This window comes from Aphelocoma coerulescens, chromosome 20, assembly GCF_041296385.1.
Source record: "Aphelocoma coerulescens isolate FSJ_1873_10779 chromosome 20, UR_Acoe_1.0, whole genome shotgun sequence".
Lineage (NCBI taxonomy): Eukaryota > Metazoa > Chordata > Aves > Passeriformes > Corvidae > Aphelocoma > Aphelocoma coerulescens.
Window position 1 is genome coordinate 15257067 of NC_091033.1, and position 69572 is coordinate 15326638.

The 69572-nt window shown below is 49.7% G+C and overlaps 3 protein-coding genes across 3 annotated transcripts; 2 read left to right on the forward strand and 1 right to left on the reverse strand.

Moving 5' to 3' along the window:
- Positions 1–12889: 12889 nt before the first annotated feature.
- Positions 12890–15234, reverse strand: CEBPB (CCAAT enhancer binding protein beta). The gene has a single exon (XM_069034099.1). It carries the CDS (start codon positions 14963–14965, stop codon positions 13991–13993), a length of 975 nt encoding a protein of 324 aa, XP_068890200.1. The 5' UTR covers positions 14966–15234; the 3' UTR covers positions 12890–13990.
- A 6846-nt stretch (positions 15235–22080) lies between these two features.
- On the forward strand, positions 22081–37151 carry PEDS1 (plasmanylethanolamine desaturase 1). Its single transcript, XM_069033779.1, has 6 exons — positions 22081–22298; positions 25445–25564; positions 32585–32676; positions 34166–34310; positions 34972–35184; positions 35978–37151. The coding sequence occupies exons 1-6, from the start codon at positions 22172–22174 to the stop codon at positions 36097–36099; spliced, it is 819 nt and encodes a 272-aa protein (XP_068889880.1). The 5' UTR covers positions 22081–22171; the 3' UTR covers positions 36100–37151.
- Positions 37152–39759: 2608 nt separating this feature from the next.
- On the forward strand, positions 39760–54309 carry UBE2V1 (ubiquitin conjugating enzyme E2 V1). The gene is made up of 4 exons (XM_069033780.1): positions 39760–39833; positions 49195–49343; positions 51434–51559; positions 51850–54309. The coding sequence occupies exons 1-4, from the start codon at positions 39812–39814 to the stop codon at positions 51994–51996; spliced, it is 444 nt and encodes a 147-aa protein (XP_068889881.1). The 5' UTR covers positions 39760–39811; the 3' UTR covers positions 51997–54309.
- The last annotated feature ends 15263 nt before the right edge of the window (positions 54310–69572 follow it).

Here is a 69572-nt window from a genome sequence, read left to right on the forward strand (position 1 = left end):
AAGGAGCTGTGGGGGCCAAGTCACCACAACATCAGCATTTCACAAGGCAGCTGCACCTTGGTCCTTCCAAGGTGCAGGCACATAAATGAGATGCTCAAATTGGAGTCTGGCTTCCTCACTGTGCCACTGGCAAGAGGCAGGTGCCTTCAAAAAGAGATTGGGCTTCCCAAATGGTAAGGAAATGAGGCTTCTAACAGTTCAGTAGGATTAATCCAAGCCTTCCAGCCCTAGAGCCGAGTAAAGTGTGCAGGAGGGTACAAGACTGTGGGAAGGGCTGTGTGGAGACTGCTGCTCACACCTGCAATCACTGATTCAGGGTGGGCACAAAGGAGGGAGCTGCTTTCTGTGCCAGCTGTTTGTGCAGTGGTTCAGTCAGGATATATGAAAAATGGGATGAGTGAGCCAGCTCCAGAGAGTGGCTTCCATCATCATAAACAAAAGAGGTCTGGCTTAACATTTGAACTTTCTGAGTGCTTATTCTAATTCAACCACAGAATCTTCTGAGAGTTCAGCCATCACTAATTAAGACCTGCAACGATTTATCTGTGGTTCATCCATGCACTTGGCAGCTTTTGCCTCAGAGAGACTGAGCACTGAAAAGTGTCAGTGTTGGGAATGCCTCTCAGAGGAGCACAGGGACCAACCAACTCCACACCTTTAACAGTGTTAACTCTCTTGCCCCTTCCAGAGCTGGGAATGCTTCTGTGTGGCCTCAGATTTAGGGTGAAAACAAATAATCCACTTCAAAGATAAACTGCCCTAGGAAGTGTCTTTGAAAATTTTTAATGCCAAATTACAAAAATATAACATGCAAATGTAAATAATTTCCCCTGCAATGAATGCAGGAAATAAAGAAGTGGTATAAACAGCAGGGAATTGGACAGATCTGTTTTATTCCCTTCCTCCTCCATCTCCCCCACAGCGTGATTTAATAAATATTAATGAAAAAGAAAAGGAATAACACTTGTCTATTAATTTATCTCATTCTATTTTCTGATCATGCTTAATTGAAAAGTGTTTTGGGGTTACATTTAGTCATATATATGGTTGTTTGAGCCTTTTATTAGCCACGATTCATTCTGCATATCAGCATAACGTGGAGCTCATGCCTTCAGTCGGTGTCTGTTCCATGATGCTCAGTTATCTGCCTGCCCCGAGCCATCTGTAGGGATGGATTTGCATGGACACTGATCCCCTATGGAAGAGAATGCCAGGAATGACTGGTCTGGTACTACCTGGCCAGGTGAGGTTCCATTCAAATAATGCACATGCCACCAAAACAATTCAGATCAAAGGTCTGCCTTTCAACAGAATTCAAATGTAAGGACTTCTAAAGCAATTTTAGCAGTTGGCTTTACAAATGAACTTATGTCAGCTGCTCTGTATGATGAGTGACTAAATTACTTCTGTATCTAATCTTATCTCACTATCTGTCTGTCTGTTTTTCAGCATTTCAGTGCCCATCACCACATTATCCAGGCGCCACCATAAGATTAAGAAGCTCTGCAGTGACATTCTCAACATGGTCTGTTCAAAGGTCATTAGCAGAGCCTTTCACACTGGAAAAGCCTGGAGGAGAGTGCGGAAGCAAGCCTCAGAAGGAGAGAAAAAGGAAAAGGAGGCAGCAACTGCTGGAGCTTTTGTGGTTGTGCTCATCCCACGTGGATCTGCTCAGCAGTGCTGGAGTCCAGGGACCTTGTGGAAGTGGCCTCTCTGCTGCTGCAGGGACTGTCACACTTGTACACTCCTGGCACCTCGGACATTGGCTCCCATGGCCTCGGCATTGCTGTCCCTGTGCTCTCCTCAGTTGCCATTCCCATGCTGGATCTTTATGATTTCTATATGTTCCAGCCTCAGGGCAGGATATTTCTCTCAAAGATCCCAAGTGCAGAGCAGGCACTGCAATTCGGGAACCACCTTCTCCAAGAGAATATATTAGTTAAGTTTTACTTTCCTCACAGTAGGCAAATCCTCCCAAGTCCGTGTGTTTGAGGAAGCCAGAAAGGGTGGTTTTCAATGTACACAAAGCTACATAGGACCCGTGGAATCAGGAGAGACGACTTTGTCCCAGGAATCCCAGTCCTGCTCCCACTGAAGCCGTGGTGTCTCCAAGGACAGTCTGGGACCTCGCGTTCCAGGGAGGTGGCACTGCCCATCCATCCCCTGCTGCTGCTGCTCCCAGCAGATACTGGTAAGTGAAAATGGGCCAAAGCTGTTTTTTCCAGTGGTGCCATTCAGAAGCCGGGCTCAGTCCCGAGGGGCCAATGGCAGTGTGCTGACGTGTTGCTCAAACAAACCCTGAGTCCTTTGTGCCCCTCTTGGTACAAAAGCAGCCGGGATTTACGCTGGGGGATAAATAGGTGGTTCCAAAGTGAGAAGGAAAGAGCCAAAGTTGGAAGCTAACCACAAAACGTGGGTGTAAACGATTACCAAAGGCTTCCAGTAACTCTGCTATCATCAGAGACTGGCTTTATGGGTATGGCCTCAAGAAGTTTCCCTCCACTTAATTAAAGAGGCAGATAAGTATCTAGGTGGAGTGTGCAGATAGGTTCTGAATGAGTTATCCACTAAGGCTGGATCGCTGCACCTATTGTTAAAGCCAGAATATAATATCAGATTAATGCATTATATTTGCCTATTATAGCACTATGTCATCATTATATGACATGTTATAATTAAAGCCCTGCATTAGAAACAAAACTATTTGGCTTGGGATAAGTTGCCTTTATGACTTCTGTGGTTATGATTTCCTCCTTTTCTTAACCCCTTAAAACTGCATAATATAGCTATTTGTAGCTGTATAAAGAAAGTTTCTAGTTTCAGATTCTAATCTCAAGTAATTCAATGTAAATAAAGTCAAAATCTGGCACATAGTCTTTTCCTGTGTCAGAATATTTGCTAGTAGAGGGAAATCCACGTTGGTTGTGTTAACAGAATCCCAAAGATGGGCAGATTAAAGAAGACGGTGCCTGACTGGCCATTTCTCCCAGTCGTCCCTCAGCTGTCCCCATCAGCTCCTGGGTTTGTACCATTCCCCAGGACTTTTCAGGAAGCCGCTTGGCAAACTCTCACTCTTCCTTTTCCTTCCTGGAACTACACAAGGAAAACTTGGTTCTTAGAGCAGTTTCTGGCCACAGCTGCCGGGAACCCAGCGCTCCCAAATGCAAACCTGGAGCATGGGTGTGGGATCGCTGCCTCACTGAGATACAGCTGCGATTACAGCTTGGGTAACTGACTATGCTAATGTCTTTAATTAGCCATTTGCATATGCACGCTTTTCAATTTCAGTAGTTGGTGATTCATGCGGGTAAGTGCCAACCTCAGCCTTGCTGTCAGATTGAGGCAGAGGGTGCCAGCAGTACCCCGTCCCCCACACCAAACCCACAGAGCAAGCGCCGTCACCAGGCGAGGTGCAATTCCCAAAAAGAGCCAGGCTGGGGCTGCTGCAGAGGCAAATCTGACAGGGCTCTGAATCTTCCTGCTGCTCTTCGGAGCAGCTATTATCCAATATTTTGCAATGCTCTTATATAAATCTAATTGATGTCTTTTATGTTACTGACTGAAGTGTGCACTTGTTTGGCTTGGAGATGACCACCTTAATGAGGGTAATGACGAGGGACCGCTGCCAGTAGCCAGGGGCAACATCCCACTCTCCCAGTCAATCCCTTGGTGAGAGTTTATTCTGTTGCTGCAATGCTGGTAATTCAGTAATTTTCTTCCTGATTCACGATGACCTTTCCCCTGGACTTGCAGAGAGCTAGATTTGGCCTTGGAAATTGGCTTGTGCACCAGGAACTGTTTTGTCATTTCTGTTTCACTGGGAAATGTACCTTCTCTTCCCTGGGCAATTTCTCCCATGGGAGAAGGCCCCAAGTGTAAGTGCCAGATGTGTCAGATCATCAGTCTGGGGCACACACACACCTGATGGAGCTGCTGTAGACACATTTTTAGCATTTCATCTAAAATAATAGAATTCCTACAGCAAGAAGTAGAGAAGTAAAAATAATAATATGCAAAAATGTGATTTTAATTTTTGCCTCGAGAAGTTATTTACCTGGCTTCTGCCACCAGTCCTGTGGCCACTGCTGAAGGGAAATTCCCCTCTCTGCTGTCACTCGCCTGGGTAAGGCCCTGAACTCCCCCCACCAAGGCTGCTCTGCCGGGGGCTGCGCAGGGTGACCCAGGGGGATGTGCTGGGCCCCACTCGGTGTCCTCTCCAGTGCTGCTGCGTTCTCTGCTCTGCAAAATCCTAAACACTACAAAACACTGCTCATTTCTTTGAACATTTCCATCAGCCTCTTCAAGGTGCTTTTCTGAACCCCCATCAGTGCTTTCCCGTACTGACTGACGAGCCAGGTCTGAGCACGGGGAGGGCTTATTGTCCCTGAACACTGAGTGAACTGTGACAGGACCCACCAGCACTGGGAACTGCAAACTGTCAGAGGAAAGGGCCTTGGCAGGACAGTGCTGAGGGCTCAGTGCCACTCCGTGAAGGCAGAGCTCAGTTTCAAGGTAGAAAAGGGAAGATGTTATCCAGTTCTGAGGGTGATCTTAAATACCTTGAGATTACGAGGCAGGATAAAAATATGGCCTCTGCAGAGGGTTGCCTAAGGAGGGACAGGCTGCTCTACTCATTGGGGGAAAAAATTACCTTCTAATAGCATCTGCCTATTTTACATACATAATGAGCCAAACTCTGTGTGGTCAAATTACTGTCTGGGAAGTGTTTGGAGTGAGGGACAGTTGTGCTTCTGGCCTTTACAGTAACCAATATAACCCTGAGAGAGAGAGCAGAGTGGAAAAATAGAACAATGTCTGCCTCAGTCTGCAGAAACCAACAAGTAACAAACCCAAGAGGTCCATTTTGCCTCTTCATTACAGGAATCTGTGGATCAGAAGATTAGGAGGGCACTGACTGAGAGCACAGCTACTACCTTGATTAGCAGTTTCGGAGTCTTGTAAAAGCATCTCATTTTGCTCTCCCAAGCAGGTGGCACTTTGCTGGCAGGTGGAGCCCAGGAAAGGCTGAGCACTGTTTTTCTTTCCCCACACCTACTGCCAGCTGGAATGGTGGAGTCACTGCAAGGACAGGGTGCTGTGGGGGGCTGCAGCCCCCTGCCCAGCCCTGCTCCAGGGGCTCTCTGGAAAACAGGCACTGCTGAAAGGGCACACGAGCACGTGAGGAGGGATTTGTCCCTGAGCTGCTCTGTGCTGCAGAATCCTGGCCAGCCCCTGCCTGTCTGGGCAAGGTCAGGCACCCCACAGAGTCCCTGCTGTCCCCTGCTATCCCTGCTCTGTGTTGAAGCAAGGTTTTTCCTCTTTAAAGAAAAAAAAAAAAAAAAGAAAACATTTTTGCTTTACCTGTCACAGTAAACTGTCTCTCATTCCAGTAAAGCATTCCTAATTGGCAGGATTTAGAGACTGATCATTTCAATTTATGCCCAGAACAGGTAGGGCAGCAATGAAAGCCTCTCCCACCCAACCCCACCCCTTCTCACCAGTGTGCCTCAACCCTGCCCTGGAGGGACCACCTGGAGGGCTGAGCAGGGAGTTCCCTCCTCTGCGCAGTAAAAAGGCCCCATCCTGCAGTAAATACCAGGCTGAGCTCATGGCTCATTAATAGTCAGTGTCCCTCTGGTCACAGAGCTCCTGCAGGGCTTGTGCAGAGGAGCACCTGCTACTGAAGTCCTGCAGGACCAGGAGCCATTTCCCAAGATTCTGCCTTTAAGACTTGGCAGGAAACACCAGAGTGAAATTTTCACTTCATGTTACCCTGAGGTCAGTGGGAAAATAGTCCATTGGCTGTTGGAAATGGTTCCCATCACTGCCACAGCTTGCAACACCCTTCCCAGCACTGTGGGCTGGTGGGTATCGCTTCCTTCTTCCCAGGCCCCTTCACCATAAGCGGATTTGCCTCCCTGTCGTTTTTGCCAATCCCTTTCCAATCTGCCAGCCTTGCTTGAGAACTGTGTCCCCTACAACCAGGCACAGGTCTGTATGACAAGAGGATTGAGCGCCTCATTCCCACCTACTGTGAGTGCCTCGTCCTTCACAAGCCAAACTCCACAGGAGCACTCCCTTCATTCTGGAGGAAGGCACAATCAACCCATATTTGTTATTGACAGAGGAAGAGCTACCAAGGAGTATTAGATTTCCCCATAAAGTGGGAGCATCTATTCCTGTGAATAAAAAGCTTTTCAAAAATAGAAACTAAACCCAAGCACTGTACAAACTGGGAGCCATTAGCAAATCAGGCTTCTGCAATTGCAGAGCTAAAATACAAATAACATTTTCCAGTAGCCATTAGTCTCGCTCAGATTGCCCAATGCAGGCATCACTGCTTTTCTCAGCATCTGCTTTATCAGTTGTCTTCCACCCAGAGAAGTCCATGGCTCTTGGCAGCAGCTCCTGCTGATGTGCAGTGGGTTGTTGCTCAAGAGCCCTTTGATCAGCAGCCAGGCCCTATCGCACCGTGCTCCGAAGCAGTGGCTGCCAGACCTGGCCAGCATGAAAGCTGGATGGGCTCCCTAAGTGCAGGAGGAGGAAATCAGGATTCCTTTGGGCCTGCTGGAGTGCATCTCGTTCACCATCTCCCTGGACAGCCAGATTTCCCGTCGTGTTTCCCGTGCCACGGCTGCGCCCCGGCAGCGTGACCCCGAGGCCAGAGCCGCCGGCTCTGCCGGGTGTGTCTCGGCACAGCGCTCGGCACATCCAAACCGTGGCAGCTCCTGGGCAGCACTGCTTTGCTGTGCTTGGCTGCAACACACACTCAAGTACTTCGTTGAGCTGGAGCCCACAGGAGCTGTTGGAACACAGGCTGTATCCCACTTGTCAGATGTTTTGGTGGTTGAGGTTTTTTCCCTGGGAAATGCAAAAATGCCAAAGCCACTGTCATCTCCTTTCGCACAGCAAGCAACAGCCAAATCAGCTCTCTCAAATTTGAAAACACAAGAAATGAAAGTGCCCAGAATTTGCCAGGGCATGTGCTGTAAAACTGAGCAAGGCACAAAAATTTTCCCAGAGACACCATGATCTCAGATCCATGTATATACAGATCCATGTAAATACATCCCATGTAAATACAGATTTATGCGTTTATCATTACTCATGCCAGTAATAATAGTTCCACTGAAATCACTACAGCTACATGTATAAAATGAAGCACATGTGTAAGATCAGGATCTAAATATGGAACAGGCAAATCCACCTGCAGCTATGGCAACTGCACCTGGAACTGCAGATGCACATACCTGCATGAGCCTCTGTTATGTTTAGGGGCTAACTGATAAAACAAAGATATATGAAAATCTGGTGGGAAAGGCAGGACCAGAAACTGTCTCTTTCATTCCAAAGTTCAGTATTTATCCCTTGCATGTTAATTTCTGTCAGTGTTCTGTACTCATTAACTCTGTAGCTCTGTAATTTGCTTTGGAAGGGGTTGAGGACACTATAGCTGTCTTCAGACATCAAGGCCTTCTGCCATCTCTCCTGCTCCTTCAGATCTGGGGACTCAACCCAGCAATCAGCACTATTCTTAACTTCAAGCACAGAAATGTTTTGTGCCACCCTGAGTGGTCATCAATAACTCAGCAGCAGGAGAGCAGCCCTGTGCAGAGGTTGGGTTTCTTCACAGAGCTGGCACTGAGGCTGGCTTGTGTGCTTAAGTGAAGTGTTCCTGGCTGGGGGCCAGCTTGCATTCCTCTAAGCAACCAAACTCCTTGATAATTACTCCTTTTTTTTTTGTAATTCTCCTCATCTCTCTGTGCCAAGTTATCCCACAGATGTTCTGCTCCTTGTACACTGAAGTATTAGACATGCTAAAGTATCTCAGTAAGTTACATTCTTGGTTTGCTTTCTGGCCTTTTGCATTGCAAAAAGCAATAGGGACAGGAGCTGTATTTTACTGTTCCAGAACACCTGGGCTCAGAATCTCTGTCAGAAACATCCACCCCCGAGTTGTGTGTGGATGGCAGAGGCTGGGGGAATGAGCAAAACTCTGTTTCTGCTGGAGCCACTGCGCCCCTTGTGCTTCGCAAACCGGCTCCAGGCACTTTCTCTCTTCTTGTGATTCCCTTCCTCGGCTGTTGCAGCCAAGTAATTGTTTCATCATGTTGCACTGAAATCGTGTCCCATCGTGTCACCATCACATTCATTTCTCAAACCAAAGCTCCTCTGTTCACTTACAGAAAATCTGTCCCAAAGCATCTGTGGCCCCCAGGCCGGGGTGAGGAGGGAACACGGCAGGTGAGGCTCAGAGGGGTTTTTGGTTGTTTGGAGACTGTGATTCCTGTCACTGTCATTTCTAGGCACCACCAGTGAGCTGCTCACCACAGCATTAATGAGCTGCTGTTGCAATACACTGGCAAAGCCACGGTATTTATAGCAAACAAACAAGTCTGGGTCCGTGTGGGGCTGGGGACCAGAGCCTCCCGGAGCCTCCTGGCAAAAGCTCCGTTCTTTCCAGAGGTGTCTGCACTCGAGCCCATCAAAGCTAGGGCTGCTGGCCGAGCCAGAGCTGTTCTAGCCTCAGTTCATAGAGGATTCATTCTGCAAATTGTATGAAGTTAGGAGACCCAACTGAAACCTCTGATTAAATACCCTGGACTCTGCTTTGATAGCTGTGGAATGTGTGAGACAGGAATCCCAAAGGCAAGAACCAATAGGACAGGGCAAGGTGAAAACCAGATGTGGATCACAGTCTTTCTTAGCATTTAATTAGCTAGAAATTATTATTTGAATTTATTATTATTTATTATTATATTAATAATTTCCATGGCAAATACATTCTGGGGGAAAGTTTATAACAAATGAGGGTTAAATTTGGCACTACTTTGTGAAATCATGGCACCTGTCAGAAGGTTTGGAATTAAATATGTCCCTGTTGTAAATGCAAATCAATTATCTTAAGCAATTATTAACCCACTTATCCTCATTTTGAATTCCAGCCCTGTAGTTTCTCTCATCCAGGCAGATCTATCCTCCAGCATGTCTAGGAGGGAAGAAAAGCCTTTTATTCAGAACAAAACATTTGAACCACTGAGCAGGTGGGGAAACGATCACAAAAAGCAAGTTGGTTTCCAATGGAGTTTCCAGTTCCCAGTAGATCAAATGGAGCACATTTAGGGAATGTGGGCTCTGCCAGCCCTGGGAGCTGCAGCGCCTGAGCACGGACTGTGCCAGCGCCACCTCCGCCCCCAGCACCGTTCCAAGGAGAAGCTCTCCTGGGGTTTCGCGTAGTTTCCCAGCAGGCAAACACGGCACCAAAAATTTCACGTGATCCTGATGGCAATCCAAGGCTGGATCTAATCTTTTTAGGTCTTTACACACTCACCATAGGTTGTGCTGCTCGTCTGCGCAGGCTGGGGCAAAGCAGCTTCAGCTCACATGAAAGAATCAGGAACTTCAGAAAAACCTCAGGATAGTGTCCAAGTGTAGAGTTTCTACCAAAGGTTAGATTTGTTTTGTGAAGATTAAACTTTCAGACTATGTTTTGGGTCCCAGTGAAGTGTTAAATAGGAACTTAGTTCTTTTAATGATTTCACTTGTCTGTTCAGCAAGTGTCTCTCAAAAGTGACCTAATTCCCCACAGATTTAATGTATTGGTTTAGCCACATGGTTTTATTTTTGCTTTATTGATTGATTGAAAAAAAGTGTCCAGAGTTTGAAAGTAACTGTTTCCTTGGCAGTAGCAAGTATATCCCTATTTTTGCTTGTATTTCTTATTTAACATATTAGGACCCTTTCAACATCCATGCATAGGTTTAAATTTTTCTTCACACTTCATGTTAGTATTTGAGGTTTGGCCTAAAATTCTGACTGTTAAGCATGTGTGCAGACATAAAGAGCAAAAGTCAAACACTCACAAGAGTAGTAATAGTTTTGGGTTTTTTTAATTAGCTATCAGGAGCAAAAAGAGTTAGAAACAAATTCTATTCCAAATTCATTCCCCCCTTCTACCCTATAATCATCTCTAACCAGACCAAATTGAATGCAGAGATCTGCTTTGGACTCGCGTTGTGTCATTGGACAAATGCGAGACAAGATGATGGCTACTGAGCATTATCACTACCAATAAAGGAAGAACGTGTGTGATTTGGCCTCATGTACAGCTCTTCTCTTTATGACAGCAGATATGGAGTTACATTGACTTTTATTCTGGTCACAGCTAATGAAACATTGCTTGAAAACTTGTGTGACAGTCACGTCATGTTTTTACACCCATCCACACCAATGACAGTTGTTCACACAATTAAACTGCAAAGGTAAACATTGTGCACAAAGCTTTTTCCAGGCTCTAATTTATGTATTCAAAGGCTACTGCAGGATTTCAATGAGGAAAAACCGAACTGTTACCAAATGTGGTTGAGTCTCCTGTCTAACAGCCCCTGGGTACATGTGGGCAATTTGTGTGATTTTTATTTGACAGAGGAGGAACAATTAGTACAGAAAGATGCATAAATTTTCCTGCATCTTCCAAGAGTCACCAATGGAAGACAGTGGGAAAAGTGGAAAAGCAACACCACAGTGTCAGATCAGAGCTGCACTAGGTTACTCATGCTTTGGGCAGATAACAGAGAGTGATAATTGAAGAACTGCTCACAAAAGTATAATTGTATTTTTAAATATATTTTTAAATTGCTACATATAATTTGTTTTGCAGAACTAAGCACTACTGAATTCAAACCTTATAAACCAGTGCTAGGTGCTTTGGAAAGGGGATGTCAGTGCCAAGGATTTACAGACTGACTTCTACAGAGGAAAAACCTCTGTTATTTTAGCAGCAATAAGAACGACCTGTAGAAATGAGCCAGTGTAATACATCATTTGAAAAAAAAGATAAAAATAAAAAGCCCAAATGAAATGCTGCTTATAAACTTCTGTAAAATTGAGAACAGCTCTCTGGTGCCTAGAGCTCTCCGCATGGTTTGCCTACCATGAGTTGTCCTGAGTAGCTTCAGGAAGAGAAGCTCGGGAAGCCTTGTCTGAGGCCAGTTGAGACATTCCAAGTCCTGTCCTCAGCCAGCAGAATCTTATTTGTCATGGGAAACTAAATCAATATTTGGAGCTGAGATACTGTTTGGACAGGGATTTTCCAATCCTCCCACTGCAATTAGAAAAGGTATTTGGAATCTTTTGTCTACTTTAGTGCTTGGAATTTTCTCAGATACATTTACAGACTACTTTTTCCAGACTATTATTTTCTAGGAAATGTTTTAATTACAGGGGCTTTTTCATATGCTGTTTTAGAAGGCAGAGTATTTCATAACCTGCATGCATTTAATGGCACTACAAAGCTTTTACAATGTAAATTATGAGGGTAATACAAGATTAAGAATGAAGGATTGGGGAATTCTCTTTCCAAGTCTTTCACGGATTCCTTCTGAGGTTGGCATAAAATTGGTGCATTTATGGCCTCAATTTTCCCATCTGTACAAAAAATCATTGCTGCACAAGGTTTCTCCTGAACTAGAATTCTGTCAGATACCTTGGAATACAGCAGTAATTTAAACATCATTCTTTAAATTGCAGCAATGCCTCCCTGGCTCTCCCGCACTGGGGCAGGCAGGGTTTGAGGATGGGGATTAGCTCCTTCATGCCTCGTAGAGCTCTATCTCCAAAACTGGACTATTATTTAAACAGATATAAATACCTCCAGTACATCTTATCTTTCAATCTACCCTGCCTTCCAGCTCCCACAAACTGAACTCTTGTTGGAAGCTTTGTTATTTGGAAAGAAACAAAAAATATATCTGAGGACGTCTCCGGTCCTCCAGCAATTCCACCCTCGGCAGCGCTCGGCGCTGACTGGGAGCACTGCTTGTGAGTTTGGGTGACATTGTGTGGCCTCCAGCACAACAAAAAACTAGGATCTAATGATGTGGATAAGTTTCGTAATGATACAAATAGTAGAATAAACAGCCACAGGAGGCTGGAGTAATCATCGTCACGAGGGACAGCCAAGACAAGATCTAACGTCTATCCTGCCTGCAAGAACTTGAGTCATGCTAGTGCAGGAGCTAGCTCACCCAAGAAATCTATTTTAGGGGCTCGTAAAAACAACTGAACTGCACTGTACATATGAAAAAGCAAAGGGGGAAATCTGTATCAGGGCTAACCCTGCCCTGCTCGCTACTGCACAGCTCTGGGAAGAGCAGGGAATGTGCAGGGAATGTCAGGGAGGGCTCCAGCTGATGGACCCGCAGGAGGCTCGATCGTAACACTCAAAAACAGCAGAACAGCTCTTTCAGTAGAAAACATGTTTTGCTTAAAGAGGCACTAGAAATAAGCAACAAACTTCAGATTTGTCCTGCAGCCCACAGCTGTTTGTGTGGAATGTATAGGAACAAATTCAAGGCCACTCTCTCTATACTGAAACCCCCTTTTGTGCTCAATTATCAGAGCACAGGCAGTAAAGGAGTTTCTTTCCCGGGGCACTGAGAATCTGGATCTAAAAACTTCATGCTTAAATTTGGCCTAGCAGGAAAATGGAAAATGCTGACTAAGACCTGATCTTTTGCCCAACTCCCTCCACGTAACCAGCCTGAGACTGTTCATTCCTTACAGACCTCGGCGCAGCAGGGAGTAACACAGCCGGGAGCTCCAGCAAGGCTGGCCTGTCCCAGCAGTGGGCAGAGCCTTGGATCTCCCCAAAACAAAGTTCTGGCCTGCTACAAACCTCCTCCTCCTCTGCCACCCCCCCTCATCTGTTGCTTGCCCCCAACAAACACCTCTCATCAGAGAATTCTATCTGCAGTTTTTAGAAAAATGTCTCCGGAGCAAAGGGGAGGGGGTGGTTCATGAGCCTCTCACCTGGTTGGGTCTCATGGGAGCTTCCCGAGCAATGCCTGAAATTACCGACATCCAACAGAAATGCAACTTTCTCATGTTTATTCCTGTAAACTACAAACATAAGAAATGCTGAATCCTAGAGAATAGAAACTCTGTAAAGAAAAAAAAAAAAAAAAAAAAAAAACAAACAAAACCTCATTTTAGGCTTCCTCCCTTACTTTTTCTTCTTCCCTCCCACTTCAGACTTGGCATTATTTGCCAAGCATTGGTCATGGTTTGGATAGCACATCTTGCTCTACGCGTTCAAAACAGCATGAAGTGCAGAAAAAACCCCAACACAAACACCTCCTCCCCAAACAACACCCAAGCAGCAGCTAAAGCAGGTGATTAGAGGAAATAAAATGAGGCAACAAGAACTGGCTAAGGCTTCTAGCTCTGCTCTTTGCTGAGTTTCTCTTGGGGGTTTTGGGGTTTGGGTTTGGTTTTGGGTTTTTTTTTCCCTTTCTCTGAGTCAGAGAAAGCTAAAAGACCAACAAAAATCCCTATCCCTGATCACAGCATTGAGCCAGAATCAGCTGGAATTTCAACCCTGTGTTTAATCTAACTTTAAACATGCCTTCAAAATAAAACAAGCTACTTTTTTTTAACCTAGTCATAAAGTTTATTAAAATTGTTCATTAATGCTTCAAATGTAGCAAGAATGCATAGATCCCAAAATATACATATGTATTTTCTTATAGAAATAGATTATTCTTTATAATAAAAAAACTGTAGGAACATCTTTAACAGATTACTCAATCCATGACTGACAGTTACACGAGATTGCATCATGTACACAGCATTCCCAGCCATGCTTAAAGGATTGCATCACTTTGCCCTTGCTCTCCTCTCGCTCTTTTAAATAACCCAGCGCCCAGCAGAGCCCGCCCGGGCCGGGGCCGGGGTCCCTCCGCGCCCCTTCCGCGCCGCCCGCCCCGCTGCAGCCCCCGGCCCCGCTCAGACCCCCGCGCGGCGGCGGAGCCTTCCGCCATCATGTCGATAAAGACAAGGAAAAAAAAAATCCAACAAAAACAACAACAACACAAATTGAAACCAAACCCGCCCGCCCTCTACGGGCTCTTGCCCCCCTCGCCCCGGCCCCAGGAGCGCGGAGCGGGGCCGGGAGCCGGCGGCTCCGCTCGCCCCGCCGCCCGGCCGGGGGTCAGCAGCGCGGCGAGGAGGCGAGCAGGGGCTCGGGCAGCTGTTTGAACAAGTTCCTGAGGGTGCTCAGCTCCCGGGAGAGCTGCTCCACCTTCTTCTGCAGCCGCTCGTTCTCGGCCGTCAGTTCCAAGACTTTATGCTGCGTCTCCAGGTTGCGCATTTTGGCTTTGTCGCGGCTCTTGCGCACCGCGATGTTGTTCCTCTCCCGGCGGAGCTTGTACTCGTCGCTGTGCTTGTCCACGCACTTCTTGGGCTTGTTCTTGCCCGCCGGAGCGGTGGAGTAGCCCCCGCCGGCGGCGGCAGACTTGGAGGACTCAGAGGGGTTGGGGGTGCCGGGGGGGCTGGAGGAGGATGAGGTGGACAGGTTCCCGCTGCTGCCGCTCGGCACCGACTGGTAACCCAGGTAGGAGCGCACGGTGCTGCCGTAGGGCGAGGACATGCCCCCCGGTCCCGGCCCCGCGCCCCCTTCTTCCTTACGGGGCCCTTTGCAAGAGTCCAGGGTCTCGAAGACCGGCTCCACTTTGGTTTCCACGATCTGGGGCGGGAAGCAGCCCGGCAGACCCCCCGGCTTGTGGCTCTGGCTGGCGCAGGGGTGGCTGTGCCGGGCGAGGCTGATGTAGGTGTAGTCGGGCTTCTTGCTGCTGCCGCTGCCTTTATAGTCCTCGGCGAAGAGATCGGAAAGGAAATCTTGGCCGGCGCCGCTGCTGCACGGAGGCTCAAAGTTGCCCCCTGCTGCTGCCGCGGGAGGCGGCGGCTGCGATGCCAAAGGCTCCAGGTACGGGCTGAAGTCGATGGCTCGCTCGTGGTCCCCGACGGTGAGCTCGGTCATGGAGCGGCCCCCGGCCGCCCGCGGGTGCAGCTTGTTGAGAGCAGCCAGACAGTCCGCCTCGTAATAGAAATTAGCCACTTCCATGGATTTAAAGGCGGGCGGCTGGATGGGGAGGCATGCTGCGTCCCAGGCCACCAGGCGTTGCATGAAAGCAAAGGGGGATGCGGGGAGGAGGAAACGACGCAGGGGGGCCCCCCCGGCAGAGGGTCAAGCTGCCGCCGTCGGGGTGGGGGGCTCCAGACCCTGCCGCAGTCTCTGGCCTGGGCACGGCCCCGCGGCGCTGCCCACCCGGGCTGGATCAGTCCCTGCGGCGCGGCGGGGCTTCACCGCTCCGGCAGCTGCGGCGGGGGCTGGCGCGTCTCCTCCGGACCATCTGGTTCTGGGTCCCGTGTCCTAAAGTCTCTGACTTAGGAAAGTTCCTTTCCTCAGTTATTTATAGGGGCGGTGGATCCCATAGCAACAGGCGCGTCACCGCCTGGCCGCCTGCCACTCCGCACGCTCGGCAACTGCTGGTCCCGGCCCCGGAGGAGGCTCCCGGGGCGGGTGCGCCGGTGCGGTGCGGTGCGGTGCCCGCCGGGCCGCCCACAACAAACCCGGGCAGGGACGGAGGGAGCGGCCGGGCTGCGGGCCCGCAGGTGCGGGAGGTCGGGGCTGGCCGCGGCCACGGCCGGCCAGGACGGCAGCGGGCAGCGCTCGGCCCCGGGGCTTCGGGGACACGCGTGTGCTGGGGCGCTGCTGCTGCTGCCCCGTGCCCGCCTGGGCTCTGCTTTGGCACCGGAGAGGGAGGCAGTGCCCGCGGCTGGCAGCGCCGCACGGGGCTGCGCACAGATCGCCCTGGGTCCCGTTTCATCCTTGCGGAAATCAAGGCAGGAGAGATTTTTTCAAAGTTCTTTTGGCAAAGCAGGGGGAAATCTGCGCACCAAAGACGGATTCCCGTTACTCTCCATCCCGTGGTTGCTTTGGTGAATCCCACTGGCAAGCAGAAGTGTCCACAGGGACGTGCCTAGAGCCACTTTCCAGTGGCGAGTCCAGCTCCAAGCAAGGAGGAGTTGGAGCAGGGCACGGCACTGCCCCAGCTTCCCCCTGGCCGCTGCGAGCAGCCAGAGCCCCGCAAAACCAGCGCTCCCTCCCCAGCGCTTCAAGCACCGACGGGGGCCTTAAAGTTTGTCTTGGCATATTTGCTTTGCATGATATGGGGCAACTGTCAGGGCACACACGGGACAGGGAATCGGGGCTGGAGCCGAAGGGGACCGAGCGTACGGAACGGGGTCAGAGGAGAGTGAGATTTGTGCATCGGAACATGGAATCCAAAAGCTTTTTAGATTTGCGGGGTAAGTTTGGGATGGCAGACTGAATCCTGATGTCCGTTTTAATTAAAGACACCCACCTTGGGAATCAAACTTATATTTTCACTCTCTTACTCCCACATTTACCTGTCTACAAGCTGATGATTCATCCCCAGAATAAAGGACATTAATTTAAAACAAAACATATAATTAAAGGAAGTAGGAGTGTCCTCCCTCAGTAAAGAAGACCTAGCACTGCAGGGAAAATGACACTGCCTCTTAGAATAATGTGAAGCAATCCTGCGGTGTGGGAAATATTGTAACGTTAAGCCAGAGGAACAGGTATTGCATTATATGATTCAAACAGTCAACTGTTCTTAATGTTCAAACCTCAGAACTCGGAAAAGAGGAAGAATTCAAGAATCAGTCAGTGGATCGTCAGACTTTTTCTTTTTTTCTTTTTTTCTGTTTTATCTTTCTTTTCACATTTTAATAGGATTTTTTTGTTTGTTTCCATAACAAAAGCTCCCTAACAGGTTTTCAGGCTTCAAATATTTCTAGTTCCATCTTTATCTACCAAGTTAATCTTTGGTGAATGCACTAGAGATTAAATTGGAGCTGGGCCTGGCCAGAGAGGTGGGTCTGGAGATTGTAGTTGGAGCCCATACCTTCATAAATACAAACATCTGTATTGGGTGCAAATACTGGCAAGTTGCAGTGAGCCAGGGCTTGTTCTTCTGGCTGTTTACTCCCTCATTCTGTGCCTTTATCCTGCATTCTGATCTGGCAGAATACATCCAGCGGCTGCCCTAACTGGCCCTTCCAACTGAACTCTTAAAAATCCGTCTGTGTTTCCTACCCTGAACCATCTCAGGGCCCCAGAGGCAGGAGGTCTCCTGCGTGGTGACCTGCTACAGGCACGGCTGGTCTGCCTTGGCATTACCGTGACAGGTCTCCATCTTGCCGTGCTCCTCAGCTAAAGTCAAATGCTAAAGCTGCCTGGTAAAATTCCTGAACAGATTTTCAAGATGTTTTTGGAGATCTAAGTTTGACCTCTTCAAATTTCTGCCCTATTCTCTGCTGCTCTGCAGCAGAAAGTTGTATTCCTGCCTGGGGTTAATCTTCCCTAACAAAATAAAATGTCTGTGCAACTGTCATGTGAAACAGATTCTATCAGGGCTGGCGTGGCCCACACCTGCTCTCCCGGCCAGTGCTGAGTAATCCCGCAGTCACCCCGATCACGTCAGCTGGGGTGGTAATTCAGGTTGGATGCCCAGCTTGTCCCCTCCTTCCCTTCTCCCCCTCACCTCCCTGCTCTACCTGGATCTCTTTCAACTTCCTCCAGCTCACCTCAAATCCCAACATCCACTCTCATAGAGCCAACATCCATTCTCAGCTTCTCATGGGAACCTTGTTGGCGGGACTAACCACTTATCCAAAACCCCAGCATTCAGCAAGCAGGTTTTGAGCTAACTCTGGTCTCTTTTAAGTTATTTCTGCACTTGTCACAACAAATGCATGGCCAGAAGTGGGGGTTTTGAAATGGGAACAGGTGCAGAATGAGGCTCACATCACAGGATTGAGCCGAGGTCTGGGTACACAGAGCTCTGTCCCTGAGAGTGCCTGGCTTGGCCTTGCCAGATGTGAAGAGGCTGCTAGTAATTGTCCTGGAAAAGCTCCTCAGAGATGTTGCAGGCAGGGAGATGCAGACATTCCTGGTAAAGGGATGCAGGCACTGGCAGCAGCCCTTCTTCAGCTTGTCTCCCAACAGAGCAATATTCGTTAGAAAAGCAGCGCTTCTGTGAAAAGCACCTTGCTTCTAGTGAAGCATGATTTCTTTTTTTCAGAACTATGCAGCTGAGGGAGGAGACAGCAAAAGTCCCAAATTACTTAGTAAGAACATAACATTTTGGAAAAAAAAAAATCTGATGCAATAGCATCCAGATTCCTCTACATTCATGTGTAAAACAATAGAGACACGGGGAGGGGAACAGGAGGAGACCAGCGTTGTGGAAAGGTGGAGGGAAGAACCTCATCCTCACTGTTCATCTCTGTCATGAATTAAACTCTGCTCTCTCTTTGCACTTTGGAGCCACAGCTTTGCAGCTCTGGGCTCAGACCTACAGTAAAGCATTGCAGAGGAATTTTCTTCCTGGAAATTGTCTTCTTTTCCAGGATTTCTTACAAGCTTTCCAGTTCATGTGCTCCAGGTCTACAGCAGTTGTCTCTGGAATGACACCAGCTTTGGGGAGATGCTGTTAGTTTAGTGGTGATGGCTCAAACAATGAAGTGTTTATCAGAAGGCCTCTGGACTGAAGGTCATACCCTAGAAAGAGGCTGGCTGACATTTCTGATGATTCTTGCAGCAGTTTTGTCCCATTTATTATTTCCCTGGCAATAACTGTTAGCAGGTCAGTAAGATCAGAGCTGCATCACACTGGAGCTGCTCACCCACCCTCCAGAGCTGAGGGGCAGAGGGGCAGAGCAGGGGCAGCGGGGTAGGAAGGTGATGCCAGCAGCTGGCAGCTGCAGCAGTGCCTGAGGTGCTGTGGGCAGTGTGCTGGAGGTGAGCTAGAGGAGAACGTGAGGGATCCCAGAACAGTGTCCCTGCAAGCAAGCAGGCTGGGAAAGAGCACAGAGCTGGTGTGGGAAGGTCTCTGGGGGGTAGGAGGGGACCTTGCCTAAAAGACTGACTTAAGCAGAGCAATGTTGCAATAAAGGCTATAAAATAGAGAAGTAACATTGAAATTTATTTCTGAGCGTGTTGAGCACTTTTTTTCCCTTCTCCCTAGCCCCAGGTCTGTCTTTATTCAGCCGCACACCATATGTCAACAACAACTCACGAGCTGTACCTGGCAGAGCACAGGTTTGAAACTATTGCTCTCCACTTGCTGTTCTCTGCTGTAAAAACAGCACTTACGAAATGTCAGACGGGCAATGTCTCAACTCACAGAGAGGCTGGCTCTCCTTCTGTCTGCCCCAACTCTTAGGCCAGGCTCGAGACTTTGCTTCATTTTAACACAAAAAGTGATTGCCACATGCTTTCCCCCTCCTGCCCCCGCAGCTGGATGCCGTGCTGGCAGTCCCAGGGGCAGGGAGCTCCCCGGGCGGTCGCACGCTGTGTCTCCTGGCCTCTTTCGCTTCTTTTGTTACAGACCAGAGTCCTCCCCCCCCGAGCGCTCCCTCACCCTGTTCCCGTGTGACATGGTGATGGGCTGTGACATGGTTTTTGTTGGTCTTCTGCTGATTTTCTGCTCACCTCTGACCCAGCAGGCTTGGCCTTTGCAGCCCTGCGTTGCTCAATCCCCCTTTATCTCCACGTTACTCTTTGCCCTACCGGGTGCGCGGAGACGACACCTGGAGATTGACACTGGTGGGACAACATCAGTGAAATACCTTCCCTGGCCAGACGGAAAATTTTCCAGAGCAAATTTGAGGTCGGAGCACGCACTCTGGGGCTCTGAGAAACAAAGGAAGGAGGAAGAGTCAGAGCACACAAAGGCCCATGGAAGGGAGCAGTGACAAAGCATAAGCCACAATCTCCATCCTGCATGGCAGAGAAAGTCCCTGCTGGAGCTGTCTGTCTGGAAGGATGTGGGCTGTCAGTCTGAACAGGGACAGTGAGAAGTGACTTTGTGTTTTACGAGTAGCCCATTTCCTTGTGCTCCAATAAAAATGGCAGAGAAGTTGCTGTCCGCTAACTTTCCAGAAGTTCTCTGTAGTTGCCTGACATTTCCTGGGTAATTGCAGCCTCCTGCTTTGATGAATTTGTTACAGATCATGTATTAGTGATCTCTAGTGTATCCAAGCTTTCAAAAGATCCACCCAAGGAAAAAGATTTCTACTTTTCCAGGGTACCCTGCAAAGTGTCAGAAGTTCCTAGTAACAGCACCTGGTAGATCATTTAGGAAATTTCTAAAAGAGGAGAACTGTTCTGAGGTCCTGAGGCTGTGGGACAGGTAGCTTGAACTCCACGGGGTGTATGGCCGGGGGAACATAAAACAAGGGAAGTCTGAGAGGGGGGTAGCAGGAGAATGGGCTTAGGTGAAGAATTAGAAGATTTTTTCTTTATTAAAAGCATTAAAAGTCTGTGCTCTAGACTATACAAATACTTGTTTTTCATCTGCTCTCATCCTGTGTTCAGCACCACAGGGAAAGCTGGGCTGCCAGGGAATCGGTTTGGACTTGTTGTTTGCGAGTCCTGGCACTCGGAACCACGCTGGGGCTGGTCTGTGTCACCTGGCAGCTGGCTGAATGGACGGGCTGCCAGGTGGGGGCAACCAGGGTGTTTGTTCTGTCCCCCACACGCCGCGCTCCTCGGTCCCTGTCATCTCCCCACCTTTGCATTTACGGCTTTGGACGGGAGCTGGCTGCTCCAGCTCTGCCACCCACTGACATTTTCCCATGCCAGAGAGAGTCCAGCGAGGAACCTCAGCCAGTTCCTGCTCCCCCCATGCCTCGGGGCTCGGGCGGACGGAGCGGCAGCGGGGAGTGGGCAGGCACGGGGCCGAGCGCCCGCGGGGGCTGCGCTCAGCCGGGGGGATGCGACCGGAGCCGGGACAGCGCCAGGTGCACCAGTAGAACCAATGTCAGCTCCCGCCGCTCCGGTGCGGGGTCAGGGGAGGAGTGCAGTGTGGAAGGCGCCAAGAGTCGCTGTTCGGGGAGGGCTCCGGGCAAACGGGATCCTCAGCCGGGGGAGGTTTCCCCGTGTCCCGTCCGGGTCCATCCAGTCCCGGCGGGGCTGAGGTGCAGCAGGGCCGTGTCGAGGGCTCGGGGACCGGGCGAGGCTGCCCCGGCAAGGAGACCCCCGAGCCCCGCCCTGGGCCAGATCCCGATCCCGATCCCGACCCCGATCCCGATCCCGACCCCGATCCCGATCCCCGCCCCGCGCCCCGTCCGGCAGCGGGCTTGGAGCGCCACCTAGCGGGCGGGCTGTGCCTTGCCGTGGGCCGGGCGTTACCGGGGCCGCGCCGGGAGGGCCGCACCGGGAGGGCCGCACCGGGGGGGCCGCACCGGGGGGGCCGCACCGGGAGGGCCGCACCGGGGGGGCCGCACCGGGAGGACCGCACCGGGAGGGCCGCACCGGGAGGGCCGCACCGGGAGGGCCGGGGCCGTGCCGTTGTACGGATAGGTGCGGCTTTGGTCCCGCCGATCCTAAGCCGTTTTCCAAGGAAGCTTGATAGCCCATGCCAAGCCAAACTTTGGTAGCAATTTGCCGGTGTTTCTTCCTCCCGACCGCCCTCTGGCCTTGACAAACCGGGATCACCAGCACACACTTGGGAACCGCTCCCGGGAGCGTGCTTCAACCAGAACCAGTTACATCTTCCTCTAACTTACACGTTCGTAACGGGCACGTGTGGCCGCCTGTCTCAGACCCACCGGGAGTGTCCCGGCACCGCCGGTTAACAACGTCTGTGTGAGCAGCGAACTGTTATAATTTAACCTCTCCCGAGCCGAGCGCACGGCGCGTGCCTTTCCCCGCAGCTGGTCAGGGGCGCGGCGGGGGCACCGAAGGCACCGACGGTGGCTTCCCTGTCGCCGTTGCGGCGGGTGGCGGGCACGCGCGGGCGGTACCGCGGGAACAGCGTCCCGCGCCGGCAGAGGGCGCGCGAGGCACGGGGCGGAGGGGGCGGTGCAAACGGGAACGCCCGGGACCGCCCGGCCCCGCCCCGGCCGCGCTTCCGCCCCCGTCCTGGACCGTACCGGACGGCGCCCGCCGCCCCACCCCGCCCCGCCCCGGCCCCGCCCTGCCCGGTCCCTCCCCGGCCCCGCCCCGGTCCCTCCCCGGCCCCGCCCCGGTCCCGCGCCCGACCCGGCCGCCGCCCGGCCCCGCCCCGCGCTGCGCCGCCGGCCGTGCCGCCTCGCCATTGGCTGCTGCGCGCCGGCCGGCGCTGCCCATTGGCCCGGCGGGCGCGCGGCGGCGCCGGCGATTGGCGGGAGGCGGCGGGGGCGGGGCCCGGCTCGCCCGCCCCCCGCCGCAGCGCGGCCCGTTCCCGTCGCTGCCGGGCGCGCCCGCGGCTTCTGCGCGCCCATCCCCGGCCGGGCGGCGGCCGAGAGCGGCCACGCCATGGCCGAGAGCGGCCCGGGGCCGGCGGCGCCGCGGGACGAGGCCGCGGAGGAGCCCGAGGGCGGCGGGCGGCGCTGGGGCGCTCAGCACGCCGGGGCCCGCGAGCTGGCCGAGCTCTACTCGCCAGGTGAGGCGGCGCGGACGGGCGGGGCCCTCGGGCCGGGTGCTCGGGGTGGCTCCCGCAGGACCCGTTCCCCTCGAGCCCGGTTCTCCCCGGGCCCGGTTCTCCTGTGCCCGGTTCCCGTCGGGCCCGGTTCCCCCGGCCCGGCTCCCCCGCCGCTCCGGGCCCCGGCCGCTCCCGCGCGGCTCCGTTCCCCCGGAAGAGCGGGCAGGGCCCGGGGCTGCCGTGCCTCGGCCCGGCGGGGGCAGCGCGGGGCTCCGAGCGGGCTGCGGCACGGGCCGGGCTGCGGGCGGGAGCGTTTCCAGCCAGAAACTGCCCAGAATGGACGTTCTGCTCTCCAAAGCCGACAGGCATAAAGCGAACCTTTCGCTCTAGACGCAGGTGGGCAGATGTGGTCGCAACACGAGGTAACAACAGAAGCTTTGCCTTCAGAGCATCTGTTCAGTGGGCTGCCCTGAGATCTCCAGGCCTGGCACCTCAGAAAGGGGCAGAGGGATGCTTGAATTCCTGTTTCGCTCTTCCTGAAGCTTGGAACTTGTCAAACAAGCTTCAGTTTTTCATTGGAGTGCTCAGTAAGTGACTGTTTGACTATGCTGTGGAAATAATTGCAAACTCCTTGTAAAAAAAAACATGATTTGTTTTTAGTTCATGGTGTGAGCAGTGCTGGGTATTCCTGCTATTCCTAGTGAATCCATTCTCTGGTGAAGAATTAGGGAAGGGAAGATGTGTTTTCAGCATCTTGTGGTTTCCAGCAGATCAGCTGAGCCCAGCTTGCTCATCCAAGGCAATTCCTGCACAAGTGGGTGTTCTTACTCGCACAGAGCCATGTGATGATAGGAAATCCAAGGCCTTTGTTGGTTTTTGTGACAGGGGCAAGTCTGCCCATTTCAGTTTCTTTTGCTTACCTCCTGCTTGCCTTTGAGAAGGTCCTGTGTGACACCTTTCAGTTGCTGTGGTCCATCCAGGACTGATGCCTGTGCTACACATAAAAGTGGTCACTGACTTTACCACTGCTCTGGCTCATAAGGAAAAGATTTTCCTCCCCAAAGAGCTTGCTGTCCTTCTCGCTGGCTGTACATATGTACAGTGATATGTCAGAGAGCTGAGGGTGTATTAGATTTCCAGGTTTCTTCTGGCATTCCATAAATAATTTACATAAGCAATGCCAGAATATGTATTGTGGTGGTAGCATATCATGTTCAAATTCTGAATTCATAAGAACGGGGATTACATTGAATTGTGCGGAGTGAACATGACTGGAATACTCCCCTGATTTCTTTAAGCACATACTTTGTGGCTTTGGCACTTCATTCCTTCACACAGGACACACTTTGGGATTTGAGTGCCCTTTAAACATAAGTTATCAGTGCTGACTCAGTTCCTTGACTGATTTGCCTTCCCAGTGCAGACCTGAGGCTGCGTATTTGAACCTGGATATCTTGACAGCCATCCTGGATCCCTGTGTTCAGAGTACAGAGGTGTTTGCACACACTGAACTCGGGGGACTTGCCAGCCTCCTTTCCAGCAGTAAGCTAATTGTTCCATGAGGATCTACCCACTTAGCTCCTCTAATCAGGGTGTGCTTTTCTTATGCAGGAAATGAGTGTTAATTAACTCTTATTTTCATTACTCCAGGGATCTCTTTATAGAATCACCCACATTGTGACCTGATGCTGCTGTCAAATATGGCTGTTCTTGTGTCTTAATTTAATTTTATTATTCTCTCCTCTGGTACTGCAGAGGATGTTAATTTATATACCCATGGCCCTTCTAGAACTTCTAAAATTGACCTGTCAAAGTCTTTGTTCATACTTCCAAATATTGCCTTGTAGGCACATTGGAGATAAGACTGATCCTCCATTTATGTTCCTACTTTCCCTGCTAATTGCATGGTACAGTTGAGAAGGAGGACTTGATTTAGCATTTAGGAGGAGAAATTTGATCAGGCATTAGGTCAGCAGAGAGGAGGAGTAGGACAGAAGCTCTTGTCCTACAGGCCTGAGTGTGCCTCTGCTCCTGGGAGAGCACATGCACCTCACTGGAGTCCTCCCTGAGCCCTCCTTGTGCTCTGCTTTGCCAGAGGGAGTGGGGAAGGGGCTGCGGGGTAGCTGCTCCAGGGAGCCCTGGGCAAGAGGAGGCTGTGCTGGCTGACCCCTCACACAGGCAGGGACTGACCTGGCAGCTCCAGAGGGCATTAAGAGCTGCCTGCAGCCCTGGCCCTTCTGGCCACAGTGGCAGCTCAGATCTTCTTGGCTTTGGGTATTAAAGGTCTGTTCTGTGCCCTAATCCATGCAGGTCTCACCCTGAGTGTTCCCTGCACTCTGCCTTGGTGCCTTGTGGGGATCCAGCAGTGAAGAACAGGGAGCAGCTTTCTGCTGCTAATGTGACACTCAAAGTGTTACTGTACTCTGATGTGCCTGTTCCCTTTTTATAGGCAGTAAATGATTTTTTTATAGAGGTACAAAGTGGTACAGCAAGGTGCAGGAGAGAATTTATGCCAGTTCTTTCTCTTTTCTTGTTTTGTCCCTTGTCATCTCAGAGGGGCTGAGAGTTCCCAGCCTTTGCCTGGGAGATGGAAGGCGCAGACAAGACAACAGTTCAGGGAGAAGCTTCAGGGGAATGCTTGTGACGTTAGATAAGCCATTCCAGGGCCACCAAAATACAGAATGGTGAGAATGGTGCTTTTCCTGTTAGTACAACAGCTTTATTTAAAATCTCAGAGCTTGTAAATATTACGGATCACAAGGTGATGTAAATCACGTTCAAGGCCAGAAATTTGTTCCCAGATTCAGCCCTTCCAGTAACACTGAATATTGGATGAATGCAAATTGAGAAAAGATGTGATGTGGAGGAACTTTATGCCAGCAATCTCAGGGAGAGGGAAACTAGGACAGTGTGAGATGATGCCTGATTTGGCCCCATTATTTGGACAAGGGCAGAGGGAAGAGGTTAGTAGTGGCTTGGGGAAGAGGAATGTCATTAAACAAAATGTGTGCGCCTCCCATGGATAAATAAGTTTCTGTTTCAGTTCCCTGTCAGACAAATGGAGCAAGTCATCCAGGCTGTAGAATGGTCTGTCTCTGTTATTTTAGGCTTCAAAATGTCCTCTCAGATAAAAGTAAAACATGCTTTTTTCCTTTTTTTACCAACAGGAAAAAGACTACAAGAATGGATCTCTGTCATCTTATGCTTCTCTCTGATCTGTTTCAATTTTTACAATCTCCTCTTCTACTTGCGACTGGAACACACACCCTCAGTTCTCGTTGGGATATGTAAGTAGGAACTGTTTGCTGCCCTGCTCAAGGGAAGACTGTTGTGGTGTGGGAAGCAAATGTGGGATCCTTAAGGCTTGACTTGCTATTGGAAAGGGAGAGGGACATTTGTGTGTGAGCCTCTGAAACTGAGACCATCTGCAAAATGTGTTATTGCTTCGTCTTTACATTTCAGTGGCTTCTCAGTATCTCAGAGGGGAAGTTTTGATGTAGCTGGGTAAGTTTGGTGTTCTTGGGTAGTCGCTGCAAGTGTAAGGACTATTGAGAAGGAGAAGAGCTGTCAGAATGGTCAGAGTTGGAAACAAAATACATTGATCGACAAAAATATTCACAAGAACTTTTCAGAATGCAAAAGCTCAAGAGAAATGTTATAAAAGGCACTTCAGGCATCAAACTGGCTTCATTTCTGGGGACTGCAGACTGAACACGAGAATTTTGGAGAATTGTGCTTTCATGTCAGGATGTGATGTTTGGCCTTTATCCTGAATGATGACTTTTTCCAGGAATATAAGAAAAGCTGATTCCACCTCTTCTGTGGAGGGGAGGAAGACCCAGTGAAGGATTCTGGTAGAATGTTCAGCTCCTGTGCTTTAGAAAAAAATAGCTTCCCTATAAACTGTGTGAGGTGTCTGTTTTAGAAGAGAATGGTACTTGTTCATAATCAGTGCTGTGCATTGCTAATGAGTTCAAACAAACAAACAAAACCCACCCAAAGCACTGCACCAGGTTCAAGCAGTGGTACATGATAGAAGCTCTGAATTTCTGCCAAATCTGGTATGTGGTAATTCCTGATGTCTGTGTAGAGGTTATTGGCTGTGTTGGGGCTGAGGGGGAGCAGTGTCCTCCACTGTGAGTCACACCAGCTCTCTTGGCCTAATTCAGTCTTGCCTGCTCTCATCTGATTAGGTGGAGGTGTTGGGAGGAATGGAGAAGAACATGGCATGGGAACTGCTCCATAGGAATGAGGGCAGAGCCAGACAAGAGAATCGGCAATGATGGTTAACCTGTGGTGCAATCTGTTTGCAGCTGGCTTTCATCTCAAAGTTAATATTGATAAAAGCTTGAGTTCTCTGATATCCTGGTTACCAGTTTAACTGATAAAGCTGCCAATTCACTGATAGTATTATTTAAGTAGTAGTGAATGATTAAAATAGCAGAATCTGGATTCTGTGTAAATAAAGTGGTGTGGAAATAACTGATAGTGTGTACAAAAATGAGTGCCATAAAGTAGTAAGTGCTTCAGGCTATCTATCTTGTTTTGCTGCCTTCAATACATTATTTCTCCAGGTGAAGCGTGAATGATATCTAATTAACAGTGATTATTAGGTTTTATTGCATATTGTGAAAGTCATATCCATAAAAGTCCTGATCCCTAAATACGTGAGCAGCTCCACGGGCACAGTTGGGAATCCTGAGTCACCTGCAGGGTGAGGTGTGTTCCATTCACAGCTTCCCTCAGGCTTGGCTTGGAATATTGATCTTCGAGCTGAAGTCACAAAATAAACATTCTGCTAATGAAGACGGAGCTCTCGATCAAGTTCCTGCCAGGTCTTTGGGAATCTGAAAGGGGTCACTGATCCAGTGGGCTGGATCTGTTCTGCTGCACAGATCTGTTCAGTGGATCAGGACTCCTGTGTACTCTTACATAAATGCATATTTTCTTTTAGGAAATGAAGTGGTTTGAACATTCTGCATCATGTCACTGAGCCTAAACCCTGTGTCTGCAATTAAAAGCCGTGTCATAGCTTCTTTCTTTGTGCCTTTAAGGGCACATGGAATTGTAACATGAGCAATACTGTAAATACCTTAACCTGGAGATTCTTGGGACAGAAAAGATCTGCTCCTGTGGCTGGCAGTCAGGCAGCACGTCCCTCCCTGTGTGCTGTGGGGGTGTGGGAGGCAGGTGCCGTGGCCGTGCTGAGTCACTCACTGTCTGCAAGGGAGCGCAGCACTGAGGGGACACCTCCGTGGCCTTGGCTCAGTGGCTCTTGCACTGGGCTGTGTCCTGCTGACTGAGGATGAGCTTGCTGGACAGGAAGAGCCACGGGACTCTCTCGTCTTCCAGGCCGGTTTAGCAGAGATGAGACAATTTCCTTCCCCTCCTCACTGACAAAAAAAAAAAAAAAAAAACAAACAAACAAACAAACAAAAAAAAAAACACCAAAAAAGAAGAGCGGGCAGAGGATGGATTTCTGTTGTGGTTTGTGCTAACTCCACTCATGCCCTGTTCTGGATATCCTCAGCTGCTGGGCAGCCATGGAACTGTTCCTCTTTCTGCAAGCTGAGAGTAGCGCACATTTGAGTTTGGTGTTTTATTTGCATGCACACAAGCACCCAGTAAACTCAGGCAGCCCTGGCTGGGAATGGGGGTGTGAGGGAGCCTGAACGCCCCCACTTTTCCCACTGCAGCAGGACACAATCCCAGCAGTGCCACAGAACCAGAGCAGCCTCTGCCACGGTAATTGAAGGTTGGTAGCGCCAGGGACAAGGCTGGCAAAGGGGATTATTGTGTGGTAAGGAGAGAAGCCTCACCAAAACATGTAGTATCAGGCTTGAAAGCCCTTATACCTTCAGGTGAGCTTGTGGTGTCCAGCATATTATCCAATATACATGAGTGGAGTATATAGTCCATATATTAGTAGCATCTAGATAAAAAGTTTGGCAAGTTACAGCATGAATCTTGGTTTTCATTTTCCTCTCCTTCTTTCTATTTTTGTCTAGGGTTTTAAACCCCATTTTTCCAAGTTGGTTGACTTGTTTCAGACATTTGGCTTTTATCTGCAGCCACATTTGTTTGTGACAGGGACTGTTCATTGCAGTCTTACAAAAAAAGAAGAGTTAACTTTGTGTTGTAACATGTTTATATTCGTAAGAACTGCCCCACATAGGGCAGATATCTTTAGGAACATCTTGTGACATGATACAAGTTACAATTAATTACTGCTCTCTTAAAAGATGGGCAACTGATTTTTTTAACCCATCTGAAGTACATGTTTCATTATTGCCGAGGTTGTGGGTTAGACAGAGAGAGCACACAGGAAGAAATCACTTAGTGCAGTTTCAAAATAGAAACTGGATCTCATCAAGGCCCAGAACCTCTTTGTTTCAAGCTCCAGCAGCTCTGCAGGGCTGCCCTTGGTGAGCTGCATTGCAGAGCCAGACAATGAGTGTGTAACACACGAAAGCTGTGGCACACGTTGGAGAAAAAACACTCCGGAGACGTCAGTGCTGACTGAAGTGAGTGCTGGGCATGTGGGTCAGGCATCCACATCCTGCTGCCTCACAGCTCCAAGGATGTCACTTCATCTTGGATTTACTATGTGCATTAAAATGAGTTTCCACTTGAAATTTTGTTTTTAAAGGCTCTTGAAATTACACCAGAAACCTCAGTTAGCAAAGGAAAATGATCCTTTACTTCAGTGCTGGTCCAAATAATTTGATTCTTTGTCACCCTGTCTTACCCTACATGAAGTTACCATCGGTCACTTGGTAGCTGCGGGTAACTTTGTGTTTCCATCTCCAGTGCAACATCTCTTAAAGAGGGAAACTCTGCCAGTTGCGGGGTAGACGAGCTTTGATTCTGTAACCGTTTCACAGATACCTTTGTGTTGCAGTAGCAGGGTTTGTGCGGTGTCTGCTGTGGATCCCGTGGGCAGAACTGCGGTGTTTTCCCATGGAGCCCCGGCACGAGGAGGAGGAGGAGGAGGGTGTTGCTCTTGGAAGTGGAGTGACCTGCTACTAGTGCTGGTTGGCACTCGGCAGGCGGTGCTGACACCATTATCTGTTCTTCTTGTCACTCGGATTGGGGATGGGCTCCTGGGCGTGCTGGCAGCTGTTGTTGGGCAGGGTCTGCCGGGGCTCCTGCCCTGGCACTGCAGGGACGCTGGTGGCACGGCCCCATCTGTGTCCCCACGGGTGTGCACAGGGGACAAAGACAGCTCTGTGTGCCTGCCCAGTTGTCAGGGGCTCTCTTAAAGTCACAGGGGAGTTTGGCCGGAGGATTTAGTTTATCAGGTGGTGGTTCTGAGCCAAGCTGTGCTTTTGTAGATGAGTATTTGCTTTAAGATCTGCTGCTGTTCAGCCCTGGGGGAGACAGGACCCCGATTCTTTGGGGATCGCCTTTCACTGCAGTGTCCAAGCTGCGGTGGCTGTTCCCCGAGGCTGTTTTGGGTGTGCCGGTGAGAGGTGCGGGGCGAGGTGTGCCCGTGCTCCGGAGGCATCGCTGGAGGCAGGACATTGGTCACAAGGCGTTCCCGAGCAGGGAGTAGCCCCAAGGAGAGATGTCTGCTCCGTGAGTGATGTGCCAAGCTTGCCAGGGGAGCTCCTGTGACAGAGCCCAGGCTTTTCCTGTCCCTGGAGTGCGGACACTGCAGACAGGACTTGTTGGAAACCCTGGTTACAGCGTGGTATAACTGCTATACACAGGAATACATTTGCTGTCCCAGATCCTCTCGTGTGCACTCTGAGGTCGAGTTCTGACTGAAAGTTCTCAGTTTTATTAGCCAAAATTATGAACTCTTTTGTTTTGCTTCCAAGCTGTTACACTTGTTGAAATGTTCAGGGATTATTACTTTAGCCTCGTAACTTGCCATAGTATCAAACCCCTGCCTTCTCTGTACTGAGAGTCACTATGTGGGGACTGCAGGTGACTAAGGCATTTTATTTTCATAAGCATAGAAGTGACAAACGGGTGCTTTGGCATGTCGATATTTAGACAAGATTTTTTTCTGTGTGGAATTAGCCACGCCGACCCTTTAGTGCTGTTCAACCAGTTAATACAGTCGCTGATTAAACATGACTACTTCTCAGTGATGTTACACAATAGCATCAAGTTCTTTAATAACATCTTGTCTTGGTTTTGTCCTTTCCAGGCTCTAACTGAATTTTTACAGTAAATATGAAACTTTGTATACTTTGATGTAAGACTTCCAGGTTACAATTTGATCATTCTATCTATGCAAAGCCAAGCTTAAGCTCGGCTCGTAAAATTTTGGTGAAGTACAACTTTTAATTGTAAATATGCACAGCAGTTTTCTCTCTCGAAGCTCTTATGGGGCCTCCTCCTTCCACAGGCCCCGGGAGCAGCCTGGCCACGGGAAGTGGTTTGAGAGTCACCCACAAGAGCAGAGGTTACAGGTTATCTCTCAGTTTGACTCTGAAGCAGTGAAGAGGTGGAGTGGAGCCTTTCCAGGGTCACAAACCCTACACATTCCCTGGTTTCTGAGCAGGACACAAGCGGGACAGAGCTGCCCTGTGTCCATGGTGTCTTTGGGGCAGTTGCTTGTCCAGCCCCATGTCCCACTCTGGCATGTCCAGGCTCTGGGGAGAGGCACCTGGTGTTCAAGGGCCCCACTATGCCTGGGAGGTGCCCACGCAGAGGATCACGAGTGTGGGGAAATGAGACAGAGCAGCAGTTCGAGGAAATGTGTGTGGCAGTCGAGTGTTCACTTGGATACTGGTTGGAGTGCATTTGTGCACCTTTGGGCTCTCTGTGTGCTGGGCTGCCTTCCTTCCTCCTTATTCTGCAGTCTGCTTGCAAACCAAAGAATCCCACTGTTCTGAGCAAGTCCTACAGCTCGTTGCCCTCTGCCCTCCTCCTGCATGCTCCAAGCAGCTCCTTCTCCTCGGGAGTAACCTCTGGATGGGCCAATCCTCCACCCCTCTCTCAGTGAGCTGGAGGAAAGCTAATGTATGTGGGTCAGGACTTCCCTAATGCTGCACCGAGCTGCCTTCTGCTGAGTGTTGAATCCACCGTTTGCAGTTCTATACCTCAGCTGGGGTTATCTTGCTTTTTCTGACTGTGTGGTTGACACTTAACTCATGCTCAGGGCTGTTGATCTCTCACCCTCGCAGCCTCGATGACAGAGCATCAAGATTTTTTACCACCTTTGAGCATCAGCTGAACTCCTGTGCCTTGGTCTTGCCATTTTCAGTAAAGCCAGTGCTTTACTGTGTGTGAGGGTGCTGAGCTCAGTTCATCACTGGGCTGTGCCCTCTGAGCCCGGGGACAGGGCACACACACCCCCCAAGTGTTACTGTGCTGGTCATGTGTAACCTCAGCACAGCTCTTGCTCTTTATTGCAACTCATCCTCCACAACTGCAGAGGAGTGAGCACACCCTGCTGCCGTACAGCTGGAACAAGATTGCTGGTAGTTAGATTTTTTTCCCAATTGCTTGAGTATAATGCACTGCTTCAGGCACCCTCCATTCTTGCCTTTACCAGCTGACTTCAAAACAACAGGAGGAACATCTATTGAACTGTCAGTATTTTGCCTCAATTTGTGTTGCTGTTCCTGCAGTTATTTCACTCGGATGATGCAGCAGCTGGAGGCGAGGCGGTCTAATGGGGGCATTACCTCAGCGAGAATGGCATTTGAGTTGTTGCAAAGAGAAGTGTTGTTTGGATATCTTCCCCTGAACCCAGGCTGCTTGCCCTTTCAGCTGCTAGGAGCAGATCTAAACACTATTGTGTCCCACCCGGTCTTGCTGTAGCCTGCATGTGTGGTCTGGAACAAAAACAAATGTACAGGATTTACTGCTTATAAAATAAGCTGTCTTCAGTATAATAAGGGGGTACATAAAGAATGAAGTGTCTCCTGCTGCATTTAAGAGTTTGGGCCAACTGGATAATGGATTCAATGGTGGGGGGTGATTTATAATATGAAAAGAGCTTTTTTATTTCTTCTCCCTTTTTGAAAATGAAAGGTGAGGGGAAGGACTGCAGAGGTGAGGGGTCAGGTGAGCAAAACATACCCACTAGAGGAGGTATTCCTGTTCTGTAGGAGATGGGCTAAACACAAATATAGATTTAATGAAGATTATTACTGTCCAAATGGTGTCTTGCTAACCTCTTTTTGCTAACTGCCTGACCATATGTGTATTCAGACTGGGTAGATCTCATGTGGTTGTAAGTATCTAAGTTAGAGACAGATAAACAAGTAAACTTGTAAAACAAGTATAAGATGTGACTGAGTCAGTAAAAATGCTGTCTTTGTCTGACTCTCTCTCTCTCATTCAAGTTGCAGGAGTTATTACAGCCGACTTCCTCTCAGGACTGTTCCACTGGGGAGCAGATACCTGGGGATCTGTGGAGCTACCCATCGTTGGAAAGGTTTGGGATTGTCATTCTTCAGCTTGAAAAAGTTCTGAAGTCCCTTTCTGCAGCACTGCCAGTGCTCCCGGCTGAGCTGGGCTCTGTGCTCAGCCCTGCCAGCGTGAGCAGCTCCACCCCCAGCCCAGGGAGCGGCCCCAGGCACTGCTGGGGCAGGGCCTCTTTGTGCCTGGCCTGGGGGACACTGCGAGGTGGCACTGCTCCATTTGGTCTCCTGGCTTGAGGCTGGCAGAGCTGGCAGTTTGCAGACCTTCCCAGCTCTGTGGGAATGGCCTGTGACACCACAAGTGTTGGAACCTGGCTGGGCATTGTGGATGTTTAAAAGGTCAGGAACACAGATTTGGAGCGTTGTCCCTGCAGCTGAACTCCTAAAAACTAAACAGGAGGATGCTCCAGGAAGAATCTTCCCAGTTCCCTCTTCTATGGGCCCCTGTTGGAACACAGTAATATTAGAATGGTGGTGACTGAAGATTTAATTTGAGATGTATTATACACCTGCAGCTACAAATGCCAGTTGCTTAGTGGAAGGTTCACTGGCTTCTGTAGTAAGCAACAATCTGTTTTCTTAATTAAATTTCTTAATAGCTACCATTAATTACTCCTCACAGTGCAATATTAGAAAGATCATTATTTAAAAAAAAAAAAAATTGTGGGCTGTTCCTTGTTATTATCCAGAGTTACATGAACTACAACAGCAGAATTAAAACTGTTTGGTTTGGCTAATTTTTGTTCACCTCCAATAGACTTCATAGTCTTTTCAATCCCTGTTTCTCTGGAGCACAGATTAAATAGTTTTTTTAAATCTCTGCCAGAGACTCTGCACTAAATAACCATGAGTTGAGACTGCTCAGGACACCTTTGCACAGGCTGGACATGCTGGAAGTGTTAAGGGCAAATCAGTGGTTTGACTGTCCCACACAATAAAACAATTGCTCTGTGTGTTCAGATGTGATTTCTGCTCATAGAGGTGACTTCTCTATAGTCTGTTTGTCTTCCACTGCTTTGTCCAGTCACTTAATTTGCATTTAGTGTGTTAGTGCTGGCATCTGTCGCCCATAAATATGGTAGGCTGAATTCTAATTTTTTTAGTGGTTTTTTTTTTCCCTTGGTTGATTCTGCTTAGCAAGTGAATTTCACAGGCTTGTTTTGCCTGTGAAATTTAGGTGCTGATGCTTTGTTTTTAAGATTACATACTAAAGATTCTAGGTGAAAATTAAGAAAAATAAAAATGAAAAGCAAAAAAACCCTGGATTTGGGTGTGGGAACTGAATTGTTTTGCAAATGTAAATCAAATGATCTGAAGTGTTGTCATGACAAAAGTTTGAATCCTGCTTACATGCTTTGTACTATGGAATTCTCTTCAACTCAGTCATCAGATTTGAATTTATGAGAGGGTTTTGGGGGTTTGTTTGGGTTACTTTTTTGTAATATTTTTCTTTCCAAGACCATTATTGAGTGCGCTATTGTGTTTATCCAATTCTTTTCCCAGGCTTTCATCAGACCTTTTAGGGAGCATCATATTGACCCCACAGCAATCACCAGGCATGACTTCATAGAGACCAATGGAGACAACTGCTTCATGACACTGGTCCCCTTGGCAAACATGGCATACAAATTTGTTTCTTTTTCCCCAGGTAAGCTGTTACTTCTGACTGCTGTGGTGTAGTGTTCTTGTTCCTATTGAAATGAACATTTGTCTGTGTGAAGTTTGGAGAAATCCATGGATGTGATATGACAAGGAATAGCTGTTGGAAGCATGGTGTTCCTGGAAGGAGCGAGAGAAACTTTCGTTTCAAGTGTGGTGGCAGAAGGTGGCACAGTGAGGTTCTCTAGCTTAGCAGAGAATCTGGGGCTGGAGAGTTGTGCAAGGAAGATTAGAAGTTATGCTAAATACTCTTTGTAAGAGGGACCAAGCTGTGAACATCTAGGGAAACTCATTGTTCCAAAGTGTGTAACACAAAACAGTGCTTCATCTCTGTGCACAAATACTTTATGTATTTGTATACAAACTAAAAGTCAAGAATTAAAGGATCAAATTAATTTTATAGATGGTAAACTCAGCTTGACTTCCTGTTTATGGTGTGTTGACAGACTCTGGCACTTCCCAGCCTGTCTTGTTACATTTGGGAATTGCTTATGGCTCGCTGGCTCCTGTGACACTTCTGCCAAAGCAGCTTTGGTGAGGCCTTTGTCAGTTCCTGCAGCAGGAGGCAGCTCTGGCTGGGCAGGACGTTGTCCTGGTAGAAATGTGCTGTTCTGTAACTGGTGTTCTCAGCTGCCTGTGGTGTTTTGCAGAGGCGCTGTGTGAGACCTGTCCCTGGGAGTGTTACGTCTTTGCCCTCATCATCTTCATTACCATGACGAACCAGATCCACAAGTGGTCCCACACGTACTTTGGCCTTCCACGCTGGGTCGTATTCCTCCAGGACTGGCACATCATCCTGCCCCGGAAGCACCACAGGATCCACCACGTGTCCCCACACGAGACCTACTTCTGCATCACCACAGGTACTGCCACCCTGCAGGGCCACGCTGCCCAGGACAGCTGAGAGACACCTGCAGAGTCGTGCAGTTAACTGTGCTCTGGCTGCACAAGCTCTTGGGAAAACTGCAGCTGGGTTTTTGCATCAAAAGTGGCAGGGAAGGTTTGTGGTCAGCTGCAGGGAACTTGGAGCCTGAGGGCAGTCAGTGGTGCTGAGATCTAATTGTGTGGGGTCTTGGTGAGCTCAGGCCACTAATGGGGTTTGTTCATTAAAGCTGCTCTTCCTTCAGAAGAGCAGAATGTCTGCAGCTGGTCTGGAATGCTCAGTTCTAAAGCCAGGCTTCTGGATTTTCAGCATCCACTCATTCTGACTCAGAGGAGTGGACAGGTTTGCAGAAAACGTTAGCTTCCTATTATATCTGTCCAGGTGGAAATGCTCAGTCACCAGTGTTGCACGATCCTAAATAAGTTATCAAGTTAATTAGACAGCTGGAAATAAACCACTCTGGTTCTTCATTCTGTCATTGGCTTCCACAAACAGTTCATGTGGGTTTTGAAACCTCTGCCAAGAAATAAATCTAATTCTCATTAGCAGAATGTCATGTAGAAACATGGTACAGTTAAGAAGCCTGACTTGACAGATGGTGGCAAAAATCTTGCCTCCCAAAGAGCTATTCTTTCAGTCCTACTATGTCCTGAAAGTTTAAGCCTGACCATTATTAGCAGTATTGGGCTGGTTGGTTTTTTTTCTCATTAAAAAAAGGTTGAACTTTGGACACTGTCACAAGCTAATCCTCTTTTTCCTTTGCAATCCCTTAGGTTGGCTGAATTATCCGTTAGAGAAGATAAGATTTTGGAGATGTTTGGAGAACATCATCCAAGGACTTACTGGGGAGAAGCCAAGAGCAGATGACATGAAATGGGCTCAGAAAATCAAGTAACTTTTGCCAGCCTTCTGCAATCCATAACTTGTTGCCAATGTTGTTTTTTAAAAAAAAAAAAAGCCATCAGCCAAATTCAAGACCTGCAAAGAAATAACAGACTCTAAAGCACAAACTAAAAAGTGTTAACACAGACTACAATGAAAAGAACTAATTCTTAAAACAATACTTGAAATGAAGATGATTACTCTCACTGAGCACCTTTTTGTTTAGCCATGTCTGCTTTCACCTTAGAACATGCTTCGTCACTGTATCCGTGAGGTACCGGGCACGCCAGAGGCAGCACAGGCACGCCAGGGGGACGTGGGGGCGTAGGAAACGTGTGTTGTATCAACATTACTGAACACTTCCAAAACAGCTTGTTGCCTAAGACCTACAGGGAGAACGGTGACAAGTTTGTCACTTGGTGTTGGAGTGCAAGGGCACTGCATGAGAACAGTGGGGGGCAATGGAAGCCTATAAAATCATGACTGTTCAGTGCACTCAGTGATTGATCAACGTACAGCTCTGTCTTCACTATCATGTTTGGCCTGATTGATGTCACGTGGAACAGACTTTGAGAATCCTGCTCCTCCGGGGGGCCACCAATCCTCAAGTGTCTTCAGTTTCCCTTAAAACAAATTTCTTCGACTCTCCACGTGGAATTGAGCAAACAGTTTCTGCATAAGCCTTCAACTTCAGGAGCCTCTGAGAAGAGGGAGGGCACCCTACAACACATGTGTCTGTTCGTGTGGAGTGCTCACTGCTGAGTCTTCTATTAAGTGTTTCCTACCCTGACAATAAATGTTTGAAATAGTTCTAGCATTGGGCACACTGCAAATAGCTGTATTCAAGAGCTCAAGGTATCAAACTCATAATGTTAGAAGGGAAATGTCAATGACTGGTGTTTTGTTCTTTTTTTTTTTTTTTTTAAGGTGCTTGCTTGTTTCTGTAAATAATATAAAGCCTTAATCTCTTCTGGTGTAATGGAATAATATTTTAATGTGATGTTTGAATGTATATAATATATTTATAACAAAGCAGTTGGATAATACTAATCATGTTCAAGTCTTGTTGCTGTTCTTCATTGCTGCACTGGCAGCACTGAGTGCAAGAGCTCAATCAGTTTTTGCACAACACCCTGTGCAGTCCCACACCTGAGACACCTGGCAGCCTGTCACAGCTTGTTTGGCTTGGAGTGATCATCTGCCAGCGTTTTAGGAGCCTGGCACTATTTTTCACCAACTTCTACACCTTTCAAGAAGTGTAAATGATTAATTCTGCTCTGGCTGCAAAGGAGTAACCCCAACTGACTTAGGGTGAAGAAGTTTCTCTAAAAACATCCAACAGGCACTTTATCAAGTCAATGTCATTTGGATCTTGTTTAATTCTTGCCTGACTGAAAACTTACCGATGGTCAAATGTAAGGTATTTTCCCTCCTCTAGTTGTAAATTGTGTTAAACTGCCCCTTCCTGAAGAGCAGGGTATGATGATATTGAGTCATAGGTTTAGACAGACCTTGATCTCCACTTCTTCAGATATGGTGGATGGCTTCTGAAAGAGCTGGGACCTGGTAACTCTCCTTCAGTGGGAGGTACTGAATGCAGATGCCTCTGAGCTGGCTTCTGCAGATTAAAATCACAGTCGGTACCTTGGTCACAAAATATTTCATTTAAGTGTTCAGACCCTTGGAGAACTTTATGCCATTACATGAAACTGCTGTCTGTTCCCATTGCCACAGTCAGTATCGGGTCTCCGTGCACCTTTGACATTAAAGAATTCTTCCACTTCAGTAGGAGTCCCAAAATGCTTTCAGTTGATACTGGAGAGCCCTAGAGTGAACTGGGTGGATGCTCAGGGCACCCGTGTAAATCAGCCTGAAGCACTCGGTCCTCTGAGAGCTCTTTTCACTGCATGTTTAAATGCCAGGTGAGTAGCAGTGGATGGAATGAATGGGTTTGGGACACAAATCACCAGAATTTGTACTTCCAAAGTGCTGCTCAAGGCATTGCTGCTGCCCAAACCTCTCTTGGCTGCTGTTGCCTTACTGGAAACAAATCTGAGCTACTCATACTGGTGGCTGCTGGGACTATTTATCTGTTAATCTTGCTTAATTATGAGAAACTGGGACAGAGTTAAATCTCCGGATGCATTTTCTATGTGGATGCTGTGCTGGGCTCCTGAGGCAGACCTGGCTCCGTGACTCCCCACACGTGATGTGGCTGCGGCTCCCAAGGTCTCTGTTCCACCTGTTTAAAGACATGGATGCTCCCACAAAATGAATACAGCAGTTCTGGGGCAAAAGGCTGTATGGATCCTTCTTAACAGCTGTAAATCTGGCTTAAGATAAATTTATCTCAAGTTGATTAGGAACAGATTAGAGCTGAATCAGAATAAGGCACTCCTGTTAAACTCCACAGGGATGGATGGCCTGCATTTCAGTTCAATGCTTTTAAGTGCTTTTAAAAGCTCTCTGATTTCAGTCTCAGCTGCACAGAGAACTCTGGTCAGGCTGCTGCTCTCTGGACCCTCAGAAGGACTCTCAGGCCTCCAACTTTTGCCAGGGCTGTGGTTGCGCTCCGTAAGCGGATTCTTGTGGTCACACGGGCCTTGGAGGAGCAGGAGTGATTCCTTGTGTACATCCCAGGAGCAGGAGTGATTCCTTATGTGCAGCGGTGGCACTGCAGAAGCCCCCCCAGACAGAGCTGTCTGGGAAGTGTTGCGCTAGTAAACTGGGGAGAATTACTGTAAAGTGTCTCGAAATCCCACTTGGAGGTTTTGGCTCAGATGTGGTGCCTGTCTCTGTGATCCTCCTGGGACTTGACTTAGCAGCCTAAGAGGTGGAGGGGAACGCTGGTTGGAAGGGTGTGAAATGAGCCACCCACCACGCACCCCAAAGCCATTGGGAGAACCATCCTGCTGGATGAGCTGGGCTCTGGCTGCTCAGCACCAGCCTCGGCTCTCCTGCTGTGCTGCACACCCTGGCCATGGCCCCAGCTGGCTGAGCTGGGCTCTCGGTGCCATCTAGCTGCCTTGTCCTGCTGCCTTGTCCTGCTGCCTTGTCCTGCTGCCTTTCCCTGCTGCCTTCAGCCAGTCCGTGCTCAGCCGCGGCTGAAATGAAGTGTTACTGAGCGAAATAAAAGCCGACCAGTAAGACCAGCGTTGCTGTTTTAAAGCAGCTTCCAAGAACACTTGATGGGAGCAGCACCACGGCACCCGTCGCTGCTCAGAGCTGAGTCTGGGAGGGCTCACTGCAGAACGGGGCTTAAGCTGCCATGAGTCTCCAAAACGTTTTGCTTCGTAATTTTTTCTGGATATTTTCATAGCATGTCTTGGGGCTCACTTTTTGGAGCATGTGTTGTAAAGCGAAGCGAAGCAGAGCTAATTTCCTTCCTATTTCTTTTAACTTTTTTTTTTATATTATGCACGAAGCGGAGCGGGCGGGGGGAAACTGGGCGGGAGAGTAAGGGGTGTTACATGCCCGACATCGCGCCGGTGTCCCGGAGCCCCCGGCGCGGTGTCCGGGGCTGCACCGAGCAGCGATAACGCCCGCCCGCGCCGCGGAGCTGTGGGAGCGCCGCACGTGCACCACAGAGCTCCCCGCGCGGACGCCCCGCCCCGCCCCGCCCACCGCGAGCTCCCCTTAGCGCGCCCGCCCGCAGCGCGCCGCGGCCGCAGTTCCCGCGTTGCGGTGACGTCAGGCGGGGGCGGGGCCGGCGGCGGCGGCGCAAGATGGCGGCGACCACGGGCGCGGGTGAGCGGGGCCGGGCCGGGCGGCGGGGCCGCGCTGGGGCCGCCTCGCCCCGGGGCACCCGCGGGGCCGCGGCTGGGGACGGCGGGGCGGAAGGCGTCCGGCGGGGGGGTGGCCGCGACCGGGGGACGGGGCGGCGGCGCGGCCCGAGCGGGGCCCGGTGGGGCGGGGGTGGAGCCGGAGCCGTCCCCGCTCCTGTCCGCGGGTCCCGGCGGGCCCGTTCGCGCCTCCCCAGGCGCTGCCGAGGCCTCGCGGTGGGAGCGGCCCCGGTGCGGGTCCGGAGGGCGAGCGGGGCCGCTCGGGCCCTGCGGGACGCGTGTCCCGGCGCGCCGGAACCGGGCCGGGCGCTGGGCCGGGGCGCCGGGCGGGCCCGCGGCCCTTGGCGGGGCTGAGGCCCTGACAGCGCCCGCAACACGGCGAGGCCGGCGCCGCCGTTCACGCGCTGTTCCTGCCGTGCTCCTCTCCTGGCCAGCTCCGTGTGGCCAGGGCTGACCTCGGTGCTCTCCTCTCGGTAGTCCCCAAGCCGTGGCTGCAGCTACGTGAGTGAAATCAGCCGCTTTAAAAGCCTTTTTCCCTAATAACCTCTCTCGGTTCCGTGAGAAGTGTGTAACTCCCGTGTCAGGACGTGTGTGCTCCAAGAAGGGAGTGAATTTTTTATTCCCTTCAGAGCTGCTCCACACCAGTTTTGAGTAGTTACACACGCTCTTCCTTTGCGTTTATCATTACACATTAAACAAAAATACTGCAACTAGATTCGGAGTGGGGTTTTTTTCTGTTGACATCCTCTTATGAAGTTCAACAGATCGAGTAAATCAGAGTCACTTCTCTTGAGCCAGTTTCATTTTCCTGTTTTCCTCAGTGGATGGAGGGTTTCACATGTGCCCCTGTGGTGCTTGTTTTCACATTGCATGCTCTGAAGTTTGACTGTGTGCTCACCAGAACGCGACTGGTGAGGATGTAGTAGAAGTATTTCGGAGTTCTTTTTTCACAGATCGTTCTCTATCAATGATTACTCTCAGATCTTAAGGATAACCATCATCATGCACATAATTCATGTTAATCAAGTTAATAAAAACACTTTTGAAGTGCAGTGGTTGCTGTCGTGAGAATTGTGTTACAGCTCTGTGTTTGAACGTGTCGAGGCATTGACTAAGGACACAAAAGCTGTAGCTCGGAAGAAGGAACCCTTCTTCCCCTGTTATGTCACACTCTCCTGCCTGCTCTGCGTTCTCAGTGAACCTTTCAAGCTGCTGACTTTGCATTTTGTGTTTGGCTGGAAGAACAAGGCAAATACTTTTCTTTTCAAGCCTGTACAGCTCTGTGAGTGAGTTGTTAGGTGGTCGTGGAGGAGCACGTGTGGGAAGGGGCTGGGCTGGAGTGACAGTCCCAGCACAGCCTTTGGAACAGGCTGTTGTTACCCAGCATCTGCTGGCCACGATGTGTCTGATGGATTCTGCCTGTTGCCCCCTGGGTTTGTGACAGCTGTCTCGTGTCCCCAGTGCTGGGAGCAGGGCCCTCGGTGTCCTGTGTGCACACGGCTCTTCAGCTGCTCCAGGGCTGACTTACAAACCTGTGCTGCAGGAGCGCTGCGTTTGTGCAGTAAACCCAAACTTCCGTCTGGGAGGCTCCGTGAATGGGAGCTTCAGCTGTAACTCAGGGGCTGCCCTCGCAGCGTTCTGTTGTGTTAGGAGGGGATGGTGATTCTCCTCTGCTGGTGGCAAGGGCAGCCCGGTGCCCAGGTGCTGGCAGTGGTGCTGCAGTGCAGGCTGTGTGGGTCCCTGCTGCCCCTGCAGTGAAGGCATGGCCTGACACGGGCTGGAGGTGACACCTCCTCGCTCCCCACTGCTGACCCCTCGCTGGGGGGCTTGCGGAAGTGCCTCAGTACTGCCTTCACTCATCTGGGAAACACAGTTTGCAGAGACTTGTTTCATGGAATTCATGTGTTCATACTTGTCTGTAAAACACTGCAGTATTTGTGATATCTTGAGTTCATGGTAGTTTAGCAGTGGAGCTTAAACACATACTGAAGATGAAAAATGCTCATCTGTCTTCAAAAGCAGCTACTGACCCAGAGGAATAAGTGGTAACAAATGTCCCTGTAACCTAAAAAAGTCATAGGGCTGGTCTTGGCAATTAGACAAGCAGATAGATTAGATATTTGTATCTATTAAACAGGTAGGAGTAATTAACAAGGGGAAAACCCCAATCCTTGGCCTGGAATGAATGTTAGGATGTGAGGTCCATCTGTACCATTGAGAGTGGGGAATCCTGTGTTGCTGATGATGTGGGTTTCCCACACACCCCATTACTATATGAATAAAAAGAAAGGATTGACTTTAATCATTTTAATAAGGCTGTTCCTAGGAGACCCCACTCTGTGTGTCCATCCTTCAGACTGAGGTGTCCTGCAGGAATGCTGAGCTGCCAGAGGTGACCTAGCAGGGGTCCAAGGGTTCCTCAGAGGATCCTGCACTTGCTGGGCTGCAGTTACGCTACAGACCTTGCTCCACGTTGCTGTCCTGCAGATTCAGGTTTTATAATGAGCCAAAACCCAGCCGTGCTGGCCTGGGGGATTGTGTTTCCCTAACTTTCATCCTGGGAAAGGTTTAATGACCTCACTTAACCTGCTTTTCTCTCACAGTTCAGTTTAGTGGGTCTGTTGCAGGGCTGTGAGGCACTGTGTTTTCCAACAGCCTGGAAGTACTGAATAGTAAAATGGTTTGCCCAGATTTAAGTTTTTCCAAGTGTGAGGAATGTGAAGAACTACAGAAGAACCATCCATTGGGTGTATGGCCGTGATAGTGCTGGTACACTTAATGCTTAAGGCTTAATGCTCCTAACAGAGAAGAGCACACATTGGGGTTAGTACAGTGTATTAAAAGTATCTATTTCTAACTGTTGGGGGACCTGTAACATCCCTGTAAACTCAAAGTGATGCTTGTGAAAAGCACAGGAGAGGCACAATGTGGGTATTGTGCAATACAGGTGCACCTGCCTTGCAAGTGCCCCACGATGGCTCCTTGGAGTGACAACAGGCATCCTTATCTCAAAGGAAACATTGCCAGCACCAAGTGCTCTCTGGGACTGTAAGTAAAAGACTCAAAGATAGGGGAAAAATAATTGAAGAGAAAATGGAGGATAAACTGTGCCTTCTTAAATAAGATGTACTGTGAGAGCACATGAAATAGTGCTAGAGGAGTTGATTGCAGAGCTTTGTGTACTGTAGTAGAAGGATGCAGTAGATTGAATAGAAAGGTAACTAGTTCAACACTCCTACGAGATGCTACTGAATTGAGTATTTTCATCTTCAATGACATAAATTACATAATATGTTTGAAAAGCAGCATTCTGTCTGAGAACAGTACTAATTAGTGTATTAAATACGTCAGCAGGTAAGGATCCTGGCAGGTGTAACACTGGCAGATTGGTGAGGGTGTGAAGGTTGGGATTTCAGGTTGAGGGTGCTGTTCAGCTTCTGCAAGCAGAGCTGCAGTTACTGATGGTTTGTGTCCGTCCCCTGGGTGTGAGCTGGGCCTGCAGGGACACCGTGTGTGTGTCGGGGTGGGCTCTGCTCCCCGGGGCCTGTGTCTGAGCCTGCCTGTGCCTTCACCTCTGGGGGGTGAGTGTAGGAAAACCCAGCGCTCCTGGGTGGGGAGGAGGGGCACAGAGAAGAGCAGGTCTTACTCAGTCACAAACTTTTCACAGTACAAAAGGAAATGGTGGGGGTTTCCCTCATGAGATTTGGTGTAAAGGTGTGGTCCAGGACACCAGTTCAGGGTGACTTTTTCTCTAGAATAACTTGTACCTCAGCTGGAAATGTTTTGCTTTTCAGTTGTGATACAAGCACAGAAATCATCTGATTTTAACTCTGCAGCTGCTGGAAAGCTGTGCTTGGCCTCAGCCTGCCTCAGACTAATGTTTCCAAGGAACCTGCCTGAAATATTGAAAGGTAGAACCAGCACTGAAGCTTGCACAGAACAGAGAACACTTCAGATTGTTGAAGTGCACAGGAAGTCATTTTTGTGTCTGCAAAATATTTCAGTACCTGTCTGCATCATCAGAGTGGAAACTGTGACTGTAAAGATGATGCAGGAAATCCAAAGTTCTGTCTCCTGAAAGCTTTTGTGACAATTGCTGAAAGCCTTCTATTTGGTTTTAATTATTCCATCACTTCAGAAACTTTATATACCATTGTGACAAGGAATGGCTTGTGTGTTTTTTTTACAGTCCCAGTGCTGCAAGGATAAGCTGTCTAATTCATTGTCTGCAGTCACTACAAAGACACGAAACTTAGACTGGAAATTAAGGCTGAATATCAAATACACAGAAACAAGCAACAGAAAGCACTTTAATGTATTGAGCAACAGAGATGTTTAAAGTTGTTGGATTTCAGCTCAAGTTAGTGTAAATCAGGAACTAGTAGAGAAAGCGGAGTTTAAATTGTCCAGAAAGGCCAGTTTGGTAAGTTCCTTGTTACCAGTGAAGATGTGGAAAAGCCTTCAGCAAAAGACAGTTCCTCTCCTTGGAGCCCCATTTTCTGGGTGCTTTGCTGAGGTGTGCTGTGCCCTGTGTCTGTGCTTTAGTCCTGAAGAGAAATGCTTGTAACTGGATCTCACTTTAGAAAGGAGAGGGAAACGTGTTGTTGAAATTTTTGAAGTGTATGTTTTGTTCTACTGCCACTGATCCAAAAAGATTGGAGGAGAAAGATCTACCCCCAAGGGCACATGGCCTGCCTGGTTTCACAGTGCTGTTCTCAGCTCCATAAGGTCTCTGGGTGTGAAATTGCTTCGGCTGCATAACTGAGGAAAATGGGAGATGGGAAGATGTAGTCTGTGAGTAAGATGAGAAAAATCTCAGCCTGATAAGATCCCTCTTGAAGTTGTTGCAAGACACATTCAGTCGTTTATCTATCTTTAGTAGTGCTGCATTAAAAGGTAAATCTGAGAGTGCTTTAAGATCTTTAAAAGTCCAAGCTGACATTTAACTGTCATTCAGGGTAATTCTGTTCTTCCTTTAGTGAGATTCTGACCAGGTCAGTTTCCTTTTTTCACACTTTCAGCATGCCGGCTCTGTCCTGCAACTTACTGGTTTACAAACAGCTGGGTTGTGAGGTGCCAGGGAAATTTCTGACAAGGAAAACAGAAGGTCCTGATACACTTGAAGGCTGAACAGGATGTCACGAGGTCACCCAGCTTCTTAACTGCAACTCTGAGCTCCATGAAGTACAGTCTGTGGTTTGGTTCTCCTCTCTGGTTGCCATAAAATTATTTCATTAACGTTTTGTAGCTGGTGAACTTGTGTGTGGGTTTGAGGCTTCGCAAATACACATTGCTAAAAGGTGTGCTTTGAGAAGGATTGTTCAAATCTGTCGCTGGAGATCTCACCTAGTCAATACAGTTATGATTTAGCTTTCACAGGTTTGCCATTGTGATTAATAGTGAATATCTCCTTTTGCTCTAAAATATGTTTTCAGTTCAATTTCTGGGAGTATTTCTGTGAGGTTAGGCAAGCTGCAAGTGAAGCAATTACTGAGATATTACTATATGTTTCAAATGAAGCTGCTATTTCAGAGTTGTCTTGAACCATAGTGAAGGCTAAATTAAAATGCATAACTGAAAGTACTTTAGACAAGCTGATGACTTTTTAATTGCCTCTCGCTTTCTTTAGGCTTTCTTGTGTTAAATGAAGGGCTCTCAGAAAAACGGGTTGGTTTGGTTACTGCCCTGGAAATATCCATTGCTACACTGAGAGGGTTATGCAAGGTATTTATTGGGGGGTGGGAGGAGGAAACACCAGGGACTCCTGCTGCTGTCAGGGGGCACAGGGCATCACCTGACTGCAGCTGCCATGCTTCAGCCATGGACATTATTTGGCAGATACTGTGTATGCATAGGACAGATCTGACCACTTTTTAGGAATCTTGGTGGACAGCAAACATGATGGTTATGTGTTTGTGTATGATCACAAGTGATAAAGTTTGTATGGCTTCTGAGGTCTGGGTCGCAGCAGGACATGGTAGCAGACCATGAGCGCTCCAGGCCATTGCAAATGAGGAGGAGATGGGGTTGGCTAAATGGCCTTGTGCATCTTTCCAGACTGACCAGAAGGACAAATCTGGTATTTATTCTGCCTTGCTTAAGGGAAGTTTATTTATATAAAGCATTTATGGTCATATGGGCATAATCTTTTTTATTAATCTGTGTGATTCTATTGAATGAATTTCCTGAGAATGTGTCAAGGAGGGAGCTGAATTGCCACCTTCTGTGGTAGCTGAAGCAATGGTCCTTCATGTTACACCCTGAGCTTTAGAATAGGGGGTAAAACATGTTCAGAAAGCAGCAATGCTGTTGGACAGGGTCATCTGTTGTAAAATTACCAATTCTCTCCCATGCTCACTTTATTTTCCATGAAGTGCATAAAACTCAAATCTGTGTTCTTCGCTTTGGGCACCCCCTTTGCCACGATGTCCCTGCAGTGCTCACAAGGAGCAGTTCCTGTGCAGTGAACACTCATTCCTGGTAACGATTTCCGTGTGACAGGAGTCAGTGCACAGTATGACTCGCCAGCTCTCTGGAGACCTCGCACTTGCCAAAGAACTCTGAAATCTGTGTGACTCTTTTATGGCTCTGATTCATGCTGGATTCATGCTGAATCAGAGCAGCTGTATCTGGGGAGAGCTCAGCAATTAAGTTGCCTTCTCTTCCCAGAAGGTTGTAAAGCCAAGCCCAGCTCTGGGTAGCGAATGTCAGATCTAAGGCTGCCTTTCAGTCTTGGTTGTGGCCTGCTCGAATATGTACATGATGATGTCATTTTTAATTACATGCTCACTTAAAGATTCCTGCCTGGCTCAGTGAACAGGGTGTGATGCTCAGAGGGATCACTCAAAGCTGATGCTCAGAGGAAGGGTGGACAGGCAGTATTTTTGGTTTTCTTCTTTGGTGTGTGGCCTGTGTCTACCATAAAGCTGATTCCTCCTGGGTTATTTAGTTTGGCCTAAGTAAATACCAGTAAGTTGTCTTTGTACCACTGATAACTATGAAGGGTTGTTATCAAGGAGCGAGGCACGGACACACAGATGATGCTTGTTAAGCGTTGTGGTGTGGAAATGAGAGCATTTTTTGGCACTGTGACTCATTCAAGGTGGGTCTTCTGCTGCCTCCGGCTAGTGGCTGCTCGGGCTGGGGTTCTGATAACAGCCACAGGGTTTCCTCTGTGGCATCCCCTGCCCTGGGAAAAGAGCTGCTGGGCCTCCTCCAGAAGGACGTTCTGTTTGCCCTTCTCCCCTGGCCCTGTGTTTCCTGGGCACCAGCAGGCAGGGCTGCAGCCCAGACAGTGGTTTAGCTGTGAGTCATTCCCCATCAGCAGCTCTCCTGTGCATCCAGTGCAGCAAAACCAGGGAAACAGGTGGGGTGTGTGCAAGCAAAGGTTTCACCTTGTCCTTCAACTCATGCTCCATCTGTGTCTCGTGTCCCCCAGCTCTCTTACCCTAGGTGTTGGAGCTGGGCTGCTCTGCCTCCCCAAACTGCAGCATGGACAGCATTGGGAACAGAATTAAACATGTGGTGGCTCGTCTGTCATGGCTCAGGTGTGACTTGCAGACTTGAACCCTCGTGTCTGAGATATACAGGATACACACTTCATACTTTAAAGATTTTGTGGGAGAGTAAATGCTGGAGTTTGTCATGCGGGGGATGTGACAGTGGTGCCCAGGAGGTCCTGTTGCCACCTAGGGTCTGGTGCTCAGGCAGTCTCATGGCGATGGCTTTATCAGCCCCAGCTGACTCCTTTCCTTTCACAGCCAAAGGTTTGGTTTGCTCAGCAGCCATGGTAGAAGCACGGTCTGGCTGGGATGGGATTTGGGATTTGGCAGGGAGCTGTGCTCAGCAGACCCAGGATCGGAGGTTTGGTTCTGCCAGTGCAGGTCTGGTGTTTTCTGGCACCACTCTGCTGGATCTGGGTCCCTGTGCTGCTGCTGCAGCTGTGACTGAATTCTGCTGCCCAGGATGTTCTTGGATGTGATCACGTTAGATGTGTATCCAACTGGCCAACAAACTACTTTCTTTAGTCATTTGCTGGTTTGGTTTCTTTTATGCATGCTTTGTAGTGAATGAAATATGGACACCTCTGATTGTGCAGCAAAATCATCTCTGCCATTTAGTTTCCTTAGGTCATTGCTATATTTAAAAGAGTTTAAAACTACTGGATCCTCTGTATTTTGCACATGGCCAAGGAGTGCTCCATGGGCTGCAGGTGGATCACTGCTTCCCCAGGGACCTCCATGGGCTGCAGGGGCATCTCTGCCTCTCCTTCACTGACCTTGGTGTCTGCAGAGCTGTTCCCTGGCATGTTCTCACTCTTCTCTCCAGCTGCAGCTGCTCCTGTGCAGTAACTTTGTCCCTTCCCAAACACTTTATCCCATCAGTGCTGATGGGCTGGGCCTTGGCCAGCAGTGGGTCTGTCCTGGAGCTGCCCAGGATTGGCTCCAACACATGAGGGGGGAGCTTCCAGCAGCTTCTCACAGGAACCAGCCCTGTAGCCCCCCACCACCAGAACCAGGCCCTCAGACCCAAGGCAAAGGAGCAGCAGTGGTCCGGAGTGTGCGGTTCTGCTCTGTGATGCCTGGGGTGCAGCTACCTCAAAGAGCAGTGAAGCCCACTGTGGCCTGGGTTCAGGATCCTCCTTCACCACAAACTCAGTGTGTGACCTTGGCTGTGTCATCTAAGCTCTCTGTGCCATTGTTTTCCTTTGATGTAATGGGGAGAAGGAAATCTCCCTGTTTTGCTGTCTGTTCTGAGGAGAAATGTGCCAGCAATTGTGAAGTGCTGAAATTCCTTGGTGGTGGAGGTCACAAGTTCAAAGGATGCTATTGCTGCTGACAAAGCCCACTTCAATTAACTTCAGATTAACCTACTAATGTTATGAAAGAGTTTTATTTGTTTTGGAAGGTATTTTTAAAGCTCTGAGTTGACTGCTGTCAAGCCTCTTATGGTGTCATTTTGTAGAAACTTCTAAATTTTTATACTATAAATCATATAGACAAGTGCTAATTAGAACTCCATAGTACTGGGTCTACCTTTGAGGGAACAGAGATTTCCTTTCATTTTACTGCCGGCTGTAATATGTGGCCTGTCAGCCTTCTAAAATATTTATTTGGGGATACCTTTATTTTGTTTGTAAAATCCAAGGTAAATATGGGAATAGCTTTTTTGTAATGTTAAAATACTGTCATTCAAAAAGTAGTGCTATTTTTATGGTTTTGCCCAAAATGTGATCTGTAGGACGACCAAAAGTATCAGGGAAATTATTCTAGGGTTTTTTTCTTTACTGGATTTCTTAACTGAAAATATTTTTCTGATTGTTTCAGGAGTAAAAGTTCCTCGTAATTTTCGTCTTTTGGAAGAACTTGAAGAAGGTCAGAAAGGAGTAGGGGATGGAACAGTTAGCTGGGGCCTTGAAGATGATGAAGATATGACACTTACAAGATGGACAGGAATGATTATTGGGCCTCCAAGAGTAAGTATCCACTTAAATACTAAAATTGTACTGTTACATTTTTTTCTTCCCCTTTGTCCTAACCTAACCACTGAAGCAGACACTTAACAAAAGACAAATGACTGAAAAAACTTCAGGAAGTGATTTATGTTGAAGTTCAAGTTCTGTATAATAATGGGTTTGATGTATCTATATGGCTTTTTGCTTATAATTTGGAAGATTTTAGTGCTTTTCTCTGGTCAGTTTGGTTACACATCTGCTTTACAATTGCAGATTCAGTAAGACATAACTTTTGAGATCCCAGAATTCTAACGTCCTGTACCTTTGAATCCAGCAAGGTTTAAAATCCTTCAGCTAGTGAGGTTACAAATGGAGCTGCTGCAGGTGCCAGGGGATGCTCTGTGCAGCACTGCTGGTCTTTCTGCTGGTCCTGTTCAGTTTTTGGGGTGCTGTTAATTGCAGCAGGACTGAGGGGTGAGAGTTTCAGTTGACTGAGGAAACTCAAATTTTAGTGATTTCAGTCTCTTCTCTGAATGTCCTCTCCCAAAGCAGCATCTTATAATGCAGCTGGTCTTTGTGGGAGTATTGTCTCTTCTCCCCCCAGCCCTACTAAACTGTGGGTTTACACTCTAGTAGTGAACTTGAGGACTTAATTGTGTGTTGAATGTGTGCATGTGTTCTAAAACCAGAACTTGTCTGTCATCTCCAGTTTCACTGTTCTGTTTCCTTAATATCCTTTGATGGAGTGCAAGTAGCCAATTCTCCTTCCTGCAAGAGCAGATGTCTTCTACATCTGGCCTCAGTATCATTTCTCAGTAATTACAGGGGTCATTATATGAAAATCTTTACAGGTCTTTCATCATGTTACTGCTCTCTGTTCCCATTCTGTCGGTTGCCTTTTTTGACATACAGTGAGGCTGTACAAGAACGTGCATTATAAAGGCATTATACATGAAGTGTTTTCTGTCTCATCCAGAAGTGTTGTTTACTTGTTGTCTGCCTTTGTTAATCTCTCCCCAGTCACAAGCATTTCATTTGTTTATGATCTACCCAAATTGTTTTCTAGAACAGCATTTGATTTTAGAACATTAGGAGAGTGCTAATGAGCCTGCATTAAGGCTGTGAAGAAAGCTCGCTGTGTGCATAGGGTTTATGGAAAATTTAAACAACCTTGAAATCTAATTTAGAAAATTAAATAGGAATTGAAATGTGCAAACAGGAGCGTGCAGCCTTGCCAGCAGTGATGGAAGTTTGCAGTTCCTGTCATGCTGCAAACCAAGGCTACAGGGCCATCACAGCAGAGGGCTCAGTCAGCTCTGCCTCTCCCGTTTTTCTGACACACTTAGGAATGTAGATCTTCTTGCCAGGAGTGTTGTGACTTCTTTTGAGCTTCTTGCTTGAAGGCAGCAGACTGTACTGTGAGAGATTCTGGGGACTTGCAGCCATTCTTTTTTGCTGTTCTCCTTTTAACACTTCGTATTCAGTGATTACCATTTTGGTCCTTAGTAGGATGTGGGAGTACTGGCTGGGGAATAAAGCTAAGTCCTGTTTCCCTCTGAGTGGAAAGCAGTCACACTTGTAGGAGGTGGAAGGATCTTACGCTGGATTCCAGTGGGAAAAATGACTAGCTGTGCAAAGCTGGAGTTCCCTGTGTGCTGCTGCCCCGAGTGTCCATGCACGCGTGTGTCACTCCCAGGCTGGGCGATGTCCCACAGTCAGGGAGTCACCTTGTTGACACAGACTACTCAAAAACAGTGCCACTGTCAGAGCCTCAGCTTTATCTGCACACGTTCTGTACTGGCTGTGCCCAGCCAAGGCTTCCCACTGCCTGCTCTGCGTGTGGGGCAGGTGTTCCAGAGACCCCGAAGCCCTGCACCGACCTCAGGGGTGTTCCCTGCTCCATGCACAGAGACCAGCAGAATTTATTACCCTGAAGAAACATTTGATACTCTGAATATTACAAAATGAACTAAAATACGGTAGCCAGCATAGTATCTACATGGCTGCCCACACTTCTGGTAGTTCCCATGTTCCTAAAGTAGCCACTGCTTTAACCAAATGCTTATTGAGCTGCCTGATGTAATTGTTTTCCCCCTTTCTTTTCCCCTCAGACAATTTATGAAAACAGAATATACAGCCTTAAAATAGAATGTGGGCCTAAGTATCCAGAAGCACCTCCATTTGTAAGATTTGTAACAAAAATTAATATGAATGGAGTAAATAGTTCTAATGGAGTGGTAAGTTTTCTGCTTTTATTCATTTTAATGTTGTTTTTTCATGTAGCTTCAGTGCTTTGCTTGTACTTGTAGCTTGCTTAGCTACTCATTGCTTGTGGTGCTGTTTGTTGGAGAAGGAAAGGGGGTAGAAGGGAAGTGGACAAGTGGAGATTTATTATGCTTTTAGGAATATACTTGCTTTTGATTTCTCCCACTCAGATTTCATGTGGGATCTTTAGTTGGGGGTGGGAGGGAGTCAAGTGTAACTGGTGCACCAATTCTGACAGGAATGGTCTTTTTGTCTATTTTAGGTGGACCCCAGAGCCATATCAGTCCTAGCAAAATGGCAGAATTCTTATAGTATCAAAGTTGTTCTGCAAGAGCTTCGGCGTCTAATGATGTCTAAAGAAAATATGAAACTTCCTCAGCCACCTGAAGGACAATGTTACAGCAATTAATTAAAAAAAAAAAACCAACATGCCCCCCTTATTCAATTTAAGCTGTCTTCATTTTCCACAGTAGTAAATTTTCTAGATGCATCTTGTAGACCTCAAAATACTGGAAAGGAAGTTCCCATTCAAAGGAAGTTTTTCTTGAGATACTGTAAATGATACTAATTTTTTTTTCATTTGAAATATAAGTTGTGCTATAACAAATAATCCTGTCGTGTAACCACTGTCCACATAGCTGAACTTCTGGTATCAGGAAAAGTCTATTTAAATTTATTACTGTCAAGACCAGTGTGGCACATCCAACTTAACTGTGAAAGGATCCATCCCACAATCACCTTGCTGTGTGTCTGGCCTGGGTTGTTTTTTTCTTTCTCTGTCTTTTGCAATAGAGTCGAAGCTCAGGGCTATTTATTAGAGTAGACACAAAGGTTTTTGCTTCCAGTACTACACTGGGCTGTATGGACTACTACTGGGGATGTGTGCTAACCTCAGTCATCCCTCCCTTTGTGCTCGCTCTAGTAAAGGCTGAATGTGACTGTGGTCGTTTTTGGGTTTTTATTATTTTTTTAAATGCCCTGATAATCTGGGGCAAGCTTTCCTACTTTCCTTTGGCCAAGGCATAGATTGTATTTCTCTTCCTGGTCCCCTCCACCAGTGACGTGAGCTTTGGGTGAGGGATTCAGGATTCTTTTAATCTCTTCCCTCTTCCCCTCTTTTTAGTGGGGGTGCTGCTTTCTTTTTGCCCCTTTTGGTGACTCTTCTCACCCCTGGCCCAGGGGTGAGCATCGGGGCAACAACTTGACCTATTCCCTCCTGCTTATCATTTTGGTTTTGCAACAAATTTAGTCTTCACCAGCCTGGGAAACAAGAGTATCTGTTCTGCTGGCAAATGTGGGTTTTCCCTTCCCTCCAGCACTGCTGCCACACCGCCAAGCTGGCCACAGCCGTGCTCTTAGATAGGCTTTGATGTGGGGAAAAGAGCAGTAATTTACCAGGATTGCCCAAACCATCTGCTGCCAAACTTCAGTGGGGGAGACTCTGCATGTAGAGATTCTGAATGCACTCCAGGTACACTCAAATCGTTGTGTTTTGGTGCTTTGGATTGACCCAAGAATGTTAATTAACAAAATGTTGCACTTGCATTTGCCCCTTCTAAAGATGTGACAACCACAGACAAATCAATCTGGGTGGTAGATTTTATCAGGGTTCTGTAAGTCTTAGAAATCTCTTCAGTGAAGATTTTGGGAAGCGGTGGCACAGCAGATTAAGGACCTTGACTGGCTTTGCATCCTGGCAAATCACTGCCTTTTCTGGTTTACTGTTCCGGACCACTAACTGCTGCAATGTGGATGCAAGCTTACAGGAAACCAACCTAGTGTGTCCTAAGTTTTATGAAAAATTCAGTGTTTGTGTAAAAAAAAAAAAGGAAAAAAAAAGAAAAAAAAGAGAAAAGAGTAAAAATAAACACATTTTAAAGCAGCAGCTGTCAAGTCAATGAACAATTGATGTTTCCATTAACTTCTGAGGAAAATATTAGTTGTAAGGATTTAACATCCTCTGTACTGAAAGTTTAACATAACAGTATTCCATAAGCAGCCTTTTTATTGTATCAGACCATTGCCTGATTTTAATATAATAAAAAGTGTGCATTAATATTAGAAGGCTTTAATTGTATTTATGTTTAGAATTTTGATCCCTTAAGGAATTCTTGATTTGTTGGAAGTATCTTCCTACAGATCACATTTAGCTGACAGAATGTAAACTGGCAATTGTCTCTATCCAGCTGCTGCTGCTGTGCCAAGGAGCATCTGTAGTTTTGGTTTAAGCCTCAGGCTGCCCCAGACTTGGCCGTTGGTAGTGTCAGGTGAGGCCCAGGAGCTGCCAAAGGGCTCCTGGATCCCTGTGCTGTCAGTGCCGTGGCCTTGCTGTGCTGGAGTAGCGAGGAAATGGAATCCCTGTACAGCTGCATGTTACACTGTCTGTCAAGTCAAGGACTATTTCACAACCTGAAATTTTAAGTGTTTTCCTCAGATAGTGAAGAGTAACAAGCTGAGCTTTTCTTCAGATCTGGGTAAAAACAAGGCTGTGAAATTTTGGCCTTTTCCTAGTGTAAAGTGTCTCCAGACGATATCTGGAAGGTCCTGATGCATTCACTGCAGTGATGGGCTGCAACAAGGTTCTTCCTGGGTTGGGAATGAGAAAGGGAATGACCTTGTGAAGCTTTGTGAAACTTGCTGCTGGTTTCTGGCCTGGAATGAATACTGCTCACTCGCTCATGGGGCAGCCCCGAGGGTGTCTGTGAAGACAATGGGACTAATACTCTGTGTGTGTGTGTGTGTTTATTTAAAAGAGCTTCGTGTCAAAGATGGTAAATGGGCATTGGAACAAAGTGATAATTACAGTGGGCTGCTTGATTGTCTCTTTTTCAGAGTGCCCTTGCCCTGTTTAGGAGGTTGTGGTTGGTGCATGTTTGGGACTTCCCTGAACCTTCCTACTTCGAGTAATGATTTTAAAACCGTGAAAGCGTCTGGTTTGCTTTGCAAATTGTACAGGTGAGAGCATCCCATCCTGGCTGGGAGCTGTGCTGGCAGGAGCCACCTGTTCACAGCATCTGCCAAAGTTGGATGCTGCTTTTAAAAAAAGGGTTCACTGTGACTGTTCTCCCCCAGGAGCTGCACTCTCCGGACACCTCAGTGCTCCATTGCTGTCCCCACAACCGAGTAAGAGCGGTGTGGAAAAATAACACCTTGGGAGTCAGCTGCCGGTGGAGCTGCATGGTGGCTCTATCAGTGTGTGTCACCTGTGCAGGGGAAGGGACAATTCACCCCCAGGCTGGTGCTTGATGCTTCGGAAATGAGGTGTGGAAACGAAGCTGTGTCAGACCTGTGCTTATCCAAACTCTGGCAGCGCCCAGCAGAGTGCTCAGGTGATGCCTGCCAGCCTTCTGTCTGTGTCCCGAACTAGTGTCTCTTTAAAGAAAGCTGTGAAGGGATAATAAATAAAAAAAGGGGATTGGCCATTAAATAAATAGTGTGCTTGGAGCAGGTGCTGCTGGAGGTGGCTGAGCAGCACTCGGAGGAGGCTGCTCTGAGCCGGAGCTCACCCTGCACTGTGCCCGCAGAGGGTCCCTGAGCCATCCCTGTGCCCCATGTGCTGGACTCTCCCAGCAAAGCCCCACCTGCCCATGCTTCCCGGGGATGTGGAGCAGCATCTGCCTCGCCTCGGCCACGGGGACGGCAGAGGGAGCCAGAAAGCTTCCCAAGGCTGTGCCGGCCGGGCCTCAGCTGCTGCTCGAGTTAAATGGTCCGTCCTCGTGTGGGAACCACTTTTCGTATTTAGCCGGAATCGGTTTCAATTTGAAAAGCCTGTGTATCGTGACTGTCCCACTGTACAGGCATTAACTTGCTGGGGGAACACCAGCCCCGCAGCGAGACCTTAATTGTTAATAAAGACTAATGGTTGTTTGCTTCTTGGTGTGTTGGAATTAAGCTCCGTGTGTGTACGTAAGGAGTATGTGCTTAAATGTGCCCTCTCTGCTCTCTTACAACCCCATGCAGTGCTTTGTATTTAAAATTTTTCTCCCACTATCATAGTAACAATTCTGAAGCCAGAGCATGTCGTCAGCCGTTCTGTGAGACATGGTGTTGTCTGTGGCTCATCCCGGCGTGGGACAAGGATGGAGCAGGAGGAGCAGCTGTGCCCCTCGCCCCTGGGCAGACCCTGACCGAGGGCTGCTCCGGGGGCTCTGTCCCAGAGCCCTGACCCTATATCCCTGCGGGGTGGGTGCAAGCAGAGGAACAACGCTGAGCTGTGGAACCGAACCCCGCAGGGATGTGCAGGGGATGTGCTCCTGCTCCTTTGCCAGGTGCTTTGCAGAGCATTGCCAGGGCTTTGGGAGCTGTTTGTGGCTTACCTTGGTGTTTGTGGGAATTGGCCGTTCAGCATCTGAGGTCAGTGCTTTGCCTACAGGACAGTCTTTGCTACACCAAGGAACAGCACGGGGGGTTCCATGAGTTTTTTTCAAGGTGGCACCAACATGCCCTTCAACAGGGGAGTTCCAGTTCTGCAAGTACCTGTAAATATGTGTGCATCAAGCTTTACCTACCCTGAGCTGAAAGAAACTGAAGAGAAATTGATACTGATAGTATCTAAACTTTTTTACTTCCTATTTTTGCTTACTATTTTATATTTAAGAAGGTTTTTCTGATGGCTAAGGGTTTTCCTGCCAGTGGAATTGCCATGTTGCATTAATCTTGCCTAACGTGCTCTCCCAGTGCTCGCTAACCTGGCTGCTGACTGAAATTCAGGTCCCTTAATAGCTCCTCATTTTCCCTGGTTGTGCTGTAGCAGATTGCTGGAGAGTGTGCTGAAGCCTGCGAAGAGCCCCAGTAAAGGCAAATTTAATTTAGGCACATGCTTAAGTGCTTTGTTGGACCAGAGCCAGCATGTTCAGCCTCTGCCAGGAGAGAGGCTTTTTTAGCCTTTGTTGAGCATCTTCTTCCTTGTCCTCCCTTCTTGGTGCTACATCCCTGGTGCTTGTGCCTTTACATTTTCCCTGATGTCTCCCATATTTGCTGTCACAAAAAAGTAAAGAGCAGAAGATGATGTGGAGGATAGGGAGATAAGCTGGATGCTCATCATTTTATATCTGTCAAGCATCTTGTCACCTTTTTTTTCATCCTTATCTCCTTTTAAATAAAGCCTAAAAAGGATTTTCAGAAATGTGGGTCCTGTCCTAATTTTCTGCCTCTTGAGCCAGGTTGTTGGTGGCTTTGCCCTGACATGTCTAGAAAGCCCTGCAGAACGTTGATGGGTGATAGGAGGGGAGAGTAAATGCCAAATGGTCTAAAAGTCTCTTCCCCTCTCTACTGCTCAGCATCTATTCTTTTATGTTGTCTTACTTTTATATTTCCACTTGCCAAAGGATGTTTCAGGATAGCCAAAGCTGAAGATTCTTTGAGAGTTAAAAAACAGCCAAGCAGGAGTTTTGGAAAGAAAAGTGATGCAAACTTTTGAGCCATCTTCATCAGAAATGATGGGGCTGTTTTCCCTCCTACTCGCTCTGCTTTAAAACCACCTGTTCCTAATTGCCTTGATCATGGTCTGCAGATCTGTAGAGGATTTTTGTTTGCCTGGTGCTGGAGGCTTTCTGGGAGTGATTTGCTGTAAGTGAGGCAGAGGGAAGAGAAGCCGAGGGGAGGCTGGAGGCTGCCCCAGTCCTGTGCACATGGGCAGGGGCAGAGAGGGAGAAGTGCCTGGTTTGGTGAGCTGGCAATGAGCTGCTGTGTGTCCCCTTGAGACAGGGGGAGCACAAACAGTCCCACAGCTTCAGGAGTGTTCCTGAAAATGAATGGTAGTGCCTAATTGCAGCTGTGTGCAGTCATTCTGGATGCTGTAGGTAGGGTCTGTATGTGTCTGCCTGGAGCAGGGAGTGGGAGTGAGGAACAGCCGCAGCAGGACGGAGATCTCAGCGAGGATCTGCCAAACTTCTGTCCCTCCAAAGAGACCTCTTAAATCCCTGGGCTACCAGATTAGATGCTGTCCAAGGTTAGCAGCCAGATGTTTCTCAGCTGTTTGGACTGGTTTCCAGCTGAGACCAAATGAGTGGCTATCCAACATGTACGTATTAATATAAACATTTTAGAGGCCTTGCCTTGAGTGAGCCATTAAAAACTTCCCACGATCCTGTGAGCGATGCTGCTTCCTTGGAGAGCATCAGAATTTTGTATCTCGCACTTGAGTATCGCGAGCGGGTCAGGCTCGGCTGCCACCTGCTCGCACAGCACCGGGGCCGGGCCTCCCCCTTGTTTTAGTGGCGCCAGAGCAGTGTGGTCCCTGGAATTTGATTATTTGTGTTAGCAGATAATTTAGGCCAGAAGGCTGAGAGTGTTCCCTTCCTTCCCTGGATGTCGTCATGCTTCCCAGTGAAACACAGTCCCGGGTCCTGTGTCCCTTCCCCTCCCCTTGCCCCAAAAGTAACACAAAAACCCTTTCAATGTCTCTTCTTGTGCAGGGTCACTGCCCACTCGTTTTAGGCTTGGTTTTGGTCTGTGCAAGCCTAGCAGGAGACGATTTCATTAACTCCAACATGCAGAGCCATGCTTGAAATTACTACATGCATTAAAAAAAACCAGTTGGTTTTTGGTGTGTGGTTCTTCTCCTAAAATATTCCTAATACCACCCATGAGCTTTGGTGTTCAAACAAGAGTGACAAGAAATGACCCCCTGTAGTCTCCCACTGCCATGAAACAAGACCCTTCTAATACTTCCCATCATTATCATCAGATTTTAGTGCCTTGGTTCTGCCAGACCTGGCTGTGGGAGCTGCCAGGGGTGTGGAGAGGGAAATCTCCCAGGGATGTTTTTAATGAGATAATGGGATCAGCTGGGACAGCAGCCATGCTGACATGTGCTTGGCTCATGCCATTTCTTGCCTGAGAGTCTCAGCTGTCCCACCATCAGCAAGGCCCTGGACTGGCACTTGACTGGTGTCTTCCCGTGGCAGAGCCCAGAGGTCTGACTTCGGGGAACAATTGTAATTCCACAAGGACAGCTTTTAGTGTTGTGTACAGTAACACCTATGTTCTTGATGTGTCCTGGTGTGAACGAGAGCAGGATGCAGCTTCTCTGATTGCCTTTCAATGATTTTTAAGAATGTCAAGTAGTTGAGAGGCTCTGAAGGGAGTGGTGGGATGAAGTGGCTTTTCCCAGCCGTTCAGCCCCCGGGTGTGCCCCTGGCTGGGCCCTGTCCATGTTTGCAGCTCCCACAGTTCAGTCATAACCAAGAACTCACATCCCTTGGTGGGAGTGAATATGTGCCAGCACAGATCCCAGTCAGGATCCAGGAGCCATCAAACCCAAGGCTGGGTGTTGGATCTGTTCCTCTTTCCATTCCCCACAGCTTGGCATCCCCAGCTGAGAAAGGGATGCAGTTTTTTGAAAAGAAAAATGAGAAGCTATTTTCCCCTCTCCCTGGCACAGAGGCATTCCTGCAAGCAGGAATTGTCAGCCCTGGATGATGGGATGGGTGTTTTCAATCATTCCATTTCCTTGTTATTTCTTGCTCATTTTTTACCCATTTTGATTTATTTTTAATGGCCCTGACACCCTTGTTTATAATAATAAACAGCAAACGTGTGGACACAATGACTCTATTTCAGGTTCAAGTGTTTTTAATAAGCTTGCAGCGAGAAATAGACCCGAGCCCAGATCTGGAGAAACCCGATGAAGACTCTCTGCTGCTGCAGTGAAATCCGATTTCGGAGTCGCTGCTGTGCAAACAGCCCGGACAGCGACCGCCGCGCCGCTCTGACTCCCGGCCAGGCCTTCCAGACAACACTCCCCTTTGTATCGCTCCAAACCCTGGCTCCCAAGCAGTGTTTTTGTCTTCCAGACATGGCCTGATTTAAGCAAAGGAAAGACAAGGGGGTAGGTACAGATATATTTTTATTATTATTATTTATCGGTGCCTCTGCAGCCCCCCTCGGCACACGGCCTATCCGGAGCAGGGCCGGGTAATTCCCATCTGGGATGTGGCAGCAGCACAAGGGAAAAAGTGATGATCAGCATTGTGAGGCCTCGTGCTGTTTAATTAAGCAAATCCTTATTAGCTATTTTCAATGGTGTAACAACTTTGAGGGAGTCGTTGTTTGGCAACAAAAATACCCGGGGGGGGTGTGCCGGCAGCCGAGGGGCTGCGCGTGCCTCCGGTGCCCGGCAGAAGTCAGGGATGGCTGCTGGAAAAACACTGCCCAGGCTGGGAGGTGGGGATCAGCCTTTCGGGAAGACAAGAGCTTGATTCTGGAGAGCACGGGATGGAAATGCTGCCCCTGGGAACCCCCGGCAGGGCTCCGAGGGGCTGAGGGTCACGCCAGGAGCCCTGGGGAGCTGGGAGAGGCCCGCTCTGTGAGCCCCAGCCCCAGCAGCCTGTCCCGTCTCCCTCTCCCATGTCCACAGGGCACATGCTGTGCTTCCCTGCCTGTGCAGGGGACAGCCAGGGCTCTCCTGCTCGCTCGGGGCTGCTGGGTTTCCCTGGCAAAGAGATGCCAGATCCCAGCAGGGAGGGGAGTGTGGGGCATCTGCAGCTCCCTCCGTGTGTATCTGGAGTGCCACGGGGTGGGGAGGAAAGGGGTGCCTGTGGGACGGGGCCCTGCTGTGCTGGGGATTGCCTATAAATGATCACAGTCCTCGTTAGCAGAGATGGAGCCCGTCCAAGAGCCCCTGTGCTGGAGCAGGCCCCGCCGAGGCCCGGAGCAGCCCTGGGGCGTGCACCGAGCTGTGCCCGTCCTCAGCCAGAGCTGGGAAGTGCTCTCCCTGCCCCTCTGCAGCCCTGTCCGAGTGGGCCATGCTCAGCCCTTTGTCTTTACGTGGTCTTCTGCCCTATTTATCTTCCCCAAATGTCATCTCCCCTCCCCACTCCATGCAACACCCCCCAAAAAATAATAAACGGCGGCAGGCTCTGTAAACAGAGCCTATCTCCAGAGCTGTTTGAAATGTAGACAGGCTCAAGTGAATTAGTTCAGCGAGGACTTAATTGCTGTCCTGTCTGTCAGCGTGCGGCGCTGAGGGTTAGCAGGGGAGGCCGTGGCAGGGAGATGGATGGGGTCCTGCGCTGGGGTGGCAGCCGGGGTCACTGCTCCAGGAACCACGTCCCGGCGTGACCCCGCTCAGATAAGTGGGCTCTGTGCCGTCCCCATCACCGAGTCCTGCTGCTCTGACCCTTCCCTGGCCTTCCCCAAAATCCAGCCTGGAATGAATGCAGTGGGAGAAGGGCCTGGGCTGGCAAAAATGATCTGTTGTCCGGGCTTTGTGCCAGCCTTTCTGGGGCTCAGGGCTGCTGGTCTCCACGGATTGAGAGGAGAACAGGGGAGTGGTGTCTGCTGGTGGCAGCGTCATGTATCCCCAAAGCATGAAGCACTGCAGGGATATCTCCATCCTTCAGTCATACATGAGAGGAGCAAGAGATTCATTCCCTGTCCCCTCCTGAGCAGCAGCAGAGCTGTAGCCCTCGTGCTTTGCTGTAACCCTCGTGCCTTGCTGTGTCCCTCTGCCTTGCGAACAATCCTGACCCCCCAGGCAAATCCCAGCCCTGCCGGAGCCAGCTCCATCCCGTTCACACGCTGCTGGAGTCAGCACGAGCACAGCTGGTGGGCACAGACAGTGCAGAAAGAATCCCGGATAACCATCGCTGTCACAGCACGGGGGTTTCGGGGCGGGAGGCAGGAGATGCCCCCGGAGGGTGGAGGGGCCCGCAGCGAGGGCGGCAGCACCCTCGGGTGCGGTGCGAGCGGGCTGTGGGTGCCGGAGCGGGGCGGGGGCGGCCGTCGGGAGCGCGTCTGGCCGGGCTCTTCCCCACCTCCCCGGTAATTAAACGGCAGCGTCTGATGCATGTGGAAAAGGAAGAGAGAAAGAAAAAAGGATCAGCAAACCCAAGCCCTTAGATTACTGTTTACCCCCTCGAGGAGCACAGAAGTATATTGTCCATTTAATAGAAGCCTATAAATCACTGAAAAACATTTATAAAATAATTGAAGGTAATGGGAACCATTTGTTTAAATAACATCACGTTCATGCCCCAGAGGTGCAATAAAAGTTAGATTAATTGATAGGATTTTATATCTCACTGTGAAAAACTGAGTCACATTCTAGACACCGACAGTTTGGGAAAGTTGCAAATTCATCAGGCACCCAGCTACTATCAAAATAGTCTCTTCCATGTGAAGAGGCACATTTATATGACCCTGAAGGGTTTTGGGATGAGAACTATTTACTTAAACTGTGAAGTGAACTAGCCAGTGTGAGATCCTGACCCAGATTGGGGTTTTTTCCTTCCTCTTCTATCTGCTGTTGCATTTTTTTCCCATTATGATAGAAAGCAAATAAATATCTCTAAACCAGAGGCTCATTGCTAACCCAGGGCTATAGTGTCCTGCATCCATCCGTGCCCATGGGAATGGCACCTCAGAGGCACCAAGTGAGGAGGCTGGAGCAGGGATACAGGGCTGGGGCCGACCCCCCATTCTAGGCTGCTCCCCCAAAGCTCTCCCAGTGCCTGTCAGCCCCAGCCCAGGGAAGGGCTTGCTGTCCTCTCTGCCTCCAGCCCAGGCCAGCAGGAAGCTGTTCTCAGATTGTGAACCCCCTGACCCTCCCCTTTTCCCTGAAACTCTTTTGTGGTTTATCTGGTGAGAGGGCAGAAAAGTGGAACAGAGCAGGGGTTTCAGCAGAAGGGCACTTGGTGGGGCGTTGGGAGCTGTGGGCAGGGACTCCCCAGCCCTGCCACTGCTCTGCCTTCCCAGGGCTCCCTCACTGCCCACACTCTGCTCTGGTTTTGGCTGGTTTTCCCCAAGCTCCATTTTCACTTCTTTTCTCTCCTTCCATCAACTCTGGTTTGCCTGAGAGTGAGGCCGAAGTGGGCCTGGCTTCTGCCAGGAGAGACTGTGGCATTGTCACCCCAGGTTGCCCCATGGTCCTGCAGCCCCGGGGCTCCTGGTGCCAGCAGCAGGGACATTGCACTGCTCGAAACTCCTCAGGGCTCGTCTGTTCCGTGGCTCAATCCACCCCGGGGGTGGAGGTGCACCCACAGCACAGGTGTCCCCAAATGCAGCCCCTTAGGGTGGGTGGCACAGTGGGGACCCACCTTGCCAGGATCCCAAGCAAAAGCTCATCCCTGGGGAAGGAGCGGCTCCCAGCCACCCTCAGCAGCGCCGCCGAGCCCAGGCTCGCATCGGCTTTTGATAAAGGCGCCCTGTCAAACAAGGGCTGAATAAATCATGATGTGTTACCAAGACGCATTACAGCTTTTAAAACAACCACCATGGCATTCTACCCCACGGACTGATGAGTCTGGGGATGCCAGATCCCTGGCGCTCCGCAGCCTTGCTGGAGCCAGCTCACATCTGGAGTGCAGTAAACGTACCCAGAAGCAAGAAAGCAGCTCTGTAAGGGTCAGGAGTACAGAGAGCGGCTGCTGACTCCAGGCGCCACCCCAAAACCCACATGCATTTCCTTGTGTAAACACATGTGGCCAAAAGGCAGCCATGGTCACCTTTCTCCAACGTGAGCCCTATAAAACCGCCAGCAAAGTGAGGAACAATGTCACTATTATTGTTTTAGAGGAATTCCTCCGAAGCAGAAAAGCATAGCCGGGCTGCCGACAAGGGTGTCTTTAAAAGCAGGGCTGACAATTGACTCCAGAGCCGAAGGGAGGAAAAAAATTCCCCCGGGGTTGATCATTTGCAGTTGTTGGGGGCTTCCAGAGCCGCCCGATAACCTGCTGGGTCCTGCTGCCAGAGGCACAGTTGGGCACAGCTGGGCACACAGAGCCCTGCACACTCATCGCCCCAGTGGGGCTGGTGCCAAGGCAGCCCTCCCCAGGGATGGGGTGCTTTGGGGCCAGCCCAGGGGAAACCCAGGGTGTTGGATTTGGATGCTGGTGGAAGGCATTCATGGAGCCCCTTCTATCTGAGCAGCGTGCCCTGAATGGACTCACCGAGAACCAAGCAGCTGCTCCCAAATTTGTCCTGGGTTTATTGCCCCAGAAGAGGATTTCTCCCCACACCCAGTATCAGCTGCATCTGCAGCCCTGCTGATGCAATCAGGAGTGGCATCCTTTGGGCTGAGAGTTCACTGTACCTGGAAAAGAAAGCCATGGGTGCCTTCACAAGGGGGCTGACGAGGGCAAACATTTGGGGTCTGGGTCTGCTTTCTCTTGGGGGGTCCATGGATGGAGACCTTGTAGCTGCTTCTCCTTGGGGATTTATTGCCCGTCTGTAAAACCAGACATGGGCTGCCAGAAGCGGCCCGAGCGATAACCTGGAGCCAGATCCTGCTGGTAATGGGGAACCACGGCCTGGAGCTGCCCTGGCTGCAGCTTGTGGGCACTGAGCACTGCCCAGGAGGGCTGGGAGCTGGCAGGGGGCACAGGGCTCCTGCCAGCGGGGATGTCACCCTCCATCCAGAGCCCCAGCTGAACAGGGCTCCAGCACCAGTGGGTCTCTTGAGTCCCTGCGGGAGCCCAGGGCAAGAGGGTTTTGGGGACAAGACAGAGAAAGGGCTGTGAATATGTAGGGAGGTGCAGATAGGATGAGTCTCCAGGCTTAGCACCTGATTGGGATGACCTTGCTCCTGGATCAGGGCTGTCCTCCTGTGTGACCATAGATGAACACTTGAATTTCACTGATAAGCCCATCAAATAGTTGAGTGTGTTAGAGGCTGTATGAATGCACTGCAGAAAGTTTCTCCAGTGAGTCAGGGTCCCAAAACCTTTCTTTTGGGAGCTTATCTTATCAGGCAGGGATGCAGTGCTCCCGAGGAAACAGGGCCAGCTCAGCCTGAGTAATGAGGCTCTGAGCAAGAGCGTTGCAAAACTAAAGGTGTTTTTACAAAGTCTGACACGGCAGAGAAAAGGGTGAGCAGAGAGGAAGAGGAGACTTAGTCACGTTGGCCATAACCCAACACGGCGGTGCTTCTCTAGGCCAAGGTCTTTAATGTCCTTCCTAGGACAAAACTGTACATCTGCCTTTCCCTGTGAGAGAACCTGGGGGCTGTTCCCAGCCAAATCCGCTCCTTAATTCCCTCCATCAGGGGCTGGGGCCAGCGAGAGGGATTCTGCCGGCATCCTCCCGAGGAGCCGGGAAGCCGCGTTCCCCCGTGGGGCCGCGGAACAAGGGCTGTGGTGGGGCCGGGGTCCCTCAGCCGCGGCTACAGCGACCTTGGGCTCCTGGGGACGCCCCCAGCCGAGGCACCGCCTGTGCCCTCCCGGAGGCGGCCGTGGGAGGATGAGCTGTCGGAGCCACCGAGACAAGCAGCGAGTTTGATCTTGAGCGAAAACAAACCATCTGGCCAGCGAGTGAGCGAGCTCCCGCCGGAGCGGAGCCCGAGCCTGAGCCGAGCCTGAAAAGCCCCTGCGGTCCTTCGGGTCCCCTCGCCACCGGGAGCCAGGAGGGTGGGGAGCCAAAAGCTGGTGTAAATAACATGCAAATACTGGCTAAAATTTTAAATCAGCTACTATTCCTGGGAATGAGTGATATCAGTGTCTGGGGAATAGACATCCAAAGCCGTCCCCAAAAGGAGGAATATTAGTGCACAAGGACAATGCCTTCCCTGCTCCTCCTTTCTCCCTGGGCTGATGGAGATCATGAATTTCCACCTACTTGGGAAATTCTTCCCAGGGTAAGCGCCAGCATTAAATGAAAACCTCCTTGGAGCCTTCCCCTAAAAGCCAGCGTGTCCCGGGCAACATCAGAGTGTGGCCATGGGCGGAGGGGCGCCTTCGGGAATGCCGGTGTACGGTCCCTTTAAGCACGTGTTGGGCACAATTCCTGGGGCTGGCGGCATGGGAAGCCTCCAAACTGCGGGAAGCCTTTGGCTTCTGCCCGCTGTGTGAGTAAATCCCTGGACACCCACGCGCTGGAGATGGTGTGGAACTGAGGGACCGGCTCTGCAGCTGCCAGAGCAGCGTGACCACGCTCTGCTCTTAGCGTGGGTGACCAGGACGGAGCAGTAGTGACACGTCCCTGGCACTCAGCAGGGAGCTGGTGCGGGGACCTCTGTGCTCTCTCCGTGTGGGTATGCAAGGGTTAAGGCGCTTGCACCCCCAGAGGCTTTGCTGGACACGGCTACAGGACATGTGTGATTATTATTGTCATTCCCTTCATTTTTTGTATTTCAGAAAAGTAGTTGCCCTTAGGATGGGGATCTAGAGGTGGCTGTGGAGGAGCTGGCAGTGTTTGCCGCTGGGCTCTGTGAAGGTGGAAGAAAAGAAATTTCTTAATGTGGATTTTTCATAGTTGAGAAAAAAATAAGAAGATGAGCCTCTTTTGCCATGGCAGAAAGAAGTGTCACTAGGGATTAATGATGTTGTGAGCTCCTTGTTGAAGTAGGGTCAAAGCCATTGTGTAGGAGACATTTGGGGCCAGTTCTGCCACCTGCCCAGTGTTCGCTGGGGCCTGAGTCTGGCACAGAGCTGCTGGGGGGTCACAGCCTCATCTGCAGGTGTCCTCCAAGATTTCTCCTGCTTCCATCAGCTCAGCACGGGAAGTTTGGCAGGCTCCGGTGATGCCCGTGTAGCTCAAGCCAGCCATGTGCTCCAGGACTGTGTCCCAGCTGCTTCCTCATGGAGCGCCCGATGCTAAGACCCAGGTCATGGTCTGCCCTACACAGATGCAATTTTGGGAAAGGTCCAAGAGCAGGTCAAAGGGAAACTTGCTGAGGGCACTGCCTTGTGCACCAGCCTGTCTCTTCTTTAGCATCCTGGGCAGCTCCAGACCCTCACCACCATGGAAGACAAGTGCAGAGGACCTGAGGATCAGCTGTGGGGGACAGACACCCTCCAGCTCTGTGGCTTCTGTCCCCAGCACTGGCCTGGGGCACGGCCCCACCGTGTCACCCCCTCTGCACACTGCCAGGCTCCCAGCCCGCCTCTCTTTGTAGTGCTATTTTTAAAACACCAAAGGAGAACTCCCACCTCTGTCTGCTGGAAATGTGGTGTGTCCCCTGCAGCCAAGAGCCCTGCTCATTTTCAAACCTGCCGGAGTTAGCCTTAGATATAAAACCAAACAAGCAAACTGAAAGGGGCTTGTTGTGCAAAAAAGTTCCTCCAAATTAGTTATATCTGGCTTGTGATCCCTTTTTGATTGAATACTTAATAGCAGCCAGGTGCAGGCAATACGGGACGCTCGCCTGCTCCTCTGGAAGCAGCCTGGGAACGCCGGGCGGTGGGGCAGCCCACGGGCGGCTCGGTGTGTGGGCTGCTCCTGCCCTTCCTCTGCCTTCCCGCTTATCCACAGGGATCCCAGCCTTTGTTTCCTTCCCTCAGTGCTGAACCAGCTCAGGAGATGCACACATGTGCATCTATGTGTGTGTGTGTGTGTGTGTGTGTGCGCGTGCACAAACAGAGCTCCGGCTGTCGGGTGTGCACAGACACGGACACGGGCATGGACACAGACACGGGCACGGACACAGGCACGGACACGGACACGGGCATGGACACGGACACGGGCACGGACACGGGCACGGACACGGACATGGGCATGGACACGGACACGGGCACGGACACGGGCACGGATACGGGCATGGACACAGACACAGGCACGGACACGGACACAGGCACGGACATGGACACAGGCACGGACACAGGCACGGACACGGGCACGGACACGGGCATGGACAGGGGCATGGACACGGACACGGGCACGGACACGGACATGGGCACAGCTGGGCCTGCACGGGGCAGGTTCCGTGTGTGCAGCGTGGGCATGACCACGTTCTGTGGGCAGCTCACACCCCCCGTGCCCTCCTGGCACAGCCAAGGGGCAGGAGCCCTCCCTGCTCCCGGCGCTCCCACAGCAGGACCTTCACGTGGCATCCGAGACATTTTTCCATCCTGGCACTTCCAAGCATGTCTGCTGGTGTTTGAGGCCCATCCCCCAGTACGTATGTGTGCAGTTTTAGTGCATTAATTTTAGAAACAAACTGCCTGCGTAGACGATAATAAAAAGTGGATGCCAGGGAGAGAGAGTGTCCAGAAACTGCCAAGTTAAAGACTTTGCTCTTCTGGAGCGTGACATATCCATGGGAGCACAGGGCCCAGGCAGGAGTGTTCTGAAAGCAGAAATATTAACGTGATGTACCCAGTTCTGGGCCAGGGCACAGCAGTGCCATGGTGCTCGCTGGCCCTTGATCCCTGTTCTCATGCCAGACTGTGGGAGCAGCACTGCCGGGCAGCTGAAGATGCCTGAGCTGCTCCTGGCTTCATATGGCCTTGGGGTCTTTTTCTATCCAATGTCCCTATTACCAATAGAGTGGTTTTTTTCCTTCCCTATCCCCCCCATTTCTTTTTCCCAAGTGATGCAATTTCCACCCAACACTGTTCTGGAGAAAGATCTACAGCATGTCTCTTCCTGGAACTGGAACTCCTGTAGTGCTGGCTGTAGCCTGTCAGGTTACTGAACTTCCAAATCCTCCAAAGAAACCCAATTATTTTATATAAAAAATTTCCTTGTGCCTGAAAATACAGGATTTGCCAGAGCTCTTTCTGGGTGTCAGCATCCAGGAGGATGTCAGTGCCAACAGGAGAAGGAATTGTTGGGGCAAACACGCTGTGCCCTGCAGAGGTGCAGCCCAAGGTGAGCCAGAGCCACACCTCCCTGGGCTCCAGGGCTCCGGGCTGGGGGTTGTGGGGGGTTTTGTCACCATCTGCAGGCAGTGGAGGCCAGGCAAGAGCTGGGCTGACACCAGCGGGACCTCTCTCTCTCTATTCTCTGGCAAAAAAACATCTGGACAAAATTAACCTGTCAAAACATTTTGAGTGCACATGATTGTGCCCAACACCCTGGTGCTTGGCATCGTGCAGCGACAGTGCTCAGACCAGGCTTCCTCCATCACTGAAACACAATTCCAGTTTTCCACCTGTAAACAGGGCTGATAACACCTTCAAGCTATGGAAAGGAAGGTAAGATCCAAGGGGAAAAGGTGCCGTGCCAGAGCCAAGTCATTCCTTTTTATCCCAAGGGTTCAGGTGTGTTCAAAGGGCTGCAGAGAAAAATCAGCCTAAGGTCTGTTCCTTCTCCTGGAGGGGAAGTGTTTGTAGTATTAGGGCATATTTAGACATGGCAGAAATGGGATTCCTAAACAAAGGGCTGGGGGAGGTGAGTCTCTGCGCTGCTGCCACCGCTTCCACCACGCAGAGGGTTTCCAGATTCACTGCCTACCTGCCTGCAAGAGTAAAACTGTCCAGACCCACTGCCCAGTGCTCCAAACTTCCATTTTAGGAGCTGGTGGAAACAGGGTGAGGCCTTTCTAATCCCCTGCTTTCTTACCAGAGCTGCTGCCTGCTCCAGGCCCGACCCACCCAGCCCTGCTGGGCACACACCCACTGCCACAGTAACAAACCCGGCCCTGATTCCTGCAGTGGGATCCCCCACCTTGAGCACGTCACGATGGCCACGCTGGCCAAGCCTCCAGCACGTGCCCAAGCTGCTTCCCCTGCCTGGCTGCATTTCAGCTGCATCCTTTGCCTGCCGGTGCTTTGTGCTGGTCATGGGATGGAGCCTCTTCTCCATTAATTGCCATGGAATAAATTGGACTTAAATGCTAAATTGCAGCACGGCAGGCCTTTGATACAGATTTACTTTGGGATTGTGCGATTAGCAGAGGGGGACATGCAATCCTTGGAGTTGGTCTGCGGGAGCAAATTCCTTCCATAGGAAGGAATCAGGGCAGGCTGAAGAAAGTGTCAGAGCCAGCTGTCACACAGCGACAGGGCTGGGCCAATTAAGGTTTGGCCTGAGTTTAGGAAATAAAGATGCGTGATGCCAGATTGGTGCTATGGAGCGAGGAAGGGATGCTGCTGAGGATTTTGGATGCTGGAGGTGGAGACAGACCTGCACCATGAGCACAGATGGGATGGTGGGCTATGTCCCCTTGGCCGTGTGAAACCTCCCTGTGAGCAGAGCCCTTGGAAATCTCCCTCTCCCTCCCCCCAGTCCTGTGTGTGCTCAGCTCAGCCCCATGCACATGCAGGGCTGCGGCGTGCGTGGGGCAAGGCACAGATGCAGGCAGGGTCATGTGCTGGGCTTGGCGTG

Excerpts from the sequence above, each read along its gene's own strand:
- PEDS1 (XM_069033779.1), top strand. The coding sequence starts at position 22,172 with ATGGCCGAGAGCGGCCCGGGGCCGGCGGCGCCGCGGGACGAGGCCGCG. Across the intron at positions 25,565-32,584 it reads CTCAGTTCTCGTTGGGATAT|TTGCAGGAGTTATTACAGCC; the intron begins GTAAGTAGGAAC and ends CTCTCATTCAAG. Across the intron at positions 34,311-34,971 it reads ATTTGTTTCTTTTTCCCCAG|AGGCGCTGTGTGAGACCTGT; the intron begins GTAAGCTGTTAC and ends GGTGTTTTGCAG.
- CEBPB (XM_069034099.1), bottom strand. The coding sequence starts at position 14,965 with ATGCAACGCCTGGTGGCCTGGGACGCAGCATGCCTCCCCATCCAGCCG.
- UBE2V1 (XM_069033780.1), top strand. The coding sequence starts at position 39,812 with ATGGCGGCGACCACGGGCGCGG. Across the intron at positions 49,344-51,433 it reads TGATTATTGGGCCTCCAAGA|ACAATTTATGAAAACAGAAT; the intron begins GTAAGTATCCAC and ends TTTTCCCCTCAG. Across the intron at positions 51,560-51,849 it reads TAAATAGTTCTAATGGAGTG|GTGGACCCCAGAGCCATATC; the intron begins GTAAGTTTTCTG and ends TGTCTATTTTAG.